The 72,089-nt window shown below is 44.6% G+C and overlaps 1 long non-coding RNA gene across 1 annotated transcript; it reads right to left on the bottom strand.

Annotated features, from left to right (window-relative positions):
• Positions 1–14,503: 14,503 nt before the first annotated feature.
• Positions 14,504–47,471, bottom strand: LOC104974354 (uncharacterized). Its single transcript, XR_003029668.2, has 3 exons — positions 47,227–47,471; positions 36,904–36,988; positions 14,504–33,869 (listed from the first exon to the last, which is right to left on the bottom strand). It is a non-coding gene; the product is annotated as an uncharacterized lncRNA (long non-coding RNA).
• Positions 47,472–72,089: the final 24,618 nt, after the last annotated feature.

Here is a 72,089-nt window from a genome sequence, read left to right as displayed (position 1 = left end):
GGAAAATATTTGATTGCGTTTTCGATTTGAGTGGTTATGATTGGTCACAATTTCTGTTTCTTCCTGGTTCAGTTTTGGAAGGTTGTACTCTTCTAAGAACTTGTCCATTATTCCAGGTTCCATTTTATTGGCTCTAGTTCCTCGTGGTAGTCTCCTGTGAGCCTTTGTATCTCTGTGTTGTCTCTTATAACCTCTCCTTTTTCATTTCTAATTTTATTAATTTGAGTCTTCTCCTTTTTTTCCTTGATGAGTCTGGCTAGTGGTTTGTTAATTTTGTTTATTTTCTCAAATATTCAGCTTTTCATTTTATTGGTCTTTGCTATTGTTTCCTTCATTTCTTTTTCATTCTGACCTTGATGATTTCTTTCCTTCTACTAAATTTGAGGATTTTTTATTATTTTTTTTTCAATTTGCTTTAGGTGTAAGGTTAGTTTTTTTATATAATGTTTTCCTTGTTTCTTGCAGTAGGCTTGTATTGCTATAAACTTCCATCTTAGAACTGCTTTTGTAGCATCCCATAGGTTTTGGGTCATTGTGTTTTGTTGTCATTTGTTTCTAGGTATTTTTTAATTTTCATTTTGATGTCTTCAGTGACATCTTGTTTATTTAGAAGCTTATTGTTTAGTCTCTGTGTTTGTGCTTTTTACATTTTTTTCCCTGTAGTTCATGTCTAGTCTCAGAGCATTGTGGTCAGGAAAGATGTGATTTCAATTTTCTTAAATTTACTGAGGCTTGATTTGTGACCCAAGATGTGATCTATCCTGGAGACTGTTCCATATGGAGTTGAGAAAGTTTATTCTGCTGTTTTGAGGTGGAATGTCCTGAAGATATCAATTAGGTCCACCTGGTCTGATATGTGATTTAAGGCTTGTGTTTCCTTATTAATTTTCTGTGTGGATGATCTGTCCATTGGTGTAAATGGGATGTTAAAGTCCCTACTACTGTTGTGTGGCTGTGAATTTCCCTTCTATGGTTGTTAGCATTTGCCTTATGCACTGAGGTTGGCTTCTTAGGTGGCACTAGTGGTAAAGAACCCTGCTGCCAATGTAGGAGGCATGAGAGATGCAGGTTTGATTCCTGGGTTAGGCAGATATCCTGAAGGAGGGCATGGCAACCCACTCCAGTATTCTTGGCTGGAGAATCCCACAGATAGAGGAACCTAGAGGGCTGCAGTCCACAGGGTCACAGAGTCAGACAAGAATGAAGCAACTAGCATGCACACAAGCACGTTGGGTGCATAAATGTTTAGAATTGTTATATCTTCTTCTTGGATTGAGCCCTTGATCATTAAGTAGTGTCTTTTTTTATCCCTTGTAACAGTTTTTATCTTAAAGTCTATTTTATCTGATATGAGTATTGCTATTCCCACTTTCTTTTGATTCCTGTTTGATGGAATATCTTTTTCCATCCCCTGATGCTCAGTGTGTATATGTTCTAAGGTCTGAAATTGGTCTATTTTCAATATTTTGAAACTTTACTATCATTACTCTAAATTTTTTTTTCAGATAGGTCGCCTTTTACTCTTCATTTATTTAGTCTTGTAGCTTTTTATTTGCTCCTTAATCTGTAACATATTTTTCTGTTGTTTCATTTTTTATTTTTGGATGGTTGAGACTGTGTTCCTGTCTTACTAGTTGTTTGGCCTGAGGTTTCCAGCAGTGGAGTGTGCAGGCAGTTGGGTAGAGCTGAGTCTTGGCGTTGAGATGTGGACATCTGTGATACTTCACTCTGATTAATATTCCCTGGGGCCTGATGTTTTTTGTTATTTCAGCATTTTGGACCCAGTGATCTGGCCACAGGGACTCAGGCCTGATCTCTGGTCTGTGAACTGGGATTCAAGCTATGAGGTGACAGAAAAAAAATTTTTTTAAGGAAAAAAGGAGAGAAAAGAAAAAAAATACAGAATAATAACAAAGAATAAAAAAGATAATAAATTTAGAATAGTAACAGATATATTAGAAAAAATAAGAGTATATTTGACACAACTGCTGGAGAATAAAAATGGACTCCAATTGCAAAGAGAGAGAAGAAAAAAATGTATATTTATGTAGATAGGTAGAAATTTTAAAAAAAAAAGGGAGAAGGCAGTGGCACCCCACTCCAGTACTCTTGCCTGGAAAATCCCATGGACAGAGGAGCCTGGTAGGCTGCAGTCCATGAGGTCACTAAGAGTTGGACATGACTGAGCGACTTCACTTTCACTTTTCACTTTCATGCACTGGAGAAGGAAATGGCAACCCACTCCAGTGTTCTTGCCTGGAGAATCCCAGGGACGGGGGAGCCTGGTGGGCTGCCGTCTATGGGGTCGCACAGAGTCAGACACGACTGAAGCGACTTAGCAGCAGCAGCAGCAGCAGCAGAAATAAAAAAAATAAAAGCAAGAGGGAGCAGAATAATAACAAAAGTAAAAAATAAAATGAATTTAGAAAACTAACAGAAATGGTAGAAAAAACAATAGGTATGAAACAACCACTGGAGGGCAAAACCAAACTTCACTGGCAAACAGTAAACAAAACAAAACAAATTACACCCTCCCACCCCCTCCAAAAGCCCAAAACAACCAACATCAAAAAAGGCAGAAAAAAACATTGACTGTGAAGGACAGGGTTTAGGTGGTGTCTGTGTATGGGGAAGGTTGCGATTTAGGCAGGGGTGGGGTATTGATTCAAGACACATGTCTCCAGAAAAGGCCTTAGGTGGGGGTAGGGAGTGGCCCAGGCTCCACCCAACCAAGGGCGCCTCTGCAGTGTCTCTTGCTTCAGGGTGCAAAGGATCATGCCAGGGTCCCCAGGAGGCTCCCTGGGACCAGAAAGTTTCCCTGCTCCTACACACGCAGAGTGACCCTCCCCTGTCAGCCCTGCTCGGTCTCACCCCCATCCTCACCCACAGGACACAACTGGGCAGAGGGTGCCCTGGGAGGGGGCCCTGGAGGACAGAGGGGGTCCCAGAGGGCAGAGATGGGTCCCTGAAGGGTGGAGGGCTTCCCCTAGAGGGCAGAGGTGGCCCCTGGAAAGAGGAGGGAACTGGAGGGCAGAGGAGCGTCCTGGAGGTTGGAGGGCCCAGTCCAGTGGGCAGAAGGGCCCCCGGGAGGGGTGAAGGTGGCCCCAAAGAACAGGATTCTGGAGAGAGGAGCAAAACAGAGAGTGGAAGGGGACCCCAGAGTGTGGAGGGGGCCTCCAGATGGCGGAGGGCTTGGCCTGGAGGGTTGAGGAGGCCCTGGGGGCAGAGGGGGTCCCCAGGGGCAGGAGGCTTGGCCTGGGGCCTCAGGAGACTCCCCAGGGCCAAGTGGGCCAGTGAACACCAGGCCTGTCCCTGCTCCCGGAACCCCACAGGACCCTCCCACAACCAGCCCGCCTTTTCCCACCGCCTCAGGAGCTCCCCTCCCAGGCTGAGTGGGCGCTGAGGACGAGGGGGCCCTGAAAGCGGAGGAGGTCCTGATGGGCAGAGGGCTTGGCCCAGGGCCTCGGGGAGCTCCTCAGGGCCTAGCGGGCGGGGGAACACCAGGCACACCCTCACACCCCAAAGGATGCTCCCTTGCTGGCCTGGCGTTTTTTCCTACCCCCTCCCTCTCACGCTCGCAGGGCCCGTGGTGGGGGAGGGGTCCCTGAACAGTGGAGGGCGCCTTGGAGGGCAGAGGGCTCAGCCAGGAGGGTAGAGAGAGCCCCAGAGGGCAGCGGGGGCCCCAGCAGACTTCCTGGGGCCAAGTGTAAGTGGAGCCTCAGAGGCTTTCTCTGATGGATCCTCTGATCCTCTAATGGATCCTCCAACCTCCAAGAGTTCCTCCCACCCCACTGAGCAACCTGCTGCTCTGGGTCCCCAAAGTGCTCCCACTCCCCCAGACCGGGGGTCTGCACAGGTCCCTTCCCCCAGCCTCCCCTCCCGGGTATCTGGAGGCTCCCCGGGCTCCTCCCCCCAGCCTGTCTGCCAGCCTGTCTGCTGCGGTCCCCCACTAGCACCTGGTGAGTGTTTTAGCATGGGGATATGTGGACTCCATGTCTTCCCTCTCCGCATCCTGTCTCCTCCTGGGGATTTGTTTTTAATGAAAGAGGTTTCTTTATAAACTGAAAATGGGTGATGATCATAGGTCATCTGACACGGCAGGCAGTGGCAGATAAAGTTATGACGCTGAAGGAAGAAGCGGCCAGTGACCTGGATGAGTCAAGGGCACGCTCTGGGCCTGGAAGCCAGGACACCCAGGTCTCCTTCTGGCACACGTCTCCCTTTGGGCCTCCACTTTCACATCTGTCTTCTGCAGTACATCTTTCACAGGTAAAGGCACGTATTCAGAGTCCATGAGGTTCTGGGCTTAAATCTCGGCTCTGGCCTCTTACTAGCTGTGTGACCTAGGGAAGATTGACATCTCTGATCCCATGAGAGTTACCCAGAGTTACTGGAAGAATTAAGTGGCATGATTTGTGTGACCTCATGGATAGACCCTGTCACACGGTGGGAATGCAGAATGAACAATAGCTGTGGTCAGTCCTTCATCCTGAGGGGCTGTGTGCTTGTGCCCTGTCACGTCAGTCGTGTTTGACTCTTTGCTACCCTATGGATGGCAGCCCGCCAGGCTCCTCTGTCCACAGGATTCTCCAGGCAAGAATACTGGGGTGGGTTGCTATGACCTTCATCAGAGGATCTTCCCAAGCCAGGGATCCAACCCGCGTCTCTTATGTCTCCGGCATCAACAGGTGGGTTCTTTACCTTTAGAGCCACTTTGAGGGGTTACCAGTCTCTAAAGATGACATGGGGTAGGGGTGGAGGCCCAGGAAAGACTTGACACTTAAAAGAAGCAGGAGACCCTGAATCCCCTGTCTGGTAAATCTCTGTGTCTCCTACCAGGAGATTTCAACCTAGCAAGTGAAAGTCACAACCTTCCAGGGGGGATCCCCATATTGCTACAAGGAAATTGCATAACTGATCTGAGGCAGAGAGGGAACTCGAATTCTGGTGTTGACTTGAGCAAGTCACTTAGCTGTTCTTGTTCCCAGTTCTCTCCTTTAGAACATGGAGCTCCTCTCTGCCGGTCTCATCACTCCAGACAAATGAGGTCATGCTGATGAGCAGAATGAAATCAGCGAAAATATTTTAGAGTGCTCTATGAAGTGTATTATTGTCACAAATAATAATATACTTAATCTCCATGACCAAGAACATCCCTAGGAAATTTATTTGTGGGTAGAAGAATTTTTTCTTTTTCCATTGTTTTCCAGGGAGGATTTTTTTTTTTCTTCTTCGCAGTAGGAACCTCTGCCCCTCGGGTTCAGAGTGGATCTGAAGTAGTTCATGGTCCTGTCTTCCACCCTCTCACTTGTCTCTCCACTGGGGAATCTAAATATGGTTTTAGGGAAACTCATACCTCCTGCCCTGGTTTTCTTTCCAGGGCATGCCTGGCAAGGCTTTCTGAACTTGGGCTTGGAGGCCGCTGCTGGGATGCGCTTGAACAGTTCTTCTCTCTGACCCTGGGCTGTGGTCCCTAGGAGGACTGAGCAGGGTAGGAGGCCCAGGGCTGAGATGGCCAGAAAGACAAAAGGGGTGGCAGTGACAAGGAGAGCGAGAAATGCAGTCAAGTCTGGGGCAGGGGCACAGCTGAGTCCCCCAAGGAGAGAAAATGAGGAAACAGGCCAGCCGCTGGCCCTGGTTTCTCAGTGCATGCCCAGGGCAGGACTCCAAGCCCAAGGCAGGTCAGCTTCAGCTTTGCAGAGCTGCAGGTGGGGCAGGCAGGTAACAGCGCAAGCTCCTCTGGAAGTGGGATAAATACTCTTCAGCTGCAACAATAAAGACCAGTTATGACCTAATCGCCCAGTCCATTCCAAGAGCGCGGGGGTGGGTCTCTTCCTCTTGTCCTTCCAGGTTTAATGATCTGAAAAGGCTTTGGACTTTGAGAGACTCAGAAGAGAAAGAAGGTCTGCAAATAATTAAGCCGAGGAATAGGCTTCACAAAAGAGGTGTCTGTGGGTATGGGGTTGGGGGCAGGGTGGGAAGAGGACAATGCAGGAGGGAAGATGCTCCCGCTTGGTGCATCTGTGTGGGTCGGGTGTGGAGGGGGGACAGAGGCTGGAGAAGGGGAAGCGAGGCGGTTGAGGCCAACAAGAGCCCCAGGGCCAGGAAGAAAATGAGAGTGGAGTCTTACTTCTCTGCCTGGTAAGGCAGGTACTTGGGGATAGCTGCTGCCTGTGGAGCCCTCGGACCCAGGCAGTTCATGGCTCCTTTTCAAACACTTCAGTTGTTGGCAGGGTCCTTGAAAGGACTGAAAGAACCCAGACAGCACTAAACAAGTCAGCCCGATTACTGCCTCACTACTTCAGGCCATGTTGTGAGGAGCATCTGCAGTTGTCTCCTTCTCACCCCAATTGGTCACCATCGGGGTAGTCTCTGTCTCTCTGACACCATCCTGGCCAAGTTCTCGCATGTTCGACAAAGCCTCTCGCCTCTTCCTGGCGATTGGCCTGGTACCATCTCACACAACTTGCCCAGATCCACATTCTATATGACATAGGTCACTGTATGACATACATGTATAGCCCAGCGGTGGCAGAGATCAATTTCACACAGGACTGAAAGCTATGATGGAATCACCGCACACAAGTTACATGCTCCTGCTGGGACTTGGGCTGGGCCCACTGGTTTTCCTTAGAGGAGTTCTGGGGTTGCAATTCACTTGGCCTGGGTCTTGGTTTCTAATAGAGGTAACTATAAGGGCCATAATGGGATTTTTATATCTCCTCCACCATGTTTGCCCCTAGATTTCTGAGAAACCCCTTTAGAATCACAGTCCATTAGCACCTGAAGGAACAGTAGAAGTCTCCAAATCCATTTTACAGATAAGGAAGCTGTTCTTTCCTAACCCAAAGCTGTCTGGACTCTCACTTGCTTTCTAAAGGACTTTTCACAGTGGCTTTTGTGAGTTAGGGATACTGTGATAGCTTTACGTATGCCCCTATGTCATATGGTTTATTAATGTGATGATGGCATCTCATCCTGGATTAAACTGTATCCCCAAGCAGCCCAGTGGGCAGTCGGGACACAAGTTGCCTTTGCACGTGAGACCCACTCCCTACTCAAGAGTTGAGGCTCCACTGTGTTTTAAAATTTTCTTGGTATATTTATATATTAGAGTTCTTTCCTATTTTAAAAATGCTTTCCCATTGTGCTTTGGCTCACTGGGGCAATGTTGTTCTCCTGGTTGTACTTTTCAATCAAAAATAAGAAAAAAAAAATCCACATTTTTCTATTTCTTTATATATCTCTGCTTTTTCAGGAAAATAAATATTTGTTGAATTGAAGTGGAAAAATTTTTTGAGAAAAATGTTTTTGTACCTTGTGTGTTTTGCTGTTATTGTTCTTAAATAAGTGCTTTCGGTGACAGGGCTTTTGTTCTGAGAAAGGGCTTTTTATGTTGGGGTTGAGAGGAGTGTTGTGCATGCGCGGGGCTATTAGAAGTTTCAAAGTGGGGGAGTCTTAAATCATCCAAGTCAGCAGCGGCCCTTGTTCTCTCCCACTTTGTTTCTGCCTAAATCATCCCTTCCCTCCTATCACCAATGCCATCAACCACTTGGCTTTCCAGTCTTTATGTGGGGGTACAGCGGGGAAGGCGGTGATGCAGTGTTAGTCCGCTGAGGTCCCAGGACCACTGGAAGCTCCCAGAACCCACCTGATCCAGAGCGGGGCTTGGGGGCTCAGCAACATCCCCCCTTGGGGTTTGCGTGCCTGGCCACTGAGGTCGCTCCTTTGCCCATCCCCAGGGATATTTCCAATACCCACAATTCACCTGGCTCTCTCAAGAATCATTTCACCCAGTGAGCCTCACTCAGGCGGAGTGAGGCCCTCGGGGCAAGGACGCAATGTGGGTAAACAGCAATGCCAGCCACCTCTGGCAGAGCTTTTCCCGTCTTTTGATTCATCTTTCCTCTTGTCAAGTGCGCGCTGAGTAGGGCCACAGGCTCAGCTTTGCTGGCCCCTGGGGATGTGATGGTGAAGGAGACACAGGGCAGGCCCTTCAAAGCTCAGCATCTGGCAGGGCACAGACACTGAGACGTTTGGTCACACCTGATGGATGATAAATGTTCAGATAGGGAAATCTCTGAATGCTAAGGGGGCACTCAGAAGGGACACCTGACTCAGGTGGCTGGACTGTCTTAAAAGATTTATAGATTTTCATCAATTGAAGAGGAAGGGAAAAAGCATTCTAGGAGAAAGAACAATGTGTGAAACAGAATGACTGAAAAGAAACTTGAGTTCAGTCAGACAGGAGGGATGGATGAGGGAAGTGCTGGCAGGAAATGAAAGCAGGTAGGGGTCATTTGGCCTTCCCTGGTGGCTCAGCTGCTAAAGAATCCACCTGCAACGCGGGAGGCCTGGATTCGGTCCCTGGGTTGGGAAGATCCCCTGGAGCAGGGAAAGGCTACCCACTCCAGTACTCTGACCTGGAGAATTCCATGGGGTCACAGAGTTGGAAACGACTGAGCGACTTTCACTTTCATTTTCTTTCAGGGTTCATTCATTTATGCCAAGCACTATTTGTGACTGGCTCCCTGCTCTCATGGGGCTTCTATTCTAGTGGGGGAGACAGACAGTAAAAATCAAGCAAACAAACCTAACTGAGCGATAAGCGGCAAGCAGAGAGTCACTGCAGGAAGGCATGGGAATGAGCGACAGAGGCACGACTCTGGCTTGGGCAGCCAGAAGAGCCTTTCTAACCAGAGCTGAATAAGAAAGTTGGCCTTGTGAAAAGAAGGCATCCCGGGCAGCAGAAACAGCTTCCAAAGGAGGCTGCGGTCAGCAGAGCTGTCTGCAGACATGAGAGCAGGGGAATCGCATTAAATGATCCCTTCACTCCTACCTCTCTAGCTGCTTGAAATAGTTATTGCTCATAACAGATTACCCCCAATCTTAGGGATGTAAAACAATGAGCACATTATCTTACATACTGTCTTAGGACCAGGATTCTGGAAGCAACTTAGCTGGGTGCTTCTGGCTCAGGTCTCTTCCTCACCCGTGGGCCTCCTCCTAGGGCTGCTCACAACAGCTTGCTTTGCACAGATGAGTAATCCGAGACAGAGATAGAGACAGAGAGAAAGATAGCACACCCAAAACAAAGGCCATAGTCTTTGATAAGCTATCTCGGAAGTGGCATGCCATCACTTTTATGCTAGTGGTGCAGTGTGCAAGAAACTACACAAAGGTGTGACCACCAGGAAACAGGATCACTGGGGGCCATCGTGGAGGCTGGCTACCTCTGCCCTCTGGCCACTAGTGTTCACATCCCTCCCACACACAAAAGGCACTCACCCCACCCCTCAAGGGTGTCCCTGGTGGCTAGACGGTAAAGAATCTGTGTGCAATGCAGGAGACTCAGGTTCACTCCCTGGGTGGGGAGGATCCCCTGAAGAAGGGAATGACAACCCACTCCAATGTTCTTGCCTGGAGAATCCCATGGACAGAGGAACCTTGTGGGCTACAGTCCATGGGGTCGCAAAGAGTCGGACATGACTGAGTGATGACACTTCATTTCACCCCTCAAGACCCTAGACCCACCCCATTACAGCATCGGTTGTACTCCATCATCTAAATCAAGTCACAGTGCTGATAAGGCGCCTCAGGTGCAGTTCCTTCAGTACAGCTCCCATGAAATGTTCCTCTTGACCAGTTAAACAAAGAGATGACCACCACCCTTCCCCCAACGTTACACCCAGTAAAAATGGGGGAAAGGCATAAAATAGTTATTCAAAAAGGGAGAAAGTAGTCCACAGCAATTCTGAAATCCAGCAAGACTAATTCTTCATGGCTCATGGCTTTCCCCTCTGAGCACTTGGTTCTGACTTCTGTGTCATCCTTCCTTTTTCATGAAAGCTAGCATGTATTTGCCGGAGAAGGCAATGGCACCCTACCCCAGTACTCTTGCCTGGAAAATCCCATGGATGGAGGAGCCTGGTAGGCCGCAGTCCATGGGGTCACTGAGGGTCAGACACAACTAAGCGACTTCACTTTCACTTTTCCCTTTCATGCACTGGAGAAGGAAATGGCAACCCACTCCAGTGTTCTTGCCTGGAGAATCCCAGGGACGGGGGAGCCTGGTGGGCTGCCGTCTATGGGGTCACACAGAGTCGGACACGACTGAAGAGACTTAGCAGCAGCAGCATGTATTTGCAGCTGAATAGTTTTCTCAGCCTGCTTCCTACCAGTAGAATTTTAGGAGTTCAAAGACCTCTTTTCATTTCATCTTGTCTCTATCAGTTCGGTTCAGTTCAGTTCAGTCGCTCAGTCGTGTCCGACTCTTTGCGACCTCATGAACCACAGCACACCAGGTCTCCCTGTCCATCATCAACTCCCAGAGTTCACTCAAACTCATGTCCATTGAGTCAGTGATGCCATCCAACCATCTCATCCTCTGTCGTCCCCTTCTCCTCCTGCCCTCAATCTTTCCCAGTATCAGGCTCTTTTCAAATGAGTCAGTTCTTCGCATCAGGTGCCCAAAGTATTGGAGTTTCAGCTTCAGCATCAGTCCTTCCAACAAATGTTCAGGACTGATTTCCTTTAGGATGGACTGGTTGGATATCCTTGCAGTCCAAGGGACTCTCAAGAGTCTTCTCCAACACCACAGTTAAAAATCATCAATTCTTTGGTGCTCAGCTTTCTTTATAGTCCAACTCTCACATCCATACACGACTACTGGAAAAACCATAGTTTTGACTAGACGGACCTTTGTTGGCCAAGTAATGTCTCTGCTTTTTAATATGCTGTCTAGTTTGGTCACAGCTTTTCTTCCGAGGAGCAAGCGTCTTTTAATTTCATGGCTGGAGTCACCATCTGCAGTGATTTTGGAACCCAAGAAAATTGTCTCTATAGTATATGAAAATACCTAGGGGAAGAAAAGAGAGCCAGAGCCTAAACTACAAAAATGTTCAGTAAATGGTAGTGATTATTATTAAAGGAAAGAATCTAGCTGAGTGTGATATGCAGAATAATGACCCCCTAAAGATGTTCACATTCTAATCCCTGGAAACTCTGAATATGTTACTTAAGTGGCAAAAGGGACTTTGTAGATGTAATTAAATTAAAAATACTAAAATGGGAAGATAATCTTGGATTATTCAGGTAGGTCCAAAGTAATCTAAAACATTCTTCTAAGTGAAAGAGTGAAACAAGATTGTGTAAACAGTTTATTTATTTGGCTGCATCAGGTCCTAGCTGTAGCATGCAGAATCTTCAGTTGCAGCCTGTGAACTCTTGGTTGCAGCATATGGGATCTAATTCCCTGACCAGGGGTCAGATCAGGTCCCCCTGCATTGGAAGTGTGGAGTCTTAGCCCCTGCACTGCTAGGGAAGTTTGAAGCAAGATTTTTGAAGGAGATGTGATGATAGAGGTTGAGTGTATGCTTGCTAAGTTGCTTTAGTTGTGTCCAACTCTTTGAGACTCCATAGACTGCAGCCCACTAGGCTCCTCTGTCCATGGGATTCTCTAGGCAAGAATATTGGGCTGGGTTGCCCTTTCCCTCCTCCAGGGGATCTTCCCAGCCCAGGGACTGAACCCAGGTCTCCCACATTGCAGGTGGACTCTTTACCATCTGAGCCACCAGGGATGCCCAGTTCAGAGGTTAAGGTGATACAATCCCTGGCATCAAAGAGGCCACAAGCCAAAGAATGCAGATGGCCTCTGAAAGCTGGAAAAGGCAAGGAAATGGGTTTTCCTCTAGAGCCTCTAGAAAGAGCAACTCTTTCTAGCACCTTGATTTTAGCCTAGGGAGAGCTGTTTTGAATTTTTGATCTCCAGAACTATAAGATAATAGATGTATGATGTTAGAAGCCACTAGGTTTGCAGTAATCTGTTACAGTTCATTTCAGTTCAGTCACTCAGTTGTGTCCGACTCTTTGCGACCCCATGAACTTCAGCACACCAGGCCTCCCGTCCATCACCAACTCCCAGAGTTCACCCAAACTCATGTCCATTGAGTCAGTGATACCATCCAACCATCTCATCCTCTGTCATCCCCTTCTCCTCCCGCCCTCAATCTTTCCCAGCATTAGGGGCTTTTCAAACGAGTCAGCTCATCACATCAGGTGGCCAAAGTATTGGAGTTTCAGCTTCAACATCAGTCCTTCCAATGAATAGTCAGGACTGATTTCCTTTAGGATAGACTGGTTTGATCTCCTTGCAGTCCAAGGGACTCTCAAGAGTCTTCTCCAACACCACAGTTCAAAAGCATCAATTCTTCGGTGCTCAGCTTTCTTTATAGTCCAACTCTCACATCCATACATGACTACTGGAAAAACCATAGATGGACCTTTGTTGGCAAAATAATGTCTCTGCTTTTTATTATGCTCTCTCGGTTGGTCATAGCTTTTCTTCCAAGGACCAAGTGTCTTTTAATTTCATGGCTGCAGTCCCATCTGCAGTGATTTTGGAGCCCCAAAAATGAAGTCAGCCACTGTTTCAACTGTTTCCCTATCTATTTGCCATGAAGTGATGGGACCGGATGCCATGATCTTAGTTTTCTGAATGTTGAGGTTTAAGCCAACTTTTTCACTCTCCTCTTTCACTTTCATCAAGAGTCTCTTTAGTTCTTCTTCACTTTCTGCCATAAGGGTGGTGTCATCTGCATATCTGAGGTTATTGATATAATCTGTTACAGTAGCAACAAGAAATTAATTTAGTGGGTATTGGCACCATTAAGATATGAAGGAGTAGGAGAAGATTTGGGGACAAGAAAAATTTATGTTTTGAATATGTAAAGTTTATAGAGCCCAAGTGCAGATGTAAAATAAATAGCTGGGTATTTGAGGCTGCAGCTTAGGAGGGACATCTGGGCTGGGGAAAGAGACCTGGGGTTTCAGGAGATTTGGAAGCCATAAAATTGAATGAAGGATGAGAGTGAGAAGAATAGAAGATGGAGGATTCTTGGAAGGCAGGCCAAGAAAGAAAAGCAGAGGCACTCTTGAACAAGAGAGAAGGAGTGATTGGCAAGGATTAACCAAGGGATTGACATCCCCTCACAAAGGTGGGAAAGGAATAACATAGGAAGACTCTGTTTCACTGCTTACTCCCTGGGGTTTGCTCTCTATTTTCTGCCTTGCCTGAATCCCCAGTTTGTCTGGGCAGCCTCGGGAGGTGGGGTCTCATCACTCCCAGGAGCCCCGAGAGGAGCGCTGAGGGAGCACAGACGGGAGCGTGCCTCCAGAGCAGCTGCGCCATCAGCCGGGAGCGGAGCAGCGACCTGGCCCCTGTCTCAGGAGAATGTGTGGGGTCCTCAGGGGACAGAGGGCAGCAGGACGGCAGGTCAGAGCTGTCTTTTTCACTTCTTTGGCATTCAGCCCGGGGGCCTAGACTTATCCTGTGCTGAGTAAACAGTATCGGGCCGTTCACCTGGGGGTTGATGAGGCAAGTGTGGGCCCCTAAGCAGAGCTGCAAGGTCCAGGTCATGCTGGGAAGATGCAGGACCGAGCTGACTCATCTCCTCGGCTCAGCGGTAAAGGCCGAGGGGCTCCTTTAAGCGTCCTTCCTTTGAAAACATTCATAAATAAATGTATCACTTAGGAATGCTCTTCAATAACAAGAAACAGAAAAGCTAACTTACAAGGGCTTAAACAAATTGGGATTTATTTTCCTTACTGGAGGTTGTCAGTAGCTGGCATTGGTTTGCTGCTGCTGCTGCTGCTGCTACTAAGTCACTTCAGTCGTGTCCGACTCTGTGCGACCCCATAGACGGCAGCCCACCAGGCTCTCCTGTCCCTTGGATTCTCCAGGCAAGAACACTGGAGTGGGTTGCCATTTCCTTCTCCAGTGCATGAAAGTAAAAAGTGAAAGTGAAGTCGCTCAGTCGTGTCCGACTCTTAGCGACCCCATGGACTGCAGCCTACCAGGCTCCTCCATCCATGGGATTTGCCAGGCAAGAGTACTGGAGTGGGGTGCCATTGCCTTCTCCGGGCATTGGTTTAGGGCACTATAATATTAGGGATAACAGTCTTGTATTTTTCTTGACCTTTTCCTCAGAGTCGCAATAGTTTTGCCATAGCTCCAAGTATTACATCCCTGTTCAGGGTGGACAACAGAGGGGAAGAGTTATAACTATCCTATTTATTAAAAACAAAGGTTTCCCAAAACCCAAACAGGTTTTTGCTATCTCTAATGGGCCAGGACATTGTCAAAAGTCACTTACAGCTACCGACGATAAAAAGGTGGTTTTAGTTTTTCCAGCCTCTGGAGTGAAGACTCGGAGAAGGCAATGGCAACCCACTCCAGTACTCTTGCCTGGAAACTCCCATGGACAGAGGAGCTGGTAGGCTGCAGCCCATGGGGTAGTGAAGAATCGGACATGACTGAGCGACTTCACTTTTCACTTGCATGCATTGGAGAAGGAAATGGCAACCCACTCCAGTATTCTTGCCTGGAGAATCCCAGGAACAGAGGAGCCTGGTAGGCTGCCGTCTATGGGGTCGCACAGAGTCGGACACGACTGAAGTGACTTAGCAGCAGCAGCAGCAGCAGCAGAGTGAAGACTGGCCTGGGAATGAGATTTGGAGTGGGTATGGGATAAGCTACTCAAATTGCGTCTTTTTTTAATTAATTAATTAATTAATTTAAAGTAAATTTTTGGCCGCTCTGGGTCTTCCTTGCTGTGCGTGGGCTTCCTCCAGTTGCAGCGAGCGTGGGCTACGCTCTAGTTGAGGTGTGCGGGCATTGTGGTGGCTCCTCTTGCCGGGGAGCTCCGGCTCTAGGGTGTGAGGGCTTCAGTAGCTGTGGCGCATGGGCTTGTCTGCCCTGCGGCATGTGGAATCTTTCCAGAGCAGGGATGGAAGCTGTGTCCCTTGTATCGGCAGGTGGATTCTCAACCACTGGACCACCAGGGAAGTCCTCAAATTGCCTCTTTCTAAAGGAGGTCTTTTGATCCTTTTGAGGGCAGCTGGGGTATAATGGGCCTCTTGCCCTGTCAAGGACCCCCTCACCCACCACAACAGGCAGACTCTGGATGATGTATCAAGGCACCTGGCACCATGGCCCACTAACATCTCCCTCTGTGGGGGTTCCTGTCTCACAGAGCCACACCATCTGAAGAAGAGGGTGAAGTCTGTCTTAACTTTCAAGTAATGAAACTTAGCACAGCTTTTGTTTGTTATTGTTTTTGACCACGCCGCATTGCATGCAGGAATTTAGTTCCCTGACCAGGGATTCAACCTGTGCCCCCTGCGATAAGAAGCAGGACTCTTAACCACAGGACCACCAGGGAAGTCCCAGGACTATTTTTTTGGTCACAGATACATAGTCAGTTAACTCAGAGAGGAAGTAGTCAAACCAGTTGTCTGGGATGGCCACTAGTTCTCATCTTTCAACCAGCCGCTGGGCCCTGATGAGGTAGCTGGTGTCCAGGTCTGAGGGTACCTGAGGGCCTCGTGCCAGGCGGCTCTGCCCTCTCCTCCTCTCCTCATCTCTGGCTCTGCTGCCACCTCATCCCACCTGACAGCTACACCTTAGTTTGAGCTACCTTCTCATTTATCTCTCTCGCTTGCAGATGCAGTATCTCTGAAACGGACAATGTCGACAGCCTGATCACCCACCTACTGTCTGCTCCACTGTGGCAGGCTGGCAGGGAGAGCCAGATCCTAACCACAGTCCCAGGCTGGGTGCACACACACTGCTGGGAATAGTCCCCAGATTAGTGCAGTGTTATCAGATGTGGCGGGAGAGTGTGGAGGAGACGGCTCTGCCTGCTCCCGCTGGGAAAGAGGATTCGGGAAAAACCCGGATGGACCTTCATACGTGACTTGGACTTGCTGCTCAGTGGGTGCTTGCCCATGTGAACAAGCAGGCACTCGCCCATTCTCAAGCATGCCTGGGGGTCTCCTGCTTGAGTGGGTAAGTTACTGCTTGTGCTGAGCTAAAGGGCACACGCTGCAGAAGCTGCCGAACCTGGACCTGCTAGGTGACAGCCCGCAGCCTGCCTGGGGGTGCACCCAGAGCAGGAGCTTCACCCAGCGAGGAAGTGCAGTTCCTGTGCTTAATGGACAAGCACTCACCTCAACCCTATTTCCTGAATGCAAACAACCTGAGAAGGGGTGATGAGGGGTGCAGGGCAGGGGCAGGCTGATACAGACAGAATTTCAAAAGGTCTGGCTTAGACTCCCTGCTGTGCTGGTAAGGGTGTGGATGAAGCTGTTGGTAGGAATACAAACTGGCCTAGAGGTTTGGAGGGGACAGTTTGACATTATCTACCAAATTTTAAATGGGTATGCCCATGTGCCACAGATATGTTTCCACACATTTGGTAACAAAGTTACTCTGAGTCTGGAGCAGAATTTGAGGGAGTTGGCGGACATACATTTTTCAAATTCATACCCTTTTGTATTTGCATTTCTTGATAATGAGCAACTACTACCTTTCTATTAATAATTATAAACATAGTAAGTGCTACTATCATCTCCTTGGTTCAGCGGTGTTATCAGTATAGCTATTATTATCACCCTGGAAGGAATTCTGGCCTGAGGGCTTCTAAATTCCACAGGTAGAAATTTTTGAGTCAGGACGGGTCACTGGGGACAAGATGCATCTGGTAAGGAGACTTGGGGGTCCAATCGGAGAGGGCAGAGCACCCAGTCTTCTTTGCTTGGGCTGCCTCACAGCTCTCAGCTGGGACCTGGGGCCCCAGCACCCAGTTTATTAAATTGAAGAAATAGAAAAGAAAATATATTAACAGCAGTTCATGAAAAAATAAAGTACATTCTTAAAAGAAATAAAAAGGTTATTAAAATGGTGTAGAAAGAAGTGTGCAGCTAAATGATGAAAGGAACTAAAAATAACTCCCAACTTGGCCCGCAGATCTCCAGTAAGTGTCAGGCCTGAGGCTGCTGAGTGGACAATGGGAACCCCGGAGGTTCCCAAAGGCACTGACCCAGAGGGTGGGCTGAGGTTGCAGGTCTGCCCTCCGCTGCTCTGTCTTCCGTGAGGACATGGGTGGCACCCTAGGACTGCTCACAGCTGAGCTGGAGGCTGGTGGGACCATCCAGATAAAACCTGCGTGAAGGACTGGGCCCCTCAGAAAGACACTGGGATGTGGAGAAATGCATGACATAAACCAGTTATGAGCAGGCACATTCTCTGAGCGTTCCCAGCCTCATTCTCAGCCCTCCTCTGCTCCCCAGGGCTGCCTTCACCTTCCTGCAGTGGGAGGATACCTTATCGTTGGAACCCCAAAGCACTCTCAGGCCTGCTTTTCCCAGGTCTCCCTCTTGGGGTAGCTAACAGAATGTGCACCCCTTCAAGACAAAAGAGCTAGTCTAGGACCTGGACCGGCTCTGAGTAAAGGGTTTAACCAGCCTCTCCCCATTTCCTACATTTCCCAGAGTTGGATTCTTCAGTGTGGCCTAACCCCTTGAGAAGACTTCAGCATTCTCCCTGGGGGGCCTAAATTTATCAGCCTGGCTGTTCAAGGGCATCTCTGCCAGGTGGGGAGAATATAGTGCCCAGCTCTCCTTCTGGTAGCTTCTCTCTGGGCCCCCCTGTAGCCATAGCTGAAAAGGGCCACATCTTCACTCATCCCTGAGTTACAGGAACAATGCCTTCCACAACCCTATAGAAAAGAAATATAGGCACCTTGGGAAAAGATTAAACACATATTGCTGCATCCTCAGCTCATGAAAGGATGACAAGTACCTGTATGTGGAGACGGTGAAAGATATTTATGCTGGCTTATTGAATTCCAGGGTTTGGTTTCCCAGAGCAAAGAAATATCGGCCCAGAAAAATATCTCCACCACTTAGAATGGTTTCCTGCTTTGAGACCAGGGGTTTTCCAAGGCTTCAAAAGTCCTATGACCAATTCTTTGTTAAGTCTTGTGTTTGAATTTTGAGGGCTCCTCACCACCTAGAAATCTGAAGGAAAGAAATTTTCTTTGGTACAGAGCAATCTGGCTTCAGGGGAGGGAAGGGATAAATTATCTCTGCTTGCTCTTCCAACCCCCAGGGGTCTTTTCCCTATCACTAAAAAAATAGCACAATAAGAATAAAAATGAGAAGATAAGATGAGATCAAAGAATGTGATGTAAAATTATAAAGGACAAAATAGAGATGAGGAATGATCAAGATAAGTAAAACAGAGATAGAGGACTAACAGATTAAAAGAATAAAAAAGAAATGAGCTTTAAAATTACATACAAAATATAATCAGCAATTTATAAGATTAGGAGCTGTTATAAAAACAAAGAAGGTTTATGGTGTTCAACAGATCAAGGCAATCAGGGATGTACAGTCAGCAGGAGTCTTCCTTGTCTCTCACACAGAGTCAGGGTTTGAACCACATTTAGCCACTGACAACCCTTCTAAATTACATCTATCAATATCACTGGAACTTTGCCCTGATTTTTGCTGATATCTGTAGGGTAGTATCCTCTTTATTTTTCTGCCAGGGTTTCCCAAAGCAAATTTTATTTGAAACTAGTAAAGTATAGGTTCACAATGCCCAAGTCTGCATTCTAAAATTCAAAAAGCCCTAAAAACCAAGAATTTGCCTTCTCTTATCTGGAGACATAACCTGATCTGGCCAGAATTCACTCAGTGGCAAAACCCAACTGAAAGGAAGTGAAGCTATCTCTATGAGGAATATTCATGTATTGCCTTGCAGAAACATTGATATGTTTGATTACTGGGGAATGCTGGTGCTTGCATGGAGGGTTGTATAATATAGATTGTATGTACCTTATTGTCTTTCTGAAATTCTGAAACACATCTGGCCCCAAGGTTTCAGGTAAGAGATTGTGGACCAGAATCGAAATCCTCCACTAGAAGATAGAAGAATGGATGCATAAACAGTGGTGTGTTTACACAGTGGAATATTACACAGCAATGACAATGACTTACCTACACTACGTGCTGGTTGATAGAATGAAGCCGGACACAAAAACATATCTGTTGAAAGGCTCAAGACCATGTTGCTTTTCTTTATTCACTTCAGGTAAGGAATTCGCCTGCAATCCTTGGGTTTGATCTTTGGGTCAGGAAGATCCTCTGGTGGAGGAAATGGCAACCTACTCCAGTATTCTTGCCTGGGAAATCCCATGGACAGAGGAGCCTGGTAGGTTACAGTCCATGGGGGTTGGAAAGAGTCAGACATGCCGGAGCACGCGCGCGTACATACACACACACACACACACACACACACACACACAGAAGTCGCTCAGTCCTGTCCGACTCTTTGCGACCCCATGGATTGTAGCCCACCAGGCTCCTCGGTCCATGAGATTTTCCAGGCATGAATACTGGAGTGGGTTGCCGTTATGATTCAAATGCAAGACATACAACCAGGTAGGATTTCTTGCAGCAAATACAGGCCAGGACCCTGATTACCTCTTCACCTCGGTTGACCTCCATGGGTAATGCACACCATTGTCCCCCCACGCTTTCAGTCCTGCCACCAGCGCTGAGCTCCCTCCCTTTCTACCTTTCTCTCTCAGCCTTTATCTCCAGTGCCTCTTTGCTTTCCCTGGGGTGGAGTAGCTCATGGATGGTGGCAATCTTGTCTTTTCATGCTTTTGTCCTGACTCCATCTGGGGTCCCTCCCCACCCTCTTCCCTGGCCATTCACATAATTCACATAGGTATTTTATCTTCCTTCATTTCCTCTCCTCCTTGGCTTGACAGGGCTGCTGATCCCCACGCAGCCTGCTCTCTTCCTGTCCTTGTGTCTCCACTGTCTGATCCTTGGGATCGGCTGGGTTTAGGCTTTTGTTTGGGCCGCAGGGCTTTCTCTCTGCCTCTGCCTCTCTTTCCCACCACCCTCCCTTCCTTCCCCCTCATCTTGATGTCTTTTGTGGGACGTGCACTTTTATCTTCTTTTGATTTGCTCTCTCCTCTTTGTAGAAGGAGAATGAAAGGCTCGGCTAATTGTAGCAGGAGGGCAGGGACGCCGTGTTCCCCTTCCCAGCGTCTTCCCCACCAGGCTGAGCAGGAAGGGAAATGAGGGCAATTCAGACTCTCACCTGCTCCCCGGTCAGCTCCAGATCTCTCTCCCACGTGGGCTTTTCTTCCGCAGTTTTCTAAGTGGAAATGAAACAGTCCTGGAGCCCCTCAGCACCACCTCCACTAAGACTCCCTGGACCCACCACTCTCTCATGTATGTATCACTGCACTCTGGCGTGTGCCAGCCATCACGGAAAGTGCCGGGCACAGAGTGGTGAACCAGACGGATGTATACTTCCTGTTTTCACAAGTCACAGGCGTTAAGTGGGTCGAGGATATGATAAGGGAATTACAGTAATGTCTCCAACAGAGGACCTGAGCTCAGAATGGGGGTAGTGATCATCACTGATGAAGCAGTGCTAAGCTGGGAACTGACTTGGAGGAGTTCGGTGAGAGAGGGGAGGAAAACAGGTCCTAAATAGAGGCAGCATTCAGTCCAATGGGGAGAAAGCATGCTGATTTAAATTTATTATATGAATTTATAGAGCATAAACTGCTGAGGGGCTGGAGATAGAGTCTTGTAAGCAGCCTGGAGTTTATCCTAAGGATGCAGGGAAGTCATGGAAGTGTTTTGAATGAGGATGTTGGACAGATGATATCTGTGTTTGGGGTGTATGCAGAATAGAATACAGTGAGACTGGAAGAAGGATTAGGATGTATATTCACTTCCTACCACTTCAGTAAGTTGCCACAAATCTGGTGGCTTAAAACACAACTGTATTATCTTACAGTTCTGGAGGTCAGAAGTCTAAAGTCAGACTCACTGGGCTAAAGCTAAGATGTTGGGTAGGATGTTTCCTTCTGGAGGTTTAAGAGCAAAGTCCATTTTCTTTTCTTTTTCAGCTTCCAGAGGGTGCATCCTTTGGGTTCTGGTCCCTTCTTCCATATTCAAGGAGTTTCATGCCAGTCTCTGCCTCCCTTGTCAGGTCCCCTCTCCATGCCCGACCTCCACGCCTTTCTCTTATAAGGACCCTTGTGAATACTTTGGGGCCACTCAGATAATCCAGGATGCTTTGGGGCCACTCAGATAATCCCATCTCAAGATCCTAATTTATTCACATTTGCAAAGTCCCTTTTGTCATGTAAGGTGGCATTTTTTCGGGTTCTGAGGATTAGGACATGGATGTCTTTTGGGGCCCTTCTTCTGCCCATCATAGGAGGCTATGGTGGAATTTCAGGCAGGACATAATGATAGCTTAAATTGAGTAGGAGCAATGGAGATGGAGCCAAGAAGACTGATTTGAGATAACTTTAGGAGGTATACTAATTGTTGACTAATTTGATGTGGGAGATGAAGGAGGATGAGCAGGGATCACTTCTCACTTTTGGATTCCAGGAACTGACCAGATAGGGATATCTGTGATATACAAGATAGAGAAAAGAAGAGAAATCCCAGATGTGGGGGATGGAAAAAACAGGGAGAGATGAGTGTCCGCTACCGCTGAGACATCTAAGAAGGAAGAGCCGGAGGGCAGGTGGGCATGTATTTGAAGGCCAGAAGAAGGGTCTGAAGAGGGTGGTATAAGTTAGACTGAGGTGACTCTACTTTAGTAGAGTAGACCTGAAAAACCCAGCATTCAAGGCATGGGAATAATACAAGGAACCATAGAAGGACATTCAGAGTAAATAGCCAGAGACATAAGGAGACAACCAGGAGAGTTGTCTTGTTGCAGAAGACAAGTATGACAGTTTTAAAACATGTCCACTAATTCACTGATACAATAAGAGGTCAGACTATGTCACCCCAAAATATGCCATTTAGGCATAAAGAATGTTGTTGTTCAGTCACTAAGTCGTGTCTGATTCTTTGTGACCACATGAAATGCAGCACATCAGGCTTCCCTGTCCTTCACTATCTCCTGGATTTTGTTCAAACTCATGTCTATTGAGTCAGTGATGCCATCTAACTGTCTAATGCTCCATTGCCCACTTCTCCTGCCCTCAGCCTTTCCCAGCATCAGGGTCTTTTCCAGTAAGGTGGCTCTTTGCTTCAGGTGGCCAAAGTATTAGAGCTTCAGCTTCATCATCAGTCCATTTAATGAATATTCTTGCTGTCCAAGGGACTCACAAGAGTCTTCCCCAGCACCAGGCATAAAGATTATGTTGAACTAAAGACAACTGATAAACAGCAAACACCAGGGAAAAAAAATTCTCTGTCCTCCCCAGTTCAGTTCAGTTCAGTTGCTCAGTCGTGTCCGACTCTTTCTGACCCCATGAATTGCAGCACGCCAGGCCTCCCTGTCCATCACCAACTCCCGGAGTTTACCCAGACTCATGTCCATCGAGTTGGTGATGCCACTCAGCCATCTCATTCTCTGTCGTCCCCTTCTCCTCCTGCCCCCAATCCCTCCCAGCATCAGAGTCTTTTCCAATGAGTCAACTCTTCGCATGAGGTGGCCAAAGTACTGGAGTTTCAGCTTTAGCATCATTCCTTCCAAAGAAATCCCAGGGTGATCTCCTTCAGAATGGACTGGTTGGCTCTCCTTGCAGTCCAAGGGACTCTCAAGAGTCTTCTCCAGCACCACAGTTCAAAAGCATCAATTCTTCAGCGCTCAGCCTTCTTCACAGTCCAACTCTCACATCCATACATGACTACTGGAAAAACCATAGCCTTGACTAGACAGACCTTTCTTGGCAAAGTAATGTCTCTGCTTTTCAATATGCTATCTAGGTTGGTCATAACTTTCCTTCCAAGGAGTAAGTGTCTTTTAGTTTCATGGCTGCAATCACCATCTGCAGTGATTTTGGAGCCCCCAAAAATAAAGTCTGACACTGTTTCCCCATCTATTTGCCATGAAGTGATGGGACCAGATGCCATGATCTTAATTTTCTGAATGTTGAGCTTTAAGCCAACTTTTTCACTCTCCTCTTGCACTTTCATCTGAGATTATTGATATTTCTCCTGGCAATCTTGATTCCAGCCTGTGCTTCTTCCAGCCCAGTGTTTCTCATGATGTACTCTGCATATAAGTTAAATAAGCAGGGTGACAATATACAGCCTTGACGTACTCCTTTTCCTATTTGGAACCAGTCTGTTGTTCCATGTCCAGTTCTAACTGTTGCTTCCTGACCTGCATATAGGTTTCTCAAGAGGCAGGTCAGGTGGTCTGGTATTCCCATTACTTTAAGAATTTTCCAATTTATTGTGATCCACACAGTCAAAGGCTTTGGCATAGTCAATAAAGCAGAAATAGATGTTTTTCTGGAACTCTTTTGCTTTTTCCTTGACCCAGCGGATGTTGGCAATTTGATCTCTGGTTCCTCTGCCTTTTCTAAAACCAGCTTGAACATCAGGAAGTTCACGGTTCACATATTGCTGAAGCCTGGCTTGGAGAATTTTGAGCATTACTTTACTAGTGTGTGAGATGAGTGCAATTGTGTGGTAGTCTGAGCATTCCTTGGCATTGCCTTTCTTTGGGATTGGAATGAAAACTGACCTTTTCCAGTCCTGTGGCCACTGCTGAGTTTTCCAAATTTGCTGGCATATTGAGTGCAGCACTTTCACAGCATCATCTTTCAGGACTTGAAATAGCTCAACCTAAATGCCATCACCTCCACTAGCTTTGTTCGTAGTGATGCTTTCTAAGGCCCACTTGACTTCACATTCCAGGATGTCTGGCTCTAGGTGAGTGATCACACCATTGTGATTATCTGGGTCATGAAGATCTTTTCTGTACAGTTCTTCTGTGTATTCCTGCCACCTCTTCCTAATATCTTCTGCTTCTGTTAGGTCCATACCATTCCTGTCCTTTATCGACCCCATCTTTGCATGAAATGTTCCCTTGGTATCTCTAATTTTCTTTTCTTTTTTTTTTTGTCATTAATACAGTTTATTTCTTCCAATATTGTAAGCATGTGAAAAGTGACAGAGATCTCTAGTCTTTCCCATTCTGTTGTTTCCCTCTATTTCTTTGCATTGCTCGCTGAGGAAGGCTTTCTTATCTCTCCTTGCTATTCTTTGGAACTCTGCATTCAGCTGCTTATATCTTTCCTTTTCTCCTTTGCTTTTCACTTCTCTTCTTTTCACAGCTATTTGTAAGGCCTCCCCAGACAGTCATTTTGCTTTTTTGCATTTCTTTTCCATGGGGATGGTCTTGATCCCTGTCTCCTGTACAATGTCATGAACCTCTATCCATAGTTCATCAGGCAGTCTATCTATCAGATCTAGTCCCTTAAATCTATTTCTCACTTCCACTGTATAATCATAAGGGATTTGATTTAGGTCATACCTGAAGGTCTAGTGGTTTTCCCTACTTTCTTCAATTTACATCTGAATTTGGCAATAAGGAGCTCATGATCTGAGCCACAATCAGCTCCAGGTCTTGTTTTTGCTGACTGTATAGAGCTTCTCCATCTTTGGCTGCAAAGAATATAATCAATCTGATTTCGGTGTTGACCATCTGGTGATGTCCATGTGTAGAGTCTTCTCTTGTGTTGTTGGAAGAGGGTGTTTGCTATGACCAGTGCATTTTCTTGGCAAAACTCTATTAGCCTTTGCCTTGCTTTATTCCGTATTCCAAGGCCAAATTTGCCTGTTACTCCAAGTGTTTCTTGACTTCCTACTTTTGCATTCCAGTCCCCTATAAAGAAAAGGACATCTTTTTTGGGTGTTAGTTCTAAAAGGTCTTGTAGGTCTTCATAGAACCGTTCAACTTCAGCTTCTTCAGCATTACTGGTTGGGGCATAGGCTTGCATTACTGTGATATTGAATGGCTTGCCTTGGAAATGAACAGAGATCATTCTGTCATTTTTGAAATTGCATCCAAGTAGTGCATTTCAGACTCTTTTGTTGACCGTGATGGCTACTCCATTTGTAGATATAATGGTCATCTGAGTTAAATTCACCCATTCCAGTCCATTTCAGTTCGCTGATTCCTAGAATGTTGACGTTCACTCTTGCCATCTCTTGTTTGACCACTTCCAATTTGCCTTGATTCATGGACCTGACATTCCAGGTTCCTATGCAATATTGCTCTTTACAGCATCGGACCTTGCTTCTATCACCAGTCACATCCACAACTGGGTATTGTTTTTGCTTTGGCTCCATCCCTTCATTCTTTCTGGAGTTATTTCTCCACTGACCTCCAGTAGCAATTTGGGCACCTACCAACCTGGAGGCTTCCTCTTTCAGTATCCTATCATTTTGCCTTACTGTTCATGGGGTTCTCAAGGCAAGAATACTGAAGTGGTTTGCCATTCCCTTCTCCAGTGGAGCACATTCTGTCCTCCCTGACTGTTTGTCTCAAAGGAGGCTTGAATTCTTAATCACCAGAGACTCTTATTATTAATTACCAGAGACTTACTGTTATCTCTTCATTGCCTAGAGACAGCACCAAAAGGACTGCATAACAAACCTTACTGAAATAACTCTTTTTTCCTTTAATTTTCTGGATATATTTACTTTGCACAATTTGCCGTTCCTGGAAGCTTGAAACCCTTATTCTTTGTCTTATTGCTTCTCTACAAATTTATTTATTTTTGTTGAGATGCTATAAGCCCAAGTTCTAACCACCCCTTTGAGTTACTCATCATCCTTTTCCTGAATATATGAGCTCTGCAAGTAATAATAAGTTCTCTCTCTTGTTAAAGTCTTTTGTCAGTCTAATTTTCAGGGCTTTAGCAATCAACCTAAATGTGTAGAGAAAGAAAGTTTTATTTCCTCCTTTATCATACTCCTTCCTTTAAAAGATGGACTTTAGGAACTCCCCTGGCTGTCTAGTGATTGGAACTCCATACTTCCACTTCAGGGGGCAAGGGTTTGATTCCTGATTGGGAAACTAAGATCCTGCAACCCACATGCTGCATCTTGAATGATGTCCAGTGTGGCCAAAAAATTAAAAAATTTAAAAAGTAAAAGGTGGAGTTTAATTCTGACCCCTTTGAATGTGGGCTACACTTATTGACTCACTTCTAAGAAATAGAATAAAGCAAAAGGGACAATGTGTGAATTCAGAGGTGAGGTCATCAAATGACGGCAAAGTCCTGCTCTTTCTTTCCGGGGGAACTTATGCCATGTTGTAAGGTCACACAAACCGCTTATGAAGGCATCCTCAGGATAAAGGACTAAACCTTCTAGCTGAGAACCAGAGAGGAACTGGGTCCTCTGCCAAAAACCAGAGGAATGAACCACCTTTGTGTATCCCCAGCCCTAGTCTAGCCTTCAGATGCCTGCAGCCTTGGCCAACATCCTAACCATAATTATACGAGAGACTTTGAACAAAAGCACCCAGAATATATTCTGCAATTTCTGACTTACAGAAAGCATGAAATAATAAATATATGATGTTTTAGGTGACTAAAGTTTTGGAGTAATTTGTTACATGACAACAGATAACTAATACAACAAAGAAAAAGTATTTCAAGGGAAGAGTGATCAAGCATGGCCATGCAACTAAGAAGTCAAGTAGAAATTAGCAGGTTGTACTGTTAGGGGAAACACACTGCCTGAAACTGCCCACTCTGGCCAGGCACCATGGTAACCATTTGTGTGAGTTATTTTATGATAGGAGGTCCTCGTAAGGAACACAGAACTAACAAGCCACCACCAACCAGAAGAATTCAGGAAAGGCCAAAAGGTCACTTTTCCTACCACCTTCCAGAATCCTTTTCACTGGCACCCATCTTGGCTGAGCAATGTGTACGCACCACTCTGAGTCAGAGTGATTGGCCAGAGACAACCTGGAAACTAATCCCATCATCATGAGACTGAGACCATGTGGCAGAGCAGTCCTCCTGGGTTCCCTCACCCCACTGCTGTCTGCTCAGGCATCCCCTTCACAATAAAGTTTCTTGCTTTGCCAGCATGTGTGTCTCCTTGGGGCTTGCCTCACAGCTCAGTTGGTAAAGAATCCATCTGTGATGCAGGAGACCTCAGTTCAATTCCTGGGTCGGGAAGATCCACTGGAGAAGGGATAGGCTACCCTCTCTAGTATTCTTGGGGTTCCCTTGTGGCTCAGCTGGTAAAGAATCTGCCTGCAATGCAGGAGATCTGGGTTTGATTCCTGGGTTGGGAAGATCCCCTGGAGAAGGGAAAGGCTACCCACTCTAGTATTCTGGCCTGGAGAATTCCATGGACTGTATAGATAATTCATTTCTGAATGTTAGACAAGAACCCCCTTTTGGGTCCTGAAAGGACCCTTTCCTACAACAGTACCCATAGTAACTTTCTGGTGGGTACTAAAATCCAGAGTTGAGGAAAGCTAAATAAATTTTGTAGGAGTTCCTTTGTTCCCAAACTCAAGTTTAGCTACTCTAAAGCTAAAGCTTATACCTGAGAGACGAGTGTTGGTTGGAAGGAAATGTTGCTTTATTCAGGAGGCTGACAACATGGGGAGAAGAAGGACTTGTGTCCAAGAACCAACTCTGAAGATTCTGCTGGACTATGAAAGTTTTTAAAGGGATAAAGGGGAAGTTAACCACAGTAAATCATTTGAGAAGAGGGTCAGAGTCTTCATTATTTTCCACTGCGGACAGACTCTTTTGATTGGTTGGTAGTAAGGTAACACGGTGGTGTTCCAGGAAACTTGCACTCAGCCAGAAGTTACCATCCCCTTCCTGGGTCAGGGCTCTAGTTCCTGCAGAAGAACTCAGAGGTATTTTTATGTGTATACTTTAAGGAAAAACCAGGACCCTGCTTTATGCTGCTCTATTGTTTCTTGATTGCTTCCCTTTTGTTTTTGTAATCCCTCCCTTTCCTGATTAGCAACTGTTTGAATCTGCCCTTTGGAACTCAGGGAGAGTCAAGGAGGCTGAATGAAGCCTTTTTCCTACAAATGCAAAACAAGAGATGCAGAAAGGATTTATACCTGGGACAGCCTCACAGAGTTCTGCTCAGTTTTACCTTGGCCAGAATGAGTTCACCCTGGTTATTTAACTTATACGCAGAATATATCATGCAAAAGGCTGGGCTGGATGAATCACAAGCTGGAATCAAGATTGCTGGGAGAAATACCAACAACCTCAGATATGCAGATGATACCACTCTAATGGCAGAAAGCGAAGAGGAACTAAAGAGCCTCTTGTTGAGAGTGAAAGAAGAGAGTGAAAAAGCTGGCTTAAAACTCATCATTCGAAAAACAAAGATCTGGTCCCATCATTTCATGGCAAAAAGATGGGGGAAAATGGAAACAGTGACAGACTTTATTTTCTTGGGGTCCAAAATCTCTGCAGATGGTGACTGCAGCCATGACATTAAAAGACTCTTGCTCCTTGGAAGAAAAGCTGTGATAAACCTAGACAGTGTCTAAAAAGCAGACATATCACTTTGCTGACAAAGGACTATAGAGTCAAAGTTATGGTTTTTCCAGTAGTCGTGTATGGATGTGAGAGCTGGACCATAAAGAAGTCTGAGTGCCAAAGAATTGATGCTTTCAAGCTGTGGTGCTGGAGAAGACTCTTGAGAGTCCCTTGGACAGCAAGTAGATCAGACTAGTGAATCCTAAAGGATATCAGCCCTGAATATAAATTGGAAGGACTGATGCTGAAGCTAAAACTCTAATACTTTGACCACCTGATGCAAAGAACTGACTCATTGGAAAGGACTCTGATGCTGGTAAAGATTGAGGGCAGGAGGAGAAGGTGGCAACAGACCATGAGATGGTTGGATGGCATCACTGAGTCAATGGATATGAGTTTGGTCAAACTCCAAGAGATAGTGAAGGACAGGGAAGCGTGGTGGGCTGCAGTTCATGGGATCACAGTCAGATGGGACTTAATGACCGCACGACAACAGAATGAGTTCCACTATGTGAAACTAACAGTCATTTGTTGTTTTCACTGAGGTATTGCTGGAAAGAAAGAAAAGAAAGGAGCATCTGGAAGCTGACCTAGCATCAGCCCCACTTATAAGCTGGTTTTGCTCCATCACAATGTGAATTTCAAAGAGCCTTATTTTTTTTTCAATGGTACCAAGGACTTTTAAGCTTTGGACAGGAAGCTTATAGAGTAAAATCAAATAAATGTTCTCTGTTACTTCTCTGAATTCTTCTGGGTGAAGTCAAGACATCTGTTGATGGCTTTGTTATTTTCAGTAAGTGATCCAAAATGATCACTTAGTCAGTCATCACGTGACTGAACAGCTCTTGAGGAGAAAATGTCCCAGGAACCTGACTTCAGCTTCTAGTTCTCAAGTAAAACTTGTTCCTCAAACCATCACAGGACTCTATGCCTAATGACTGATCTTTTCTCAGTTGCGTACTTTTGGACACAGATGAGCCAGTTTGGTGAAAGAATTAAGCCCCAGTGCTCGAGGCACCCACTGTGTGTAATGAATTAACTTCTCTGCTTTGCATTTAAATTGTACTAGTTGTGTACTAGGAGAATTGAGAAAAATCATTACTCAATTTTCTGTGTTCTGGAGTTCAGATGGGGTACCTAGTTGAGAAGGATATTCATATAGGTATGCTGAATTTTACGGTTGCTTTAGCTTAAAGAATTCTGGTTGACTTAGTAAGCTTGAGATTGCTAACTAAGTTGTGAATACTTCGTGTTTAGACACATTTACTATGGGGTCCTTCTTTCCTTTTTACATTTTGTTTATTTTCATCATTTTTTCTTTTAAAAGTTATTTAGTCCTTTTAATCTTTCAGTCTTTAACTTGAACTGATTTGCCACAGTTTAATTGTTCTGAATGTGCCTTGTTTTTTCTTAACTTTTTATTCTCAATTACAGTTTTTGTTTCTCTTTATCACTATTACCTTTATGGTTATCCTCTCTTTACCTTATCTTTTATTGCAATTTTCATTTGAAAAGTGAAAGTAAAAGTCACTCAGTCATGTCCGACTTTTGCAACCCCGTGGACTATACAGTCCATGGAATTCTCCAGGCCAGAATACTGGAGTGGGTAGCCTATCCCTTCTCCAGCAGATCTTCCCAACCCAGGAATCCAATCGGGGTCTCCTTCATTGCAGGTGGATTCTTTACCAACTGAGTGATCAGGAAAGGGGGTACTTTTTTCTTTTTTTAAAAGATATAATTTTTTTCATTTGTTTATATCTTTTTTCTTTATTTTATCTCTTCATTAATTACTCTTATTTAAAAATATTATTTGTTATTTTGCTTTTGCTGCACCATGCAGCCTGAGGGATCTTAGCTCCCCAGCTAAGGTTTAAACTCGTGCATACTGCCTAGGGAGCATGGAGTCTTAACCACTAGACTGCCAAATGGGAGTTACAAACACAGTTCTAAAATGAGCTGTGTTATATATGACCCACTCCATAAACTAAGGAGGCTGAAGTATTATCCCTCTCTAGTTTATCCTTCTAGCTTCCTTCAATGGGCCCAACATTCCCTTCCTGATGAATATATAGGATGAATATATATATATTCAGGCACATTCAGAACAATGAATATATAGGATGAATATATCCTATATATTCATCTTGAATATATACCCTGATTGATATAGGATGCCCACCAGCCAGAAGTTTCCCCATGATCAGGTAGAATTCTAAGATGGTCCCTAAGGTTCCCAGCCCCCAGAATATAGGTCCTGTATAATCCCCAGCCGTGAGTGTATGGGACTTTGGAGGAGGATGGATTTCATTTTCAAGATTAGATTATGTCATATTACAAAGATGAAGGGATTCTGCAGATATAGTTAAGGTTCTAGTCTTTGAATTAATCAGAAGGGAGATTATCCCAGATGGGATGGGCATGACCTAATCATGTAAGCTCTTAAAAGGGACAGGGCCCATCTTAAAACTCAGAAATTTGAAGTATGAAAGAGATTCTGCTGCTGGCCTGGAAGAGGTAGGCTGCCATGTTTAAACAGCCTATGGTCCAAATTGCAAAGGACTTGTGTGTAATCTCTAGTTGCTAAATGCAGTGCCCAGCCAACTGCTAGCCAAAATGTGGATATCTCAGTTATACAACTGCAAGGAAATAAACTTTGCCAACAACCTGAGGGAGCTTGAGACTGGACCTTCCCATAGTTGAGCCTCCAGATAAGGACAGGCTAGATGACATTTTGATTTAAGTCTGTGACACTGTGAGCAGAGGACGCAGCTAAAACATGCCAGACTTCTCACCCACAGAAACTATGAGATGACAACTGAGTGTTGTTTAAAGCCACTAAATGTGTGGTCATTTGATTCATATCAATAAAAACTAATATATTGTGTGATGTCATAATGATAATTTTTTTAACTGCTTAATGGAGCAGTTTGTTCATATTATGCTGTCAAGTTTCTCTCTAAGGAGGTACAGCTTACAACCTCCACCCTCTGTTCTGGTATTATGCAAACCATTTACACACATTACCACATATCAAGAGGGGGAGCTAGGTGAGAAGTTTCATTAGGGGAAGCAGCCTAGACAATTGCTGTTGTTGCTTAGTCGTGTCTGACTCTTTTCGACCCCATGGACTGCAGCATGCCAGACTTCCCTGTCCTTCACTATATCCTGGAGTGATGCCATCCAACCATCTCATCCTCTGCTTCCCCTTCTCCTCCTGCCCTCGGTCTTTTCCAGCACCAGGGTCTTTCCCAATGAGTGGGCTCTTTGCTTCAGGTGGCCAAAGAATTGGAGCTTCAGCATCAGTCCTTCCAATTTATATTCAGGGCTGACTTCCTTCAGGACTGACTAGTTTGATCTACTTGCTGTTCAAGGGACTCTAAACAGTCTTCTCTAGTACTACAGTTTGAGTTTGAAAGCATCAGTTCTTCAGTGCTCAGCCTTATTTATGGTCCAAGTCTCACATCTGTACATGACTACTAGAAAAACCATAGCTTTGACTCTATGGTCCTTTGTCAGCAAAGTGATGTGTCTGCTTTTTAACCTGCTGTCTAGGTTTGTCATAGTTTTTCTTCTAAGGAGCAAAGTGAAGGTTGTTCAGTCATGTCCAACTCATTGCAACCCCATGGATTAGTCCATGGAATTCTCCAGGCCAGAGTACTGGAGTGGGTAGTCATTTCGTTCTCCATGGGATCTTCCCAACCCTGGTGGTTCAGCTGTTTAAGAAGCCACCTGCAATGCAGGAGATCTGGGTTTGATCTCTGGGTTGGGAACTCAGAAAGTCACTACTGAGTGACTTTCTAAGGAGCAAGCGTCTTTTAATCCCATGGTTAGAGTCACCATCTCAGTAATTTTGGAGCCCCCCAAAATAAAGTCTATCACTGTTTCCATTGTTTCTCCATCTATTTGCCATGAAGTGATGGGACCGGATGCCATGATCTTTGTTTTTTGAATGTTGAGTTTTAAGCCAGCTCTTCACTCTCCTCTTTCACTTTCATTAAGAGGCTCTTTAGTTCTTCGCTTTCTGCCTTAAGGGTGGTGTCATCTGCATATTGGAGGTTATTGATATTTTCTCCTGGCAATCTTGATTTCATCTTGGGCTTCATCTAGCCCAGCGTTTCACACGATGTACTCTGCATATAAGTTAAATAAGCGGGGTGACAATATACAGCCTTGACACACTCCTTTCCCAATTTGGAACTGGTTTGTTGTTCCATGTCCAGTTCTAATTGTTGCTTCTTGACATGCATACAGATTTCTCAGGAGGCAGGTCAGGTGGATTGGTATTCCCATTGCTTTAAGTACTTTCCACAGTTTGTTGTGATCCACACAGACAAAGGCTTTTTGTCAATAAAGCAGAAGGAGATGTATTTCTGGAACTCTTTTGCTTTTTCAATGATCCAATGGGTGTTGACAATTTGATCTCTGGTTCCTCTGCCTTTTCTAAATCCAGCTTGAATATCTGGAAGTTCATGATTCATGTACTGTTGAAGCTTGACTTGGAGAATTTTGAGCATTACTTTACTAGCGTGTGAGATGAGTGTGGTAGTTTGAGCATTCTTTGGCATTGCCTTTCTTTGGGATTGAAGTGAAAACTGACCTTTCCAGTCCTGTGGCCACTGCTGAGTTTTCCAAATTTGCTGGCATATTGAGTGCAGCAGTTTAACAGCATCATCTTTTAGAATTTGAAATAGCTCAACTGGAATTCCATCGGTTCCATTAGCTTTGTTCATAGTGGTGCTTCTTAAGGCCCACTTGACTTCCCATTCCAGGATGTTTGGCTCTAGGTGAGTGATCACACCATCGTGGTTATCTGGTGTGATTAACAAAGTGGTTAAAGTTACAAATTAAAAGAATGGGATCTTGAGTCTTCCAATAAGACTCTTTGAAAGGAAGTAAGGTATACGTACCCAAACTTGATATCACAATTATACTTTTCCCAAATGTTCAAACAATATGGTTTATCTCACATGATCAGCTTAGAAAGTGACTTTGATACTTCTCTCATTGCAGAGTAGTTTCCATGCCTTCTTCATCTGCAGTAGGCAGACTTGTGACAGAAATAACACTCTGACTTCCAAGGCAAAATCACCAGCATATTCATTCTAGAAGTTTTCACCCACCATGTAAATAGTCTGATTTACAACCACCGAGCTGGGAGCAACCTAAAATCAACCCAAGTAAGGAGGCCACATGGAAAGGCCCTGTGACTCCATGAAGAGAGTGAGATGCCTTGCCAGTTCCAAACTGTTCAGATCTCCAGTGTATCAGCTCTAACAGTTGACTGCAATTGGCTAAGACTTTATCCTAAGCCACCATTGCCCAGCCAAACTTTACTCAAATTCCTGACCCAACAGAGATCATGAGAGATAATAGAGCAATTGCTGTGGTTTTAACTCTTTAAGTTTTAGGATGATTTGTCACATAGCAACAGATAAGCAGAACATTTGAATTTGAAATCCTTCCTTTAGCCAGCCTGTTCCCTGCATGGTTCTAAGTCCTCAATGGCCTCCCTTCTACTCTTACCTACTCAAGACTTTGCCCTCATAATCTTCTTCAGCAGGATTATGAACAGTCCTCTTGGTGTGTAAATAAGTTGACTCGATCCTCTTCCTTTGTTTTGAGATTTAGGAGAGTTTGGCTAATGTTGGCATTATCCTCAATGGCTCTTCTAGCTCTGAATCAATTGTGTCTTTGCTGGGTTAACAGAGATGAGAAGACCACATATAAAAGATACGCTAGAAATGGGACAAGACGTATGAAATGTGACATTGATTTCAAGGAATTTACAATCTAAATTTAGTGTTTTTAAAATGTCAGTGATGAACACTGTTCAGGAAACTTCAGTGACTCCATGTGGCTCTAGGTAGAATGATCATTTCATTTATTACCCAAATCAGTAGTGTTGAAAGGGAAAGGGGCCACTCTTACTAGCTGCCTTGAAACACCAGGCATACATTTAGGAGGATTCTGGGAAAGCAGCACATGTGGCCCTCACAGCTGTGGAACCTTTCGAAGGAGAGGCATGACGTCTCTTATTCATTGTGCTCAGCCAAACCTCAGGTTCATTTGAAGCCAACTCTCTTCCCACTCTGTGCCTATCCCTGTGGACCTGCTCCACCTCTTCCTCTGCTGTTCTATATTCACTATCTATCCTGCTTGACGAGGACAACCCCTGCAAACAAATGCCGGTTTCTATCGACTCTCTCTTACCCACTCAAGATTTTGCCTCTGTAATTCTCCCCTTTGAATCCCTGGTTTGATTAGTGTTTCCCTATCATTTTCTCAGCCCACGAACATGCTGTTATATCTCCCATCTTTAAAAAAGCCTCTCTTGACTCCATTTCCCCCGTCAGTTATGGCCCTAATTCCCTTCTTCCTTTCACACAAAATTATTTGAAAGAATATTCCGTCTCTAATTTCTCTTCTTTTATTCTATTTTCAACCCACTTCAAAAAGGATTTTGCCTCCACCAGTCCATCAGAACTGCTCTGGTAGCTAATGCCCTCTACATGCTACATCCAGTGGTCATGTCTCATCCTTTCAGCAGCATTTGACAAAGGGGGTCTCTCTAAGTCTTCTCTAAAAAACCTCTTCATGTGACTTCTGTATCACTGCACTCACCTGGCTTGATTCCTACGTCTCTGGCCACCCTTTCGGAATCCTCGTTGCTGGTCCACACAATCCCCACCCTCCATGCTAAAGGCTCCAATGCCCCAAGTTTAATCCTTGGGTCTGACAGCTTTTTGGCTGCACTCACTGCTTAGGGGATTTTATCCAACCTCAGGGTTTTAAACTCTCTCTACACCTGACGGTTCCCCAACTTGCACCCCTAACCTGAACCTCTTTCCAGAGCTCCGGTCTTGATGATCCGGTTGTGTACTCTGTGTCTCCACTTGAAAGCCTAACAGGCATGTCAAACTTAGTGTGTTCAAAGGTGAACACTTGCTGTTTACCTTAACACTCTTCCTTCCTTAGCCTTGCCAAGCAGATAAATGGCAACTCCATTTTTTGACAAAAAAAGTGGTGTCATCTTTGACTTTTCTTCATAGCCAAACCGTCAACAAATTCTGTCTGTTCTACCTTCAGCATGTTTCCAGAATTAGACTGTCATTATTTCTCAAGCTCCTAACTTGTCTTCCTGTTCCTGTCTTTGCTTTTTGTTGGTCTATTCTTAACACTGCAACCAGACTTGATTTGTTAAGTCCTAAGTCAGATTATGTCACTTCTTGACTTAAAACGTGTATCTCACTGAGAGTAAAGATGAAAGCATTCCTGTCTCCATCCCCTCTTTGACGTCTTCTCTTTCTCTCCCTCTCATTCACTCTGCCCTAGCTCACTGCACATGGCTATCCTTCAAACAAACCAGGCATGTATATTTGTTCATCTGTTCCATCTCCGTAGGAGACAGACATCCCCCACGGACATCTTAATGGACATCTCCTCCACTTCCCTCAAAAGGAATCCAGTGACTTCCCTGTGGCCCAGTGGTTAAGACTCCACACTTCTGATGCAGGGAATGGGTTTTGATTCCTGGTTGGGGAACTAAGATCCCTCACGCTGTGGGGCAAATAAGCCTGCATGCCACAGCTAAAGAGTTCATTGCTCTGCAATGAAGACCCAGTGGAGCCAACATAAAAATGAATAAAGTAATCCAAAGGTCATCATGTTAGATGACCTTCCTTGGTCACTGTGGTGGCCAGCCTCCAGCATGGCCCCAGTGATTTCCGCATCCTGATATTCATACCCTCGTGTCCCCTCCCACGCTGTACCAGGGTTGGTTTGTGTGATGGCAGAAGTACTGATGAGCCGCTTGAGATTAGGTGATCCAGGCCTGCAGCTTCTTGAGCATGTGATCTCCTCCTTGAATCATTCTCTCTGCATTTGAGAGAGCAAGCCACTATGTCACGAGCAGTCCTCTGGAGAGGCAAGGAACCAAGGCCTCTTGCCAATAGCCATGCGAGTTGAGCATGGAAGCTCATAGTCAATATCTTGTTTGCAAGTTCATCAGAGATCCTGAGCCAGAACCATTCCTGTTAAGTCATTCTTGACTTCCCAACCTTAGAAGTGTGTGAAATAGTAAATGTTTAGGATTTCAGCTGTTAAGTTTTGGAGTAGTTTGTCATACAGCAATAAATAATCCAGACACGCTGTATCCAAACTCATCCCCTGACATCACGTTGACTTTTTGCTTTGTGTTTTCTTCTTAGCATTAATTATGCTATTTGTTTGTCTTGTTTTGGTCTTCCTCCCTAACTAGGATGTAAACTTCTGAAGGGCAGGTATTTTTGTCCATTTTGCTCACTGTCATGTCCCTGGCACTTAGAACAGTCTGACAGATAGCCTGCACTCAACCAGTATTTGTTAAGTAAGTGCGTAAGTAAATGAATGAATCTGATTCCAGCCTTCCATGTGAAAATTCTCCTACATAAATTTACTTATAATTCTAATCTTTCTCACAGTTCTCCAAGAATCCCTTTTATTCCAAAGCCTGTGGGGTCACTTCTGCTATAACATAATGTATGTGCTCCTAAAAATCACCTCATTGTGCAAACGCCATACAATAAAAACCACATGGGGAAAATGGGGTTAGAGGTCACAAAACTTAAATACACTTTAACTTTGTCAGCCACAGCAACAAAAAGCACAAGAACCTAAAAAAAGGGCAGCACAATTTATGCTACTAAATGGTTAAGAAATGCGTGAATATTACAATAAATAAGGCACATACCTTGAAACAGACTTGAATTTTGCACATGGAAGTGGGTGTCAGAAGGGGAGCAGTTTATGAGTCGTCAGGGGTGGAAGGGGGTTATCTAAAATTGGAAAGAAAGATATAACACAGTTTGGGAGCTTAGCTAGGTGGTAGAAAGTTTAGAGGTGTGCTTGTATACATTCTGTGTGTTCCTACCTCGCTTAGTACAGTTAAGAGCATTTTTGTCCATTCGCCTAGTGTTTCTCAGGGTAAGATCAAGCATAAGCAAATCCAAGATTTGCATTGTGCTCAAATTTCTCTTTAATATACGAACCAGGTCAGAACAAATGCATGTTTTCAAAATGAGCCTTAGAGCAAAACTGACTGTATCTTTGTTTATATAATTTCCTAAGGCCATAATGGTCTGCTTTCTCCTTTTTGCCTAGCCAATTCCATCTTTACTTCAAGGTTTATTTTTCATTGCCCATCTTATTACCTACATAGACTTTATCTTTTTTGAACATTCTTACGCTTCCCTCTCACTCTTATTTTATTATCTTCTTGAAACCTCATATCAGTTCAATCCACTTGTGATTAGGTCTCTCTCTCTAACTAGCTATAAACTACTTAAAGGCTGGAGAAGCCCCAACTCATTGTATCTCTTTCTCATCTTCCAGTACTCATCCTAGGACTGTGCCTTACATTTGATAGCTATTGAACATTATTTGCAGGTTTAATTTTGATCCTGAGGTGGGATTAGATGAGGCCTTTCATCTCAGCTTAACCCCTAATGTTAACAGCAGGGTCACTCAGGGGGAAACTCAGACGGGGAACGAGGACCAGAAACCAAAACCTCAGAGTCAAGACGAATGCAGTGCTGAGGAGGCGATGGGCCCCGAAAGGGGCTGTGTTCACTGACCACAGTCTGGCTGCTTTAATCAGGATTTGACCCTAGAATGAATGAAGTTGGAAGAAAAGAAGGATAATTTTGATTCAGAATTTGAAATTCCTTGCTTGGAAAGAAAGTAGTTCTTAGTATTAGACATCTAGTTCACCATCCGGAGAAGGCAATGGCACCCACTCCAGTACTCTTGCTTGGAAAATCCCATGGACGGAGGAGCCTGTTAGGCTGCAGTCCATGGGGTCGCTAAGAGTCGGACACAACTGAGCGACTTCACTTTCACTTTTCACTTTCATGCATTGGAGAAGGAAATGGCAGCCCACTTCAGTGTTCTTGCCTGGAGAATCCCAGGGACGGGGGAGCCTGGTGGGCTGCCGTCTATGGGGTCGCACAGAGTCGGACACGACTGAAGTAACTTAGCGTAGCATAGCATAGTTCACCATCACAGCCTAAATGAATAGTTCCTGAAAAGTCAAGGGTGGGTTGACATTACACCTCTCTCCAAAGATAACAGGGAAAGCCACAAAAACTCTATCTATCTGGGTGACAGAGCAATCTCAGCACCAAAGGCTATGGTTTGGGAAAGGGAATGGATGACTTTGGGACTTTACTGATGGAGCATCAATTTGTGAAGCAAAAATGGGTCAGGCCACATCATCGCTCATTCCAGGAGGCATCATTCAGATGGCAGTCTCTGTGAACCTCCTGTGTGCCAACTTCAAATGAGTCTTTGAAGGGGAGACTGACTGACAACCCACTTGCTCCAGATGTATTTCAGGTATGTGGAGCTCATGGGGGCCACGGGTGTTGTAGCTAGTACATAATGCTGGAACTCACTTTATGGGTCTAATTAGGGTTTATGACAAAACAAACAACAAACAAAACCCTGCATTATTAACTCAAAAATAAGAGCTCAAGTTACAGTTATTTTACATGTGCCTTAACATATCCACCAGCAGAAGCTAAAATCCCTTCTTCACTTTCTACAACTCAAAAGATTATTTGTTTTTGGAGATTCACCCTCCCATCAACAACAACAATAAAAAGAGCTTAAGAAGAGGTGGCAAGAATACACAGAGGGACTATACAAAAATGACCTTTTATACAAAAATGAACTATACTTAATGACCCAGATAACTGTGATGGTGTGGTCACTCACCTAGAGCCAGACATCCTGGAGTGTGAAGTCATCCTTAGGAAGCATTACTATGAACAAAGCTAGTGGAAGTGATGGAATTCCAGCTGAACTGTTGCAAATCCTAAAAGATAATGCTGTTAAAGTGCTGCACTCAATATGTCAGCAAATTTGGAAAACTCAGCAGTGGCCACAGGACTGGAAAAGGTCAGTTTTCATTCCAATCCCAAGGAAGGGCAATGCCAAAGAATGTGCAGACTATTGTACGATTGTAGTTCTTTCACATGCTAGCAAGATAATGCTCAAAAGCCTTCAAGCTAGGTTTCAACAGTATGTGAACCAAGAACTTCCAGATATACAACCTAGGTTTAAGAAAGGCAGAGGAACAAGAGATCAAATTGCCAACATATGTTGGATCCCAGCAAAAGCAAGGGAATTCCAGAAAACTATCTACTTCTGCTTCACTGACCACATGAAAGACTTTGGTGGATCACAACAAACTGTGGAAAATTCTTAAAGAGATGGGAGTGCCAGATCACCTAACCTGCCTCCTGTGAAACCTGTATGCAGGTCAAGAAGCAACAGTTAGAACCAGACATGGAACAACAGACTAATTCAAAATTGGGAAAGGAGTATGACAAGGCTGTATATTGTCACTCTGTTTATTTAACTTATATGCAGAATACATCATGTGAAATGCCAGGCTGGATAAATTACAAGCTGGAATCAAGATTGCCAGGAGAAACATCAACAACCTCAGATACACAGATAATGTAACTCTTAGTAGAAAGTGAAGAGAAACTAAAGAGCCTCTTGATGAAAGTGAAAGAGGAGAGTGGAAAAGCTGGCTTGAAACTCAACATTCAAAAAATGAAGATCATGGCATCTGGTCCCATTACTTCATGGCAAATAGATGGGGAAACAATGGGAACAGTGGCAGATTTTATTTTCTTGGGCTCCCAAATCACAGTAACTGCTGCCATGAAATTAAAAGATGCTTGGAAGAATAGCTATGACAAATCTAGACAACATATTAAAAAGCAGACACATCACTTTGCTTACAAAGGTCCATAGAGTCAAAGCTATGGTTTTTCCAGTAGTCATGTATGGATGTGAGAGTTGGACCATAAAGAAGGCTGAGCACTGAAGAATTGATACTTTGAACTGTGGTTCTGGAGAAGACTCTGTAGAGTTCCTTGGACTGCAAGGAGATCAAACCAGTTAATCCTAAAGGAAATCAAACCTGAATATTCATTGGAAGGGCCGATGCTGAAGCTCAAACCCCAATATTTTAATCACCTGATGCAAAGACCTGACTCACTGAAAAAGACCCTGATGCTGGGAAAGACTGAGGGCAGAAGGAGGAGAGGCAGAGGATGAGATGGTTGGATAGCATTACCCATTCAATGGACAAGAATTTGAGCAAACTCCCGGAGAAGGAAATGGCACCCCACTCCAGTGTTCTTGCCTGGAGAATCCCATGACAGAGGAGCCTGGTGGGCCTCTGAGGTCCATGCGGTTGCACAGAGCTGGGTACCACTGAGTGACACTTTCACTTTCACCAGGAGATAGTGAAGGACAGGGGACTCTGCAAAGGGTCATTCCTGACTTAGGGACTGAACAGGAACCACAACAGCAACAACAAGCCTCCCATCGTGTCTCTAAGGGGCCCAGAGGCCCTGGCATTCCCCTGATACAGGAGAGGAAAAACTGGTTTCCTCTCCATTTTAGGTTCACTGCCTGGGGCCCTGTAAATTAGATTGATAAAGGACAGATTAACAAGAGAAAACAAACGCAAGTTTATTAATCAGCTTTATTAAGGTGTGAATGGTACATATACAGAAGAGCCCTCAATGATGAGGAACTCAAATTGGTGGTTAGAACTTGGGCTTATATAGTATCTTCAAAGTAAATTTTTGGAGAAGTGACAAGACAAAGGAAAAGGACTTTGAGCTTCTCAGGGAGCAGTTGGAGGAAGGTGAATATTAATATATGGGTGAACTAACGGGGGATAGGGTTGTTTCAGTAAAGTTTGTGATGCAGATTCCCTCTGGTGACATTTCTGGGCTAATAAGGGTCCAGAGTTGTGATTTACCTCTGTTCTTCTTGAACAGGGAATGGGGACACCTTTACGAATTTATGTCCTGCTTCTGGGCAAGTAGGGAGAGGAAGGAAGAGAGCTTTTTTGTGTCTGCTTCTCCTCAGTTGCCTTCAGCTCAAAATCATTCTTATGCCAAAGTGGCATATTTGGGGGCAGTGCATGCTGCTACCCTCATAGCTCTATGAGTAGGCTCCCGGCTCCCCACCCTCGGTCACCACTGCAGTACCTTAATTTCCACTTCATTGAACTTCTCTGGGGACTGTGAGCCATCACCTAGTGCCAGCTGCCTTGATCACACAGCATTCTCAGACTCTGGGAGGTGATGTCACCCTCTGTGCCCAAACTCGTGTATACCGGAGGTAGTCAGTCTGGGATGATCAGATAGTGTCAAAAGACATGTGAACAGGCAGGAGGAAGGAGAGAACCCCCAAGGCTCACCTCAGTCCTCCTGATGGCCGTGTGTGTGGATTAGGGGCGCTAGGACACAGCTGCTGTTGCAGTGGCTGCCCTTTGCCAAGTGTTGAAAATAACGATCATGCCTCTATTCCGGTCCTCTGTTGCTGAGAATTCAGAACTAATTATAAATATGCTCAATGATCGTTTATCCCAAACCTTAATATTTGTTCTCTTCTCTGCCCTACCCTAATCTGGGGAGTGAGTAGAGTATATCTGAGATAAATGGGCTGGGAGAAGTCAAGAGGAAACTGCTGAAAAGCTGATTTTCCAGTTTGGCTGGCCAGTAGATTGCCAGCCCCAGCTACTCTCCCCTCCTCCCAAAACTTGACTGCCCATAGATCAGAAATTACACTGTTACTCATTTCATTGGAGGGAATTGACTGGTTTGGTGGAGGAAGACTGTCAAATAAACGCTCAGCAATTGTTTATAAATTCGTTTAGATTGCTTGACTACATAGGAGTCAGGATGATCTTTATAGAAGGTGATGAAATTATATACTAGGATTAAAACAACCACATGAATAAAGCTGTTTATAAGCAGACACCAACAAAGGTGTTTTTTTCCCCAGCCTATGGGAGAAAAAAAATTATAATTGTAAAAATTTAACCTTTATTCCTTTGTAACTTTCCACAGATTGAGAAGATAGGGCGTTGCCTGAACAACAGCAACAAAATTTTTCAATCTAAGAACAGAGTTTTGAATTGAGATAATCATAAGGGTTTTGAATGCTCATCCCCGCGTAGGAACTGCTTTGAGCTATAGGACAGGCAGCAGCCCCAAGTGGCTCACTTTGCCGTGGTTTTGTTTGCACTGAAGACAGCAGAGGAGAGGAGGAGATGTCGCCCTGGAGGAGTGAAGAGACTCAGCGTGTCCTCTGCTGCGTCCTTCGTTCCGCCCTGTGCAGGCCTCGAGACCTCTCCTTTCTCCCGCCAGTAGGGACTGCATTAACCAGCACAAGCTGCCATCACGAAATACTAATGAACGGGTGGCTTAGACAAATGTATTTTCTCACAGTTCTGAAGACTGAGAAGTCCCAGATCAAGGTCCAGCAGGGTCGGTTTCTGATAAAGACTCTCTTCCTGGCTGCCTTCTCCCTGTGTCCTCACAGGGTGGGGAGAGAGAATAAGCTCTCTGGTGTCTCCTGTTACATAAACTTATCAGGGTCCCACCCTTATGACTTCATTTAACCTTAATTACTTTATTACTCCAAATGCAGTCACACCGGGAGGTAGGGCTTCAACATATGAATTTAGAGGGGCACAATTCGACTCATAGCATTCCACTCTTAGCCCCCCAGATTCATGTCTTATTGCCTGCAAAATACATTAACTGGAGTGGGTTGCCATTTCCTTCTCCAATGCATGAAAATGAAAAGTGAAAATGAAGTCGCTCAGTTGTGTCCGACTCTTAGCGACCCCATGGACTGCAGCCTACCAGGCTCCTCCCTCCATGGGATTTTCCAGGCAAGAGTGCTGGAGTGGGGTGCCATTGCCTTCTCCGAACTCCATCCCAACAGCCCCCAAAGTCAGCTTATTCCAGTATCAACTCTGAAGTTTAAAGTCTCAGATAAATGTCATCCAAAGCAGGTATGCATGATGCCTGAGGGGTAAAATCATCCTAAGGCAAAATTCTTCAGCTGTGATCCTGGTGTGTGCGTGCTATGTAGCTTCAGTCCTATCTGACTCTGTGTGACCCTGTGGACTGTAGCCCACCAGGCGCCTCTGTCCATGGGGATTCCCCAGGGAAGAATACTGGAATGCATTGCGGTTCCCTTCTCCAGGGGAACTTCCTGACCCAGAGATCAAACCTGCATCTCTTATGTCTCCTGCATTGGCAGGCGGGTTCTTTACGGTTAATGCCACCAAACCAGACAATTTATGTGCTTCCAAACTACAATGGTGGGCAGGCATAGGAGAGACATTCCCATTCCAAATGGGAGGAATCCAAAGGAAGAAATGGTTGGTGGGTCCCAAGCAAGGTAAAGTTCATTGGCTCTTACGGTTTGCAATGATCCACTTTTGCTCAGTGCCCTGTCTGCTAGACCCACTGGGGTGGCTGTCCTGCCTTCAGGACCCACGGCAGCAGTAGTTCCACCTTCACAGCTCTGGTACTGGGGCTCCTGCCCCCAAGGCTCTGGGCAGCTCCACCCTGGAGGCTGTCTGTTCTGTTGAAACCAAGACCATAGCCTCACCCTTTGAAACCAAGGAGGCAGCCCTAAAGATCTTTGAATTACCTGAGCAGTTATTCTTCCCTTTTTTTGAAGACTAGGAGACATTTACAGCCTAACAGCCCTATGCTCCTCTTCTTAAAACCTAAAAAGTCCAATAGCCTTCCTTCATTTTATTTCATTTTCTCTGTCTCCTTTAGTTCACGTTGACAGTGTCTTTCCAGGTACAAGTGAAAATAAGTGAAACTCGCTCAGTCATGTCCAACTCTTCATGACTTTTTGGACTGCAGCCCGTCAGGCTCCTCTGTTCATGGAATTCTCCAGGCAAAAACACTGGAGTGGGTTGCCATTTCCTTCTCCAGGGGATCTTCCCGACCCAGGGATTGAACCCGGGTCTCCTGAATTTCAGCTGGACTCTTTACCATCTGAGCCACCAAGGAAGTCAGGTTTAATCAGGTACAATCACATCTATATTCCTGGCTTCTGCTGAGATGAACTGAGTATGTCCAGGAATTACATCCATGATCACTTTATCAAATGGTTGTTCATGTACCCTTAGGATTCTCTTGGCAACAAAGTTTCTCTTTCTCTCTTTGTACAACATGAATAGGATAATTTTCCAAATCTTGACGTTCTGGTTCCTTTTTGCCTAAGAGGTCGAGCAGTGGTCCCACCTCCACAGCTCTGATACTGGGGTTCTTCAGTTCATCTCTCTCCTTTCACATTTTACTATGAGTTAGGAGGAATCAAGCCACTCCTTCAATACTTTGCTTGAAAATCTCCTCAGTTAAATATCCAACTTTATAGTTCATAAATTCTGCTGCTACTGCTAAGTCGCTTCAGTCATGTCCGACTCTGTGCCACCCCATAGACGGCAGCCCACCAGGCTTCCCCGTCCCTGGGATTCTCCAGGCAAGAACACTGGAGTGGGTTGCCATTTCCCTCTCCAATGCATCAAAGTAAAAAGTGAAAGTGAAGTCACTCAGTCGTGTCCGACCTTCAGTGACCCCATGGACTACAGCCTCCCAAGCTCCTCCATCCATGGGTTTTCCAGGCAGGAGTACTGGAGTGGGGTGCCATCGCCTTCTCTGAAGTGTGGCCATGGTTTTTGCCACTTTGTAACAAGGATAACCTTTCCTCTAATTTCCAACAATATGTTCCTTATTTCCATCTGAAATCTCACCAGAATCACCTTTAAGTTCTAATTCAAGTCCAAAGGCCTGAGAACCCAGAGAATTGATGATGTAACTTTCAGTTGAAAAGTTGGCAGGCTTGAGACCAAAGAAGAGCTGATGTTTCAGTTCAAGTTCAAAGACAGGAGAAGACCAACGTCCCAGCTGAAGGCTGACAGGCCTGAGGAGTTTCCTCTTTAGCATTTTGTTCTATTCAGGTCTTCAACTGATTGGATGAGGCCCGTTCACGTTAGGGAGGACAATCTGCTTTACTTAGTCTATCAATTCAAATGTTTACCTCATCCAGAAACACCCTCACAGACACAATCAGAATAATGTTTTACCAAATGTCTGGGTACCCATGTCCCAGTCAAGTTGGTCCAGAAAATCCCCACCACAGAGATCATCCAAGGAGGTCATAATAGAATTTTAAAGCCTTTCCCTTAATAAGCTTTCACTGAGGGACTTCCCTCGTGGTCCAGTGGTTGCAGCTACTGAGCCCATGCATCTGGAGCCCTTGCACCACAACCAGAGGGCCTGCATGCTGCAACAAAGTTCCCTTGTGCTGCAAGTAAGACCTGATGCAGCCAAAAATAAATAATAAGTGAATATCTTAAACACACACACAAACAGCCTTTGATGGGGTATATGCTAGGTAAAAGGTCCCATTTCTTAAGACTTGATTCCAAGCAGATTAGGTTGTTACCACAGATCCTAAGCCCTTCTCTACTGGATGGTGTGGTACAGCTCGCAGTTTCAGTGACTGCAGGCTCTGAATGGCAGTACTGCCATGAAATGGGCAGCAATTGCGAGGAGGCAAGGCAGGAGAAGCTCTGCTAGATCAGTGCTTCTCAAGGAGTATATGAAGTACTTGGGTAGCTCATCAAAAAGCAGATTCTGATTCAGCAGTTCTGAGGTTCAGTTTGAGATTCTTCATTTCTAATAAACTCCCAGGTGATGCTAATCCTGCTGGTCTAGGGGTCACATTTTGAAGAGTAAGGTACTAGATGAGTTTTAAAGTCCCTTCTGATTCTCAAAATTTGGTGCAATTCAGCAATTCTCGATGAACTTATTCAGTGCCATGATAGTATGAAGTAGCCAATAGAGATGTAAAAATATCTGCCTTCAAAGTGCTAACTTACATTGATAAATCTGAACAAATAGCTACAAATTAAGTGATGGCTCGAATTTCTTGGTCCACCTCTGAGTGTCTGGACTCTTAGGAAGGCATTCTTTTGGAAGCTTTTGTAGCAATGCCTTGCCTTCCCAAGAAGTTTGGCCTCATTTGTGTAGGGGGGAAGCCAGGAATCTGAAATGTGGTATTTTAACCACCTAGAAAACTAACCCAAACAGATGAATAAGAACAAGAAGAAAATCAGTTCAATGAGAAAGTGTAGTGTTCTTTCTAGTCACACAATGTCAAATGTATTGGGCTGCATCCCCGAGAAAACTAGGAGTACACAGCCTTATGCAAGGATGTCTCTGAGTTCCCCCAAGAAGGAATGCAGGAGATACTCAGCAGGAAATGGCTAACACTGTGGATAGGGATCGTGTGCTCAGATGGGAATGGTCATGGGCCTTCAGAAGGGCCAGTATTATCAAGCAGTCTTTCAAGCTAAGGCCTTGATCCCTTAGGTGCAACTCAGAGTGGCAAAGGTTAGGGAGGGAGGAGCTGAGAGGAAGTCAAAAAACCGGTAAAACTATAAACAAAAATGGGAGAGCGATGTTATGAGGGATGGAGTGGGGAACCTCGCTGGCCCAGAGGAAGGTGGCGGAAGGACCAGGTGATTCCCCTTTTGGCGTTAGCTATGAAATGAATAGCTGGCCGCAACAAGCAAAATGCTGCGTAGGCCTTTTCACAGTGAATAGCTCAGGCTAGACTCATGATTGTTGGGCAGAAACCACTTCCCTGAACAGTCCTCCCGCCACAATCCAGTTCTCCAGTCCCTGCTTGCCCAGCCCTAATCCCCACTCTCTACCCTCCGCGGTGGCCCTGCTAAGGCGGAGGGTGACTGGAGAGCCTGATAGAGGGCCTCCCCCAGGCCCCTTGGTCCTCACACATGCACACACACACACTCAAACACACTCCCTTACCAGGCCAGTTGATTGAGCTCCGAATGCCTGAGCTGGTGGGGGTTGGAAGAGGGGGAAGGGGGAGGGAAGGAAGAGGAGAATCAAACAGAAACCTTCTCATCTTTCTATCAGCAGCCATGCAAGGAATATTGTTCAGCATGGCACAAAAGCGGCCCTGAAAATAGCTGCAGCCAGAGCGGGGCTGCCAACCACTGCCTGAGATAACGTCTACTTGGAGACACTGGTGTCTTTGTGGCGCTGTCAGTGTCCCTATTGTTCCCAAGCCTATTGCCTGGGGAATATTGTTCCCAGCTTTTGTCTCCCCCGGTTCACTTTTGTTTGCCTTTACTTACCCTTTCATTCCTTGCTGCCTTTGTGCTCTTCCATTTTCTCCTTTGTCTCTCCTTCTCTAAGCCTGCCTGTGGCTGTGGACTGGTGCCCAGGGAGACAATAGGCCCTACCCACTCCCAACCTGTGGCCCCACCCTGAGCCACACACACTCCATAGTTCTCGCTCTCCTAAGTGGCACCCAAAATGTCCCAAAGGCGGGAGAGCCTGGAGGGGGGGTGAGGTGCAAACTACCCATTCCCCTCCTGGTAACAGCGAGGAAGGCCAATGGGGTATTTGGTTCCAGGGGGAAGTCTGAAATGCCTAAAGTGGGTCCGTCTCTTTCTGGATCTCTTTCTCTTTTTTTAAAAAAGTAGGTTTAGGGTCCAGTCAAAGGGATAGGACATGCTCACACTCCGCCTCCCCCAAAGCCTCTCTCAAGTGCCCAGCAAGCACGTCTCTGACCAGGGCACTCATTTTTCTTCCCCCTCCCTTTCAGCCTCCTGGATCAAAGCGACTTCTGTTTATTTGCACATTCAAATCCAGACTGCCTCCAGTAATCCGATCCTGTCAGGCGCCAGGATGGTGCAAGAAAAGCCCCGCCCGCACCCCTCCCCCTATCTAAGGGCTCTTTTGGCAGAACTGGGTAAGGCAGGGGACAGGGGTCTCCTAGGGTCAGGAGAAGAGAGGCTGGAAGAGAGGCTGGCAGTAACATAAAACTGCCAATTCCTTTAGAACGGCCTGTGGTTCTGTCATTTCAATGACAGGGGACATTAAGTCATCACAAGAGACTTAGAAAATACAGGACTAAGGCCTTGGGTTTGCCTGCCAACCCCCAGTATGCTCAGGTGTCCAGTGGACTCCCTGCCCTGCAGACAGACTCCTTCTTAGTTCCAGCTAAGAGAGGACAGGCCCCTTAAGGGGCTGGCATTGACTTTAAGCCTCAGAAGCCCTTGATAGAAAGTGCTTTTTGTCTACCTCCCCCAACTTCCGGCCTCTGTACAGAAGAGGACAGTGGTTGGAGAGTTGAGGAAGTTTTTACTTTGAGGGGAGGCTAAGAGTAGGGACTTAGCCTGAAGCCAGAGAGGAGCCTCTGCTCTCTCATTGTTCTCGTTCCAAGGACAATGGGAATCGTCTCCAGAGGGTCATTGTTTCAGAAGCTGGAGATTGGGTAGGGGATTTCCGGAAACTTCGAATGGAAGCCAGGCTTGGCTGGGAGGAGACGGGAGGAGGAGGAAGAGGAGGAGGAAGGGGAAAAGGGACGGGAGGGGGCAGTCTGGGGTTAGGGGGAGCTGCTGCGGGCCCTCAGGACAAACCTGCCCTCCTGATTTCATTCCTCTCAATTCAACCCTGCTCCTTTCTGTTCTGATTTTGCCCTGCCTTTCTCCCCATTCCTCTTTTCCAGCCAAAATTAACTCTAAAGTCTTAATACTCTTAAGCATAAAGAGATGCAAAAATAATTTTCCCTGCCTTAAGAGAAAGAGTTGAGTTTGTTCCACCATTGTAAGCTAAGGTACACTGTAGAGCCATCAAAGGTGATTGTGTACCAGGCAATATTTTCAATTTATTTGAGACTAAAAGATTTCCCTTGTAGCTAGGGATGATCAATGAAACATAAATGGAATAGGTGATGCTACCGCCGAAATCTTAGCTTTCTCTGCCACTGAAGACAACTTTAAAAAAAAAAAAAAAAAAAACAGAGTTCGGGGGAAATAGAAAGGTGGTTTCAATCCTCATCCAGCAGAGGGAGAAACCACAATAGGTTCATGCCTCAAAACTATGCCCTCCTCTCCATGAAGAATCTGGGGGATTATATAAGAAGAGGGCTTGCAGTCAGGGATAAGAGATGAGGAACAAAGGTAAGAGGATCTTATTCTTTCTTTGCTTTGTTTCAAAAACAGTCATAGGCTGGCATCCAGCAATTGGGCCTGGCAGTCTGGTAGCCCAGTAGTTGGGTCCACTGTCTTTTGTGTGGCATTTTTTCTGCTTCAAAAAGAGAAGAACTACTACAAGGGGTGGTTTGCTATAAAGGTGAGCACCAGATACAGGATGTAATTTGCATAGTCAAAGGATAATAGGTGCAAAATGTCAGAAAAGCAAACTTAGTTACAGACTTCAGATTAGGAACAGTTAAAATATAAACTAGGAGTGACCAGTCCTGTTTACTGTTCTCTATCTTCTTTGCTCTCAGGAAAGAAAAGAAAAACTCATTCCTCGATTTTTTTTCATCGCAACAGTGAGGTATATGGGAACTTCACCTAAAGGGGCATAACTTTTTGCCCTTTCCCACTTTCCTTTTTTTTTTTTTGAATCGTACACGTCTTTTTAATTTTAAAGTAATTATGTATTTATTTATTTTTGGCTGTGCTGGGTCTTCACTGCTGCAGGCTTTTTCTAGTTGCAGTGGTCAGGGACCACTTTCTAGTAGTATGCAGACTTCTCATAGCAGTGGCTTCTCTGCTGTGGAGCGCCCTGGGTGCAAGGGCTTCCGTAGTTGTGGCATGTAGACTCGAGAGCACAGGTTCAGTAGCTGTGGCACACAGATCCTCCTGGACCAGAAATCAAGCCTATGTCTCCTGCACTGTGCCACCAGGGAAGCCCCTCACTTCCTTCTTTGACCTGGCTGGAATACAGTTGAGATGGCTGGAGACCTAGCAACCATCTTGAGACCACAAAGAGACAATGAAGGGAGTTTGAAAGTTTTCTGTTAAGGAAAGCCAAACAGAAAAAACAGAAAGTGCTTGGATCCCTGATGACTGGAGAACTACAATTTTAGCTTCAAACTTCCTACTATGAGGCTTATTTATGTGGGAGTAGAAAAGCATTTATTTGATTAAGCCCTCTAATTTGGGCCTTTATTATTAGGACTCAGACACAAATCCCACTAATACAGTGGCATGATTTACATCAACAAGGGAAGAAATTTCTATACCATTTCTTTCTGTTTGTTGAACTGCTAGAAAAAAGAAAAGTCAAAAGAGATATCCCATCGTGTACTAGAGCATGTGAATAATACTGTAAGTTTTCAAAGTGAAGTTGCAAGCTGAGTTTGGAGGCAGGGGCTAGAGAGAACACAATTGTTCTATACAATAAGGTAGAAGAAATCATTCTGAACTGACTGGGAGAAGTGAAGAGGCCAAGCAACATGTAGAAGATTGCTATGGCCAGTTATATGGACATTAGAGTGAAGTGGCAGCTGTTAGCTGGAAAGAAGAGAAGGGTGAAATCACTAAAAGAAGACACAAGAACTAAAAAGACACCATTTATTAATATTAATCAGGCTTCTGCAACATCATATAAAAATAGACAATTCAAAATGATGAGTATGTGTCATCAAAATTGATTCACTCCATTTAATAGTGCAAGAGCCAAGTTCTGGGTCAAGAGAGCAGGGGAAACAATTGCTGAAACCTCCTCTTTCTTCTCTAAACACAGAAAATGAGGGAGAAAATAGATTTAAAAGCCAAACTTGAGAACTAGAAAAGGAAATATTAAAAGCTACCAAAGAGGTAAAACAGCAAGAAATAAGAATCAGATTGATACCAGACTTTCTCATATTTAACAGCAGATGCCAAAAAACAATGGAATAAAATCATCAAAATAGTGAAATAAAACAATGTTAAATATAAAATGCTATGCCCAATGAGACTATTATTCCAGAGTAAAGGCATGAAATATCTTAGAAACCTTAGTAATCACAGACTCCCACTGAAAGAACTACTTCAACAAGAAGAAAAATGAATCCTAAAAAAGAAAACGTGGGATGTAAAGTTTAACAGATTTTCATATGGCATGTGTAATTTTTTGTACTTTTCTTTTTTTTGGATTCCACAAATAATATGATGCTTTTCTTCCTCTGACTTACTTCACTCAGTATGCCCATTTTTAGGTACATTCATATTGCTGCAAATGTAATTATTTTGTTCTTTTTTATGGCTGAGTAATATTCCATTACCGAATGGATGACGAAGCTGAATCTCCATTGTTTTTGTCATCTGATGAGAACAGCTGATTCATTGGTAAAGTTCCTGATGTTGGGAAAGATTAAGGGCAGAAGAAGAAGAAGGGGGCATGAGAGGATGAGATTGCTGGATGGCTTCACCAATGCAATGGACATGAACTTGGGCAAACTTCGGGAGGTGGTAAAGGACAGGGAGGACCAGTGTGCTGCAGTTCATGGGGTCTCAAAGAGTTGGACACGACTGGGTGGCTGAACAACAGCAACAACAATATTCTATTGTGTAGATGTTCCACAACTTCACCCATTCCTCTTTCGATGAACGGTTAGGCTGCTGCCATGTCTTGGCTGTTGTAAATAGTGCTCCAGTGAACACTGGAGTGCAAGTGCATGTGTCTTTTTAAATTGTTTTCTCCAGTATATGCCCAAGAGTGGGATTGCTAAATCATGTGGGAGTTCTATATTTAGTTTTTTTATGGAACCTCCATATTGTTCTCCATAATGGTTGTACCAATTTATGTTCCCTCCAACAGTGTAGGCAGGTTCTTTTTTCTCCTCACTCTCTGCAGTGTTTATTGCCTGTGGAGTGTTTGATGGGTATTCTGACCAGTGTGAGGTGATATCTCAATGTGGTTTTGACTTGCATTTCTTTAAGAATTAGTGATGTCGAGCACCGTTTAATGTGCTTTTTGGCCATCTGTGTGTCTTCTTTGGGAAAATTCTATTTAGATCTTCTGCCCATTTAAAATTTTTATTTATTTTTATTTTTGGCTACACTGGTCTTCATTGCTGCATGTTTCTAGTCACAGCAGGTGGGAGTGCTCTCTAGTTGTGATATGTGTGCCTCTCGTTGCAGTGGCTTCTCTTGTTTCAGACCTCAGGCTCTAGAGTGTGCATGCTTTTAAGCAGTGGCACACAGGCTTAGTTGCCCACAGCATGTAGAATCTTCCCAGATCAAGGACTGAACCAGTGTTCCCTGCATTGGCAGATGGATTCTTAGCCACTGGACCACCCTGGAAAGTCTCTTGTGCCTGTATTTTGAGTTGTTTGTTGTTTTGATATTGAGCTGCATGAGCTGTTTTTATATTTGGGGGATTAATCTCTTATCGGTTACTTCATTTGCAAATATCTTCTCCCATTCTGTGGGCTGTTTATCATTTTGTTGATGGTTTCCTTTGCTTTGAAAAAGCTTTTAAGTTTAATTAGACCCCATTTGTTTATTTTTGCTTTTATTTTCATTACTCTAGGAGGTGGATCCAAAAAAGATATCGCTGTGGTATATGTCTGAAAGTGTTTGGCTTATGTTATGCTCTAAGAGTTTTAAGGTATCCAGTTTTATATTTAGGTCTTTAATGCATTTTGAGTTTATTTTTGTGTACAGTGTAGAGAGTGTTCTAATTTCTTTCTTTTACAAGTAGCTATCTAGTTTTCCTAGAACCACTTATTGAAAAGATTATATTGTATATTTGTGCCTCCTTTGTCATAGATTAGTTGAGCATAGGTTCATGGGTTTATCTCTGGACTTTTAAAAATCCTGTTCCATTCATCTGTATTTCTGTTTTTGTGCCGGTACCACACTCTTTTGATTACTGTAGCTTTGCTGTATAATCTGAAGTCAGGGAGACTGATTCCTCCAGCTCTATTTTTATTTCTTAAGATTGCGTTGGGCTTCTGGTTCAAGATGGCAGAGCAGAAGGGCATGTGCTCATCTTCTCCTGTGAGAGCACCAAAATCACATCTAGCTGTTGAACACCCATCAACAGGAGGATGCTGGAACCTACCAAAAAAACCCCAAAAAACAAAAAAACCCATGTCCAAAGACAAAGAAGGAGCCTCAGCAAGGTGGTAGAAGGGGCACAATCACAATAAAATCAAATCCCATACCCGCCAGGTGGGTGACCCACAAACTGGAGAGCACAGTTCCAAAGGAGTTCTCCCACTGTTGGGAAGGTTCTGAACCCCACGGCAGGCTGCACAGCCTGGGACAAAGGGACTGGGAATTCCCAAGGAACCTGACCTTGAAGCCCAGTGAGATTTGATTACAAAACTTCCACAGGACTGGGGGAAACAGAAACTCCAGTCTTGGAGGGCACTACAAAACCCTGCATGCACCAAGACTCAGAGGAAAGGAGCTCCATAGGAGACTGAACCAAAACCTCCTGCTACTGTTGGAAGGCCTCCTGTGGAGGCGTGAGTCGGCAGGGGCTCACTATAGGGCGGGGGTCTAGACTGGGAAGGTCCCCCTTGGTATACGTGCTCTTGGTGTGTGTGTGTGTTAGTCGCTCAGTTGTGTCTGACTCTTTGTGACCCCATGGACTGGGGCCTGCCAGGCTCCTTTGTCCATGGAATTCTCCAGGCAAGAATACTGGAGTGTGTTGCCATGCCCTTCTCCAGGGGATCTTCCCAACCCAGGGATCAAACCTGGGTCTCCTGCTTTGCAGGCAGATTCTTTACTGTCTGAGCCACCAACACTCTTGAAGATCACCACTCACCCAACCAAGGGCTAGTCAATTCAGTTCAGTTCAGTTCAGTTCATTCACTCAGTCATATCTGACTCTCTGCAACCCCATGGACTGTGGGCTGGGTTACCTCAGGCCAAAAAACTACCAAGGAGGGAGTGCCACCCCACCCATCAGCAGATAACTGGATTAAAGCTTTACTGAGCAAGGCCCTACCCACCAGAGCAAGACCCCAGTTTTTCCCACTACCAGTCCCTCCCATCAGGAAGCTTACACAAGTCTCTTAGCCTCCTCCATCAGAGGCCAGAAGCAAGAAGAACCACAGTGTCACAGTGACTAAAACAAAAACCACATTACAGAAAGTTAACAGCATGAAAAAGCAAAAAGTTATGTCCCAGATGAAGGGACAAAATAAAATGCCAGAAAAACAACCAAAGGATATCGTGATAGGCAATCTTAAAGAATTGAGAATAATGATAGTGAAGATGATTCAGGATCTTGGAAAAAGAGTGGAGGCAAAGATTGGGAAGATGCAAGAAAAGTTTACCAAAGACCTAGAAGAACTAAAGAACAAGCAGAGATGAATAATATATGAAAAGGAATCAACACCAGAATAACTGAGGCAGAAGAACAGATAAATGACCTGGAGACAGGTGGTGGAAATCACTGCTGCAGAACAGATGAAAACAGCCTAAGAGACCTCTGGGACAACGTTAAGTGCACCAACATGCACATTATAGGGATCTCAGAAGGAGAAGAAAGAAAGGACCTTAGAAAATATTTGAAGACATAATAGCTGAAAACTTCTTTAACATGAGAAAGGAAAGAGTCAACCAAGTCACAGAACCACAGAGAGTCCCAGGCAGGATAAACCTGAGGAGGAACACACCAAGACTCATAGTAATCAAACTGACAAAAATTAAAGAGAGATAAATATTAAAAGCAACAAGGGATAAAAGACAACATACAAGAGAACTCCCATCAGGCTATCAGCTGAATTCTCAACAGAAACTCTATAAGCCAGAAGGGAATGGCATGATACATGTAAAGTGATGAATGGGAAGAACCTACAACCAAGAATACTCTACCCAGCAACACTCTCATTCAGATTTGATGGAGAAATCAAAAGATTTCCAGACAAGCAAAAGTTAAGAGAATTCAGCACCACCAGACCAGCTTTACAGCAAATGCTAAAGGAACGTCTCTGGGCAGGAAACAAGAGAAGATAAAGACCTACCTACAAAAAATAAACCTAAAACAATTAAGAAAATGATAATATGATCATACATATCAATAATTACCTTAAATGTAAATAGATTAAATGCACCAACCAAAAGACACAGACTGGCCAAGCAGATGAAAACATCTCTATGTATGCATTTCCACTTACCACATCACTCTGCTTGACCACTCCTCCAAATTGTATGTAATTATTTTATACTGTTAGGTTAACCATGTTCCCATTATGGCTTGCAGTTGTAATTATCTTTTATTTTTTGTTTGGCTATTGATTGTGAAAACTGATAAACATCTTTCACTATTGTGATTATGTAACTATTACTCACTTAATACCATTCTATCATGATTAGTCAACAGAAACATAATAGAATTCTATATCACCAAAATGACATTAATAGAAAACCTGTAATCACTTTTTAAAATCCAGATGTATATCAGAATTATCTTGGAAGTTTTTGAAAAATACAAATGCCCAGGTACTGCTTTTTTTTTTTTTTCTTTTGCCAGGGCTCCAGATATGTTTCTAATGAGCAGCTGTGTTTAGAAATAACTGGACTATATGAGGTCTTTTACTTTTATCTAGCTTGTTTCATGTTTTCTATTTCATGTTCAGTGCTCTCATTTCATTTAGTTTATGTTTTCCAATTTCTCCATCTCTTCTTTTTTTTTTATTTTTTATGTCCTTTCTCAAGTCTTTATCAAGCACAGTAGAAAAGCTCTTGCAAATATATATAAATAATATGTATAATATATATTTTTAGAAAACATGAATTTTTGCCTAACTAAAAATACTTATGACATTTTGATTCCACTTGTTTGACTTAGTATGATATGAATAGAATGCTAGATTTCTAATAAAAAAATAGATATGTAACAAGCAACAAAGGTTTGCTATATAGCACATGTAAATATAGTCAATATTTTGTAATACCCTATAATGCAAAATAATTTCAAAAATAATATACGTGTATACATATAACTGAATCACACAAAAAATAATTCTACTTTTTGAAATCTAGTAATGTTTATCTTTTGGCAGTTTTTCTAAATGTCCTATGGGAATCTAATAACAATGTATGAGAAACAAAATTTTAAATATATTTGTGTAGGATATTAGAGTAATATAATAGAAATCTATTATATTTAAATTATTAATGACATCATTCAAGATGTTCCTGTTCTTATTTTTTCTGTGCTTGATAAAATATTCTCAGAGAAAGGTTAATATGTCTCACTATGATGATATCTATTTTTCTTTCCTTTTATATTTCTTCTGATTTTTGCTTTATGTATCTTTGTCTGTTTGTTGTTAGGTGTCTAATGATTTATGATGTCTATCTTCTTTGTGAATGGTAGCTTTTACCATTAAAAATATTCATCTTTGTTTCATTTAAAAATAAATAAATTAATTTAATTAAAAAAAAATTGCTTTGTCTACTCCAGGTCTTTTATGTGTTCATGGTCTGTGGAAATATCCTCTCCAGGAGCCTTGGCACTTGCACTGGTGAAGGGGCCTGGCAAAAGACAGTCAGAGAAGATGCTGTGGCTCGGAGTGGAGTTTCCAGAGACCCTGCTTTCTACTGCGCTCCACTGGGAAAGGCCACAGGGTTTTCTGCAGTCCTAATTCCCCATCTATGGACAGCGTGAGCTCGGTCAAGTCCCTTAACTTTTCTAGATTTTCCGCCATGCAAAATGAGCAGAGTTATGCACATGTCTTTGAAACTGGTGTCTAATGATCAGTTTAAGGATACTGTTTGAAAGGTATAAACTCCAGAAGGGTCGTCGGACCACTGAAAGCCTAGTTTAGTGGTTAAGAGACAGGACTCTGGAGTTGAATCCCAGATACTGCCAATGGAGATAAGATCTTGAGAAGTTTATATGTATCTGTTTGCTCATCTGTAAAATAGGTTTAATATGGACATTACCTACTTCATGGGGTTGTCTTGAGGATTAAGTCTTACAAAAGTAAAGCTCATACAATAGTACCTGGCACATAGTAAGTGCTGGAGAAATGCGACTTATTGCTGTTATTATTGACCTGACTTTGTACATAGCCCAGAGAGCATTTTGTGATTGTGCTCATTTAATCAATTATAATAATTGTCCATTTCTGAGAAGGAAAAAAGCTCACACTTCTTCCCATCCTTTCCTGGTTTTAGCACCTCCCTACTTCATGCTGGACTGGGAGAAACACAAGTTGGAATCAAGATTGCCGGGAGAAATATGAATAACCTCAGATATGTAGATGACACCACCCTTATGGCACAAAGTGAAGAGGAACTCAAAAGCCTCTTGATGAAGGTGAAAGAAGAGAGTGGAAAAGTTGGCTTAAAGCTCAACATTCAGAAAACGAAGATCATGGCATCTGGTCCCACCACTTCCTGGGAAATAGATGGGGAAACAGTGGAAACAGTGTCAGACTGTATTTTTCTGGGCTCCAAAATCACTACAGATGGTGACTGCAGCCATGAAATGAAAAGACACTTACTCCTTGGAAGAAAAGTTATGACCAACCTAGATAGCATATTCAAAAGCAGAGACATTACTTTGCCAACAAAGGTCTGTCTAGTCAAGGCTATGGTTTTTCCCGTGGTCATGTATGGATGTGAGAGTTGGACTGTGAAGAAGGCTGAGCACCGAAGAATTGATGCTTTTGAACTGTGGTGTTGGAGAAGACTCTTGAGAGTCCCTTGGACTGCAAGGAGATCCAACCAGTCCATTCTGAAGGAGATCAGCCCTGGGATTTCTTTGGAAGGAATGATGCTAAAGCTCCAGTACTTTGGCCACCTCATGTGAAGAGCTGACTCATTGGAAAAGACTCTGATGCTGGGAGGGATTGGCGGCAGGAGGAGAAGGGGACGACAGAGGACGAGATGGCTGGATGGCATCACTGACTCTATGGACGTGAGTCTGAGTGAACTCCGGGAGTTGGTGATGGACAGGGAGGCCTGGCGTGCTGCGATTCATGGGCTCACAAAGAGTCGGACACGACTGAGCGACTGATCTGATCTGATCTGATCTGACTTCTTGTGTGAGTGTCCCTGGTGGCTCAGTGGTAGAGAATTTGCCTGTCAGTGCAGGAGATGCAGGATCAATCCCTAGTCCAGGAAGATCCCCTGGAGAAGGTAACCAAGGGGATGGTAACCCTGGAGAATGGTAACCCGCTCCAGTATTCTGCCTGGGACAGAGGGGCCTTGTGGGCTACAGTCCATGGGATCACAAAGAATCAGACACAACTTAGCGGCTGAACAACTACAGCATACTGTAAATTTTTTGTTCTAATTCTTTGAAAAATGCCATTGGTAGTCTGACGGGTATTACATTGAATCTGTAGATTGCTTTGGATAGTATAGTCATTTTGACAATATTGATTCATTCAATCTAAGAGCATGGTATATCTCTCCATCTGTTTGTGTCATCTTTTATTTCTTTCATCAGTATCTTGTCTGAGTACAAGTCTTTTGCCTCCTTAGGTAGGTTTGGGTGTATGTGTGTTCAGTCACTCAGTTGTGTCAAACTCTGTGCAACTCATGGACTGTAGCCTGCCAGGCTCTTCTGTCCATGGAATTTTCCAGGCAAGAATACTGGAGTGGGTTGCCATTTCCTACTCCAGGGAAGATTCCTGACCCTGAGACAGAAAGAAGCCTCGTCTCCTGGATCTCCTGCATTGACAGGCAGATTCTTTACCACTGCGCCACCTGGAAAGCCTTTAGGTAGGTTCATTCCCAAGTATTTCATTCTTTTTGTTGCAATGGTAAATGGGATTGCTTCCTTAACATCTCTTTCTGATATTTCGTTGTTAGTGTATAGGAACACAAGAGATTTCTGGGTATAAATTTTGTATTCTGAAACTTTACCAAGTTCATTGATTAATGCTAGTAGTTCTCTGGTGGCAGCATATGATTTTCTGTGTATAGCATCATGTTGTTTGCAAGCAGTGACAGTTTTATTTCTTCTTTTCCAGTTTGAAATTTTTAAATTTCTTTTTCTTCTTTGATTGCCATGTCTAGAACTTCTAAAACCATGTTGAATAAAAGTGGTGAGAGTGAACATCCTTGTCCTCTGATCTTAGAGGAAGCGCTTTCAGTTTTTCATGTTGAGAATTATGTTAGCTATGGGTTTGTCGTAAACGGCCTTTATTTTGTTGAGATAGGTTCCCTCTAGGCTCACTTTCTGGAGAGTTTTTACCATAAGTGAGTGTTGAATTTTGTCAAAGCTTTTTTTAGCGACTTTTGAGATGATCATATGATTTTTATTTTTCAAGGTTTTAAAAAAAAATAGCTTTATCAATTTATTGATTATTTGTGGCTACACTGGATCTTCACTGCTGTGTGGACTCTTCTCTGGTTGTGGCCACATCCTGCTGCTGTCAGCGTGCGGGTGTCTCACTGTGCTGGTGTCTCTTGTTGCCAAGGACAGGCTCTGGGGTATGCAGGCTTCAGCTGTTGTGACGCAAGGGCTCAGTAGCTGTGGCTCCTGGTTCTAGAGAACAGACTCAATGGTCATGGTGCATGGGCTTAGTTGCTCCTCTGCATGTGGGATCCTCCTGGTCCACGGATTTAACCCAGGTCTCCAGCGGGCTTCTTCACCACTGAGCCACCAGGGAAACCCCATTTTTCAGTTTGTTGATGTGGTATATTGATTTATTTGTGTATGCTGAAGAATGCTTGCATATCTGGGAGAACATGTGTAATTTTTTAAAAAGGAAATGCATAGGTAGGTGATGCTACAGCAATGAACAGTATTCCCAAATCCCAAATTCCCAAATTCCAAAGGTGTATTTCTTGTTCAGGTCAGTTCAACTGCAGGTTAGCTAGGGCTCTGCTCCATATGGCTTCTTTATTCTGAGATTTAAATGGTAGCAAAAATTTCTATTGGGAATGTCAGGCCGGTTCTTCAAAATGTCAGGTTGGGTCTTCTTCCTCAGTTCTTGTCTCATCGTAGCAAAAAATTGAAATGACAGACCAGATATAACTCAAGCAGGCCAGATTTATGGGGTGAATAGCAAGCAGTACACTCCTGGAGATATGAGAGTGCACAAGTCCCGGTAGGAATGGCCCTGTCCCGTTTTGGCTTTCCTCTTTTATATCCCTTGTTCCCTCCCCGAGCAGATTCCTGGGGCCTGATTGGTTACAGCCTCTACCAACAGAGGACTGTACCTGGTTACACCCAAGACCAGCCAGGGAAGGGGGCGTGTTTTCCCACCAGAGGTTCCCACTCCAGTCCGTGGCTTTTTGTGGGCTTTTTTTTCCCCCTAGTCATGGCTTCCTCTGACCGCCATCTTGGACCCTGTTTCCCTATTCTAACTACCTAACTTTTCCCTTCTCAAGAGATAGGAGGCCCAGTTCTTTGGGAATAAGTGTGTCAAAGCCTCTCTGGCTACTTCCTGCTGAGCTGGGACTGAGAGGGGTACTGGGCTCTCTTGTGATCTTTAGACCTCAGGGTCCTTAAGGCGTGCCTGTCTAAGGCCAAGCAGTAGAGTTCATCAGCAGTTATCCAACCTTGCCAAACTGTCGTGGGTTTTCTTGTTCCTCTAGAGCTGATACTGTCACTTTCCATCCTCGTTGAATCATCAGCAAGATATTTAGTACTGACCTCTGTAGGAGGGCCATTCCCACAAACCAAAAGAGCCCGCAAGCTATAGAATGTCCTATCTCCCAACTTTCCAGGATGGAATTATCATGGGCATGTCCTCCTATATCCAATGGTAATTGGTAAGAGGGGAAGGAGTGCCTGTGCCGATATGTGACTTTTTCCACTGCCTGTCTAGAAATGAAACCAAACTGCAGATCACCTCTGAGGTTGCTCCAAGTTGTTTAGCTTTGAGGAACTAGACTCTTGAACAGTCAGTTCTATTGCACAGACCCCATACCATTAGGCTGGTAGGACGAGGCATATAATCTTCCCATAAAGGAAATGATATCCCATTCCCACCAAGGAGATTTCCCCTTGATGTGGGCTGACCTAAGATGTCAGATTTAGCCCTGGTTGGATGAAACTTCACCCTGTACATTGGATGGGGGCCTGGGGTGGGTAAACATACCCCTATTTGGTATATTGGGAATGGTTTTTTGCATGCAGAATGCATTGTTGTCTTTGGACAAATGGTGTTTTGGAAGACAAGTGAAATAATATTTCTGGAGTGGTGTATGGACTGGTTAGAGTCTCAGTGTTTTGCTGTGTGCCCAGCTCCACGATCTTGGTAAGGGTTGCAGGGATTAGCTCTCACACATCCCCACATCCTTCCTGAGTCTCAACTCGGACAAACCTGCATAGCTGTATGTGGACATCTGCAAACCAGGTTCCATCATTATTATTCAGTTCAGTTCAGTTCAGTCGCTCAGTTGTGTCCGACTCTTTGTGACTCCATGAATTGCAGCACGCCAGGCCTCCCTGTCTATCACCAACTCCCTGAGTTCATTCAAACTAACGTCCATCGAGTCAGTGATGCCATCCAGCCATTTCATTCTCTGTCGTCTCCTTCTCCTCCTGCCCCCAATCCCTCCCAGCATCAGAGTCTTTTCCAATGAGTCAACTCTTCGCATGAGGTGGCCAAAAAGTACTGGAGTTTCAGCCTCAGCATCAGTTCTTCCAAAGAACACCCAGGACTGATCTCTTTCAGAATGGACTGGTTGGATCTCCTTGCAGTCCAAGGGACTCTCAAGAGTCTTCTCCAACACCACAGTTCAAAAGCATCAATTCTTCGGCACTCAGCTTTCTTCACAGTCCAACTTTCACATCCATACATAACCACTGGAAAAACCATAGCCTTGACTAGACAGACCTTTGTTGGCAAACTAATGTCTCTGCTTTTTAATATGCTATCTAAGTTGGTCATAACTTTCCTTCCAAGGAGTAAGCATCTTTTAATCTCATAGCTGCAAGCACCATCTGCAATGGTTTTGGAGCCCCCCCAAAATAAAGTCTGACACTGTTTCCACTGTTTCCCTGTCTATTTGCCATGAAGTGATGGGACCAGATGCCATGATCTTCATTTTCTGAATGTTGAGCTTTAAGCCAACTTTTTCACTCTCCTCTTTCACCTTCATCAAGAGGCTTTTGAGTTCCTCTTCACTTTCTGCCATAAGGGTGGTGTCATCTGCATATCTGAGGTTATTGATATTTCTCCTGGCAATCTTGATTCCAGCTTGTGTTTCTTCCAGCCCAGCGTTTCTCATGATGTACTCTGCATAGAAGTTAAATAAGCAGGGTGACAATATACAGCCTTGACGTACTCTTTTTCCTATTTGGAACCAGTCTGTTGTTCCATGTCCAGTTCTAACTGTTGCTTCCTGACCTGCATATAGGTTTCTCAAAAGGCAGGTCAGGTGGTCTGGTATTCCCATCTCTTGAAGAATTTTCCACAGTTTATTGTGATCCACACAGTCAAAGGCTTTGGCATAGTCAATAAAGCAGAAGTAGATGTTTTTCTGGAACTCTCTTCCTTTTTCCATGATCCAGCGGATGTTGGCAATTTGATCTCTGGTTCCTCTGCCTTTTCTAAAACCAGCCTGAACATCTGGAAGTTCACGGTTCATGTATTGCTCAACATCTGCAAACCAGGTTCCATCATTATTGTTAGGGAAGCTATTAGAGTTGTTATGGGTCAAAAAATCATATGTATATGTTCAATTTTTTACATCTCCACCAACAAGGGGTGCCCATTCCAGCCTCAGGGGTTGGTGGTCTGGTTTTGATACCAACTGCTTCCTTTGATGTCTATCCATCCATCTGAGGTGAACAATTGAGGATTTGGGTCCTTGTTTTGGTGTTTCTGAACCTCGAGTCCCAGAGCTGGGAGGAGTTCCGTATCTCCATAGTCCAGTTACAGTGGGTGGAGAAGCTAAGTGCCCCAGTGAAGAGATCACAAGCACCTTCATGCATGGTTTTCCATTTTGCCAGGGGTGACTCATAAAGCATACTGGGGCAACACCAGACATGGTTTCAACTTTTCTGACCTCTAGGATATTATCTCCTTATGAGCGAGTAGAATTTAGCCAGCTCCTATTGACCTGTGCCAGGTCAGCAAAGGGTATAGGATGGCCACTAAAGGATACTCAAGTAAGTCACCATGTTATATCATCACGTTTTGGATGGCTGGATCAGGGCACACCGAACAGCCAGACTTGTTGAGGGACTTGGCAACCTCTGAGATGGCCAGGCTCAAAGGGTGTAGTCTTTGTTTGAGTAGTCTAAACCAGCAAGGCAGACCAGAAAGAGGTACCACGTCATGCCATCTAGGGTATAGGGCTTATGGAATTTGGATATAACAAACATAGAAAGAGTTTCCTTGGAATAAGCAACCTAAAAAGGTGATAGTAATGAAGTATAGGCAGAACATGAGGCTTAACCTGAGAGATTCAGGTCCCTGGATGTTCATCAGAATGGTGCTGATCCATAGTTTTGAATAGGTATCAAAGGTCTCCCAGGGGCTCACAGGTATACTGGGCATCCTCTCCTATCTCCTTCCACAGCTTGATTTGAGACTAGTGTATCCCAGAGTTGTGTCCTGGTACCTTGACTGCTGTCAAAGAAAGTTACGACCAACCTAGATAGCATGTTAAAAATCAGAGATATTACTTTGCTAACAAAGGTCTGTCTAGTCAAGGCTATGGTTTTTCCAGTAGTCATGTATGGATGTGAGAGTTGGACTGTGAAGAAGGCTGAGCGCCAAAGAATTGATGCTTTTGAACTATGATGTTGGAGAAGACTCTTGAGAGTCCCTTGGACTGCAAGGAGATCCAACCAGTCCATCCTAAAGAAGATCAGTCCTGGGTGTTCATTGGAAGGACTGACGCTGAGGCTGAGTCTCCAATACTTTGGCCACCTCATGCAAAGAGTTGACTCATTGGAAAAGACCCTGATGCTGGGAGGGATTGGGTGCAGGAGGAGAAGGGGACGACAGAGGATGAGATGGCTGGATGGCATCATTGACTTGATGGACTTGAGTTTGGGTGAACTCCGGGAGTTGGTGATGGACAGGGAGGCCTGGCGTGCTGTGATTCATGGGGTCGCAAAGAGTCAGATGCGACTGAGCAACTAAACTGAACTGAACTGAACTGAACCTTGACTGCTGTAGGGGTAGAAAGTATTACAGGGTATGGGCCTGTCTGTTTGGGCTGGAATTGAGCCCTCAAGACCCATCTTTCCATACCTTCGGTGTCCAGGGCATATAGTGGCAGTCCCTCAGAGTTCTTTGTGTCCTGGTTGACACCCCACAAGCGCATTTCTTGTTGGAATTGTTCAATGGCCATAATGTAAGATTGGAGGGCCTGAGACTCTTGATCTAAAAAGAGGCCATGACATAAACAAAAGATCTCCCATATAGAATCTCATAGGATCTGAGACAGATCTGTTTTTTAGGAGTTATGTGAGTGAAAGTGAAAGTCGCTCAGTTGTGTCCAGCTCTTTGCAACCGGATGGACTCTCTCCATGGAATTCTCCAGGCCGAAAATACTGGAGTGGTAGCCATTCCCATCTCTAGGGGATCTTCCTAACGCAGGGATTGAACCCAGTCTCCCACATTGCAGGTACATTCTTCACCAACAGAGCTATCAGGGAAACCTGTAATATGAGTGAGGAGGAAGGCTATTGGCAGAGCCTCTTTCCATCTGAGGTAGATTTCCTGGGTTATTTTTTTAATTGTTGATTTTAAAATTGATTGACTCTTTCCACTTTTCCTAAAGACTGAGGCCTCCATGCACAGTGAAGGTGGTAGGTAATGCCCAGTGCTCTGGAAACCCCTTGCGTGACTTTAGAAGCAAATGATGTCGCATTGTTGCTTTGTAGTACCCTGTGTAGACCACATCTTGGAATAATTTCGTGCAGCGGCTTTTTCACTACCTCTTCAGCCCTTTCAGTCTGGGTGGGAAAGCCTTCAATCCACCCTGTAAAGGGATCTACCATGACCGGTAGGTACTTATATTCTTGAGAGGCCAGCATCTGGGTGAAGTCTATCTGCCAGTCCTCCCCTGCTTGACTATGTTCCCCGATGCTGGATGGGTTGGGCCAACTGTAGTTTTTGAGCTCTTTAGGGGTTATTTAGTTGGCAAGTGGGACACAAGGGACCACCTGCCTTATGGTCATTTGGAGGCCTATTCCCTTGAAGGACCTTTCCAGTAATCTTTGGAGGCTTTTGTCCCCTAGATAAGTGGTGGCATGTAGGGGGTTAACCAACTTCCAGTGGTGGTATCCAGGCAGAAAGAGCTGACCCTCCTTTAGAAACCATATGGTCTTGTTGGAAGCCCACACTTGAAGCCTTGAGGGTTGCACCTTCAGTATATGAAAGAGTTTCTGGCGAGTTAGCCTGTGGAACTAGGGTGGCAATCCCTATTGGGTCATTGCCCTGCAGTGCTGCTCTGCAGTGCTGTTCAGCAGCTTGGTTCCCTCATGCCACTTCTGTATTCCCCTTTTGGTGTCCTCTACAGTCCCACTGCAGAATTCTTGCCTGGAGAATTCCATAGACAGAGGAATGTGGCAGGCTACAGTCCATGAGGTTGCAAAGAGTCAGACATGACTGAGTGACTAACGCTTTCACTTTCATGGTGAGAGAACAAAACCTCAGTGGGCAGGCGGACTACCTCCAAGAGCCTAAGAATTCAGTCACCATGCTTGATTGGGGACCCTTGAGTGGTCAGGTGGCCCCTCACTTTCCAAGTGGCAGCATGTGTGTGGCATCAGAAAGGCATACTTGGAGTCCGTGTAAATAGTTACTCTCTTCCTTTTCCCCAGGTCTAAAGCCCAAGTCAGAGCTATGGACTCAGTGAACTGGGCTGAAGTTCCTAGTGGTAGAGGTTTCACCCCTATGGTCTCATGATTGGAGACTACATCATACCCTGCTCTCCTTTCCCCATCTAAGACAAAGCTGCTCCCATCAGTGTACCAAATTTTCTCAGGATTGGTCAGAGGTTCTTCCAATAATCCCTCTCGGGGTTTTGTCCAATGGTCTAAAATTTCTACACAAGAGTGAAAAGGGAGAGACTCTTCTGTCAGGGGAAGGAGAGTAGCAGGATTGAGTGTCCCACAGCAGACTATGGTCAAGCCCAGGCTTTCCATTAGCATTACTTGATATCTGTCTAGTCAAAGGCTATGGTTTTTCCAGTAGTCATGTATGGATGTGAGAGTTGGACTATAAAGAAAGCTGAGCACCAAAAAATTGATGCTTTTGAACTGTGGTGTTGGAGAAGACTCTTGTGAGTCCCTTGGATTGCAAGGAGATCCAACCAGTCCATCCTAAAGGAAATCAGTCCTGAATATTCATTGGAAGGGCTGACGTTGAAGCTGAAACTCTAATACTTTGGCCACCTCATGCAAAGAACTGACTCACTGGAAAAGACCCTGATGCTGGGGAAGATTGAAGGCAGGAGGAGAAGGGGACAACAGAGGATGAGATGGTTGGATGGCATCACTGACTCAATGGACATGAGTTTGAACAAGCTCTGGGAGTTGGTGATGTACAGGGAGGCCTGGTGTGCTGCAGTCCATGGAGTCGCAGAGAGTCGGACACGACTGAGTGACTGAAATAATCACTGAACTGATCACTGATATCTGAGGATCCTTTGTTCTGACATCCATAAGTGGCCTTTTCCACTTAAAAGTTGTTTCACTTGGTAGCTGGTAAAAATAGTTAGCTCACCTTCTAATGAGAACTTTAGGGCATCTTTTATTAGGACTACTATGGCCTCTAGGTTTTGAAAGCAGGGAGGCTAGCCTCAGATAGTTGAGTCGAGCCTCTTAGATATGTAAGCCACTGCCTGGGGTTCAGGTCCCAGCCTTTGAGTTTGCAATCCCAAGGCTATCCCTTCCCTCTCATGACCATACAGTTGGAATGGTTTCTCTGGGCCCAGCAACCTTAAAGCAGGTGCCTGGATTAAGGCCTGCTTTAGAGCAGCTTCAGCCTTCTTTTGAGGACATCATCACACCATTGGAATTGAATCAACCTGTCTTTTCAAGCTTTTATGTAAGGGCTGAGTGATTCGGCCATAGCTGGGTATCCAGATTCTGCAATACTTGGTTAACCCCAAGAAGGCCCGCAATTGCTCTCAAGTCAGAGGGGCAGGCAGCTGAAGAATCCCTTGCACTCAGTCGGAAGACAGTCATAATTTGATCTCCCATGCATAATTTGAACTCTGAGATAAGTGACCTGTGTCTGGACCATCTGTGCTTTGGCGTGAGAGACTGTCAAAAAGTTTAGGAACTGAATTACACACCTCAGGGTTAATTCTGTCCTCCCAAGGTCTCTGGTCCCTTCTCATGGGGTGGGGGAGGGGGGGCTGTTGTGGGCTCCTCAACTATAATTAGGACTTGTAGAGCCCTGGGGGCTGAAAAGTTCCCCATCATAAAGGTGGTTCCCAGTTTGGTAAGTATGGCCCTTCCTAACAGAGGAGTGGGACACTCAGGAACCACCATGGGCTGGTGGGAAAATATCTGACCACACCAGCAACAAAGAAGTGCCTGGGTGAATTCTTTTGTAAATGTTTTTCCTATGGCACCCAAAATGGCACAGGTCTTGGGGGGAGATGGCTCTCAAGTAGGAGGTCAGTACAGAGTAGGCAGCCTGGTGTTGATGAAAAAATTTTCAGACCTACTTGCCACAACCAGTTGCACCCTTAGCTGCAGCTCTGTGATGGTTATCTGAGATATGGGGCTGGCTGGAGTGGGCTGGCTGCAGTGGGCTGCTTCAGTCCTGATGGACCATTACAGGGGACGGCTTGGAGTTTGACCCCAGGACTCTCAGGCCCCAAGGGCGGGGCGCTGTCCAATGCCCCAGTTGGTGGCATTTGTGACAGGCTGTTATAGGAGGCGTGCAACGATTCAGACATTGCTTAGCCCAATGTCCAGCCTGTCTACAGATTTGGCATTTGTCTCATGCCTTGTCCTTCAGGACTCTGAGTTGGCTGCTGGGTGGCTAGCATTTTGGCATGCCTTGTCTCCTTCCTTCTTTCCCTTTCCTGGGCCTTGGCCTCCCTCTTCTGTTCTCTATTATAAAAGGTATTGGTTGCCATCTGGACTACCTCATCCAGGAAGGCCATAGTGTCTTGTTGTTATAACTTTTGTAACTTTATTCTTATATCTGAGGCACATTGGGACAGGAATTTATCCTTAATATCACCTTTACCTCATAAGAGTCTAAGTCCAGATTGATGAAATTTTGGAGGGCCTCTTTTAGTCTTTCTAAAAAGATGATGGGGTTTTCATTGAGCTCCTGAGTTACTGCTGAGACTTGGGCATAGCTGATCACTTTCTGTTGAGCTGCTTTTAATCATGACTTTATACAGAATAAAGGATGGTCTCTTTTCCAAATTTGACCAGGGCTATTATAATTCCAACTGAGAACTGAGGAGGGAACTGCTCTTCCCCCACTGAATATTTACTGCTTGACATATGAAGCCCCAAAGCATCTTTTCAGGCCTCCCTTATGACCCTATCATTCTCAGGGTCAGATAAGGTTCGATTAAATATGACCATGACATCTTTCCATGTTAGGTCAAAGGCCAAGGTGATATGCTGAATTGCATCTATATATTTACCTGGGTCATTCATGTAGCTTCCCAAATCCTGTTTATTTGCCTTAGTTCTAGGGGAGAGAAGGGCTTATGCATTCAGTTTGGTCCAAATTCCCCTCCAGTTTCAGCTAAAGGTCATACTTGAGCCAGTGGAAAGGGCACTCTGGGTTATGGGGCTAATTCTGGATATATTGAGGGTGGAGTGGCGGGAGGCAGACTTTCAAGGGGGGCCTCTTTTTCTTGGTGGTCTCTCTAACACCATCTGTTTAGCAGGTCTGCACTCAGAGCATACATTAATCTTACACTCAAGGCAGAGTTCCTTCATGTCTCTTAATTGGAAGAAAATTTGATCATAGGGGATCTCTACCCATTTCCCTTGTCTCTTAAAGAACAGATCCAATTGTAGAATGGTATTGTAATTTAAGCTCCCAATTTTGGGCCAGCGTTCCCCATCCCCCAGGCTATATTACAGCCATACAGAATTACAAAAGAATTTTAAGGATCTTGGCCTCAGAGTCTGAGGGTCAATAGCTCCCAGTTACTAAGGATACATCGTAAGGGCATCTTCAGATGAGTTGGTGGTTGTTTCCCATCTAGAAAGACAGCCAGGACAGAGAAAAACCTCTTAGCCCTGGTATGGACCCCAGGGTGAGCCTCCCCTGACACACGTTAAGGTGTGTGGGCTGAGAGCCACGCATCCCTGGGTCTAGGTGCAGAGCCCAAGGTAGCTCATGAGGCTCCTGGAACCCCAACTAGAGCCAGGCATAGCTGGGATCTCTAGCGTGGCCAATGTTGGTAAGTCTGAATGGGAGGCTTGGGAGGCCTTCCCAGTCACGTGCACTGACTGAGAGGCATCCCCTGACTCTCAGGTCAGCAAGTGTACCATTTTGGTTGCAGACTGACAGCCGGTGTCCCGAGTCAGAATGTGGGTCTCAAGGCAGACTGGGCTCCTTGAGAACTCCTTTACTGGAGCAGAGCATGCCACCATCCCTGGTGGTGATGAGCTCTGGGTTGGGTAAGAAGTGGGAACTTCCAGCCGTGGTATTATAAATGGCGTGGTGTGGAGCCAAGCAAGATAGCCAGGCATAACCTGGCAGGCGGGCCTGGAGGGCCCTCGTCACTGCATTGTGTTGCTGTTTTTCAGTCTCTCAGTCGTGTCTGACTCTTTGTGACTCCATGGACTGCAGCACGCCAGGCTTCCCTGTCATTCCCACCTTCTGGAGCTAGCTCAGGCTCATGTCTATTGAGTCAGTGATACCATTCAACCATCTCATCTGTCATTCCCTTCTCCTCCTGCCTTCAATCTTTCCCAGCATCAGGGTCTTTTCTAAGGAGTCAGCTCTTTGCATAAGGTGGCCAAATTGGAGTTTCACATTCAACATCAGTCCTTCCAATGAATATTCAGGAATGATTTGCTTTAGGATGAACTGGTTGGATCTCCTTGCAGTCCAAGGGACTCTCAAGAGTCTTCTCCAACTCCACAGTTCAAAAGCATCAATTCTTCTGCGCTCAGCTTTCTTTATACTCCAACTCTCACATCTGTACATGACCACTGGAAAAACCATAGCATGGACTACGCAGACTTTTTTTGACAAAGTAACATCTCTGCTTTTTAATATGCTGTCTAGGTTGATCATAGCCTTTCTTCCAAGGAGCAAACATCTTTTATTTTCATGGCTGCAGTCACCATCTGCAGTGATTTTGGAGCCCAAGAAAACAGTCTGTCACTGTTTCCATTGTTTCCCTGTCTCTTTACAATGAAGTGATGGGACCAGATGCCATATTTGTTTTTGGAATGTTTAGTTTTAAGCCAGATTTTTCACTCTCCTCTTTCACTTTCGTCAAGAGAATCTTTAGTTCCTCTTCACTTTCTGCCATAAGGGTGGTGTCATCTGCATATCTGAGGTTACTGATATTTCTCCCAACATCTTGATTCCAGCTTGTGCTTCATCCAGCCCAGCATTTTACATGATGTACTCTGCATATAAGTTAAATAAGCAGGATGACAATATACCTCCTTGATGTACTCCTTTCTCAATTTGGAACTGGTCTGCTGTTTCATGTTCAGTTCCAACTGTTGCTTCTTGACATGCATACAGATTTCTCAGGAGGCAGTTCAGGTGGTCTGGTCTTCTCATCACTTTAAGAATTTTCCACAATTTGTTGTGATCCACACAGTCAAAGGCTTTAGTGTAGTCAATGAAGCAGAAGTAGATGTTTTTCTGGAACTCTCTTGCTTTTTCTATGATCCAACAGATGCTGGCAATTTGATCTCTGGTTCCTCTACCTTTTTAAATTCCAGCTTGAACATCTGGAAGTTCTTGGTTCTTGTACTGTTAAAGCCTAACTTGGAGAATTTTGAGCATTAATTTGCTCAAAATTAATGTGTGTGAGATGAGTGCCAACTGTGTGGTAGTTTGAACATTCTTTGGCATTGCCTTTCTTTGGGATTGGAATGAAAAATGACCTTTTCCCATCCTGTGGCCACTGCTGAGTTTTCCAAACTTGCTGACATATTGAGTGCAGCACTTTCACAGCATCATCTTTCAGGATTTGAAATAGCTCAGCTAGAATTCCATCACCTCCACTAGTTTTGTTCATAGTGATATTTCTTAAGGCCCACTTGACTTCACACTCCAGGATGTCTGGCTCTAGGTGAGTGATCACACCATCGTGATTATCTTGGTCATGAAGATCTTTTTTGTATAGTCCTTCTGTGTATTGTTGCCACCTCTTCTTAATATCTTCTGCTTCTGTCAGGTCCATACCATTTCTGTCCTTTATCGAGCCCATCTTTGCATGAAATGTTCCCTTGGTATCTCTAATTTTCTTGAAGAGATCTCTAGTCTTTTCCATTCTATTGTTTTCCTCTATTTCTTTTCACTGATCACTGAAGAGGGCTTTCTTATCTCTTGCCTGTTCTTTGGAACTCTGCACTGAGATGGGTATATCTTTCCTTTTTTTCCTTTGCCTTTTGCTTCTCTTCTTTTTTTGGCTATGTGTAAGGCCTCCTCAGACAACCATTTTGCCTTTTTGCATTTCTTCTTGGGGATGATTTTGATCCCCACTTCCTGTACAGTGTTATGAATCTCCATCCATAGTTTTTCAGGCACTCTGTCTATCAAATCTGATCCCTTGAATATATTTGTCATTTCCACTGTACAATCATAAGGGATTTGATTTAGGTCATACTTGAAGGGCCTAGTGATTTTCCATATTTTCTTCAATTTAAGTTTGAATTTGGCAGTAAGGAGTTCTTGATCTGAGCCACAGTCATCTCCCAGTCTTGTTTTTGTTGACTGTATAGGGCTTCTCCATCTTCACCTGCAAAGAATATAATCAATCTGATTTCAGTGTTGACCATCTGGTGATGTCCATGAGTAGAGTCTTCTCTTGTGTTGTTGGAAGAGGGTGTTTGCTATGACCAGCGTGTTCTCTTGGCAAAACTCTGTTAGCCTTTGCCTTGCTTTGTCTTGTGCTCCAAGGCTAAACTTGCCTGTTATTCCAGGTTTCTCTTGACTTCCTACTTTTGCATTCCAGTCCCCTGTGATGAAAAGGACATCTTTTTTTTTTTTTTTTTTTGGTGTTAACTCTAGAAGGTTTTGTAGGTCTTCATAGAATCATCCAACTTCAGCTTCTTTGGCATTAGTGGTTGGTGCATAGACTTGGATTACTGTGATATTGAATGGTTTGCCTTTTAAACGAACAGAGATCATTCTGTCGTTTTT

The sequence above is a fragment of the Bos taurus genome, chromosome 16 (genome assembly GCF_002263795.3).
Source record: "Bos taurus isolate L1 Dominette 01449 registration number 42190680 breed Hereford chromosome 16, ARS-UCD2.0, whole genome shotgun sequence".
In the NCBI taxonomy this organism is placed as follows: domain Eukaryota; kingdom Metazoa; phylum Chordata; class Mammalia; order Artiodactyla; family Bovidae; genus Bos; species Bos taurus.
This window is presented reverse-complemented; position numbering and strand designations above follow the sequence as displayed.